Source organism: Ananas comosus, linkage group 19 (assembly GCF_001540865.1).
Source record: "Ananas comosus cultivar F153 linkage group 19, ASM154086v1, whole genome shotgun sequence".
Classification (NCBI taxonomy): domain Eukaryota; kingdom Viridiplantae; phylum Streptophyta; class Magnoliopsida; order Poales; family Bromeliaceae; genus Ananas; species Ananas comosus.
Window position 1 is genome coordinate 8,178,299 of NC_033639.1, and position 52,484 is coordinate 8,230,782.

The following is a 52,484-nucleotide window of genomic DNA, read 5'->3' on the forward strand; positions in this document are numbered from 1 at the left end:
AAGGCTAAATTACAAAAAAAAAAAAAAAAAATCACATGCACTTTAGCCCATTCTCAATTATATCCCTATATTAAAATTGTATCATTTACCTTAATTTAAAATGATATAAAAAGTTTGGAATAAACTGTTTAACTTAACTATAAAGCTTTATAAAAAATGAGTGAGAAATAAAAATTACTCGTAAATTAATGCAATAGAATTATATAAATAAATTAAATTATTCAATAAGCTCTCAATTTCATGGTATTAACAAAATAGAAGATCCTTTTATCTAACTTTTTATCTACGTTTTGAGTTACAATTAGAGATAAATGTTGAAATTGAAAAAAAATATGATGTTAAGTAACTTTTTACAATCTAATTTTTATGCGCAAATTTTGAACCAAAGTATCATTTGTAGCCTTTTCGAGTTTCTTGCTCACAAATGGAAAGCATAAACCTTGCGCAGCAGAAAGCATAAAGGGGGAGAAATTATTGCTTGCATCTTTTATTCAAAATTAAGTATATCTTAAATTATTATGTAAAAGGGTTAGTTCTTTGTTTGGATATTAGAGATTGAATTTGTGGTACTCTGAAAGGTTATTTGCGTTAGTGTTTATTAGCACTAAAGTGCGGAAGACATGTAAATGTTGATAAAAACTTTCACTGAATTATATGAAATTGGCCTTTGACTTTCATAAATAGGAGGCAAAGTCGAGTTTGTGAAACTCACAAATTTCTTGCTTCATGACATTTCTGTTTCAAATAATCCCTTAATCCAATTAGAAATTTTATTGGGATTACAGAAATAATAATGCCACTATATTTTATTTAGAGTGAATATTATTGAATTGAGATATTGTTGCAAGGCCAAATTACACTATGTACATTGAGAAAATAGAATTTACTTGTTTGTTTAGTAGGAGTAGCACCAAGTGCGTGTGTTGTAATAAGTTAGTTAATATATGTTTTTACGATTTTATCTGCAACGGAGAAGCATATTTCAAACTTATTTTATGAAAAATGTGCCTGCAAGTATGAAAGTAATTATGAAATTTTATGGAGATATTAGTCATTTATGAATTGTATTTTAAATTTTATAAAATAGTATCTTTTAATTATTAATATATTAGTAATTATATAATATTTTTCACAATCATGTGTAAACTTATTAAATTTTCCATGACTATATATGACTGCTAAAAATTATATAGGGGTTTGGAATATTTTAAAGTGGTTCCTCACAATATTTTAAGGTTGTGATCTTACAACTTGGCCCATCTAAGGCAATTGTAAGAAAAGTCCATTATTTTTTTTTGAACTAAAAACTCAAAAAGAGTTGGATAAGACCCTTTTGGTCCATTAGATGGGGTGTTTAAAAATTAAAAAACTCCAAGATGTAGGTTTTGTTTTTCTTATTTTAGTGTTAGAAGATAGTAATAAATATCTAATTAATTTATAAAAAAAATATGACATATATATAATTTACCAAGATAAATGCTAAATCTGAAAATCAAGAGTGTACACCAATGTCTAGAATTATCCTATATTTAATTTTTGGTGATAAAAAAAAACTTTGATAAGACTTCGTAGAAATAGCATGATTCTGAAATGATCAAATAGATTTAATTCTAATACTACTCTTATACTAAGACAGAACAATAATGTCTTATTTCAAAAAACAAAACTATCAAAAAGATTTGAGTGGGTTTATTTCGCTGAAGTTGAGAGAAGCACATTTGTGAGTTTCAAACTGTACGCCTGATCTTTCAATTTTAACTATGGTATAGGAGAAAGGTCGCGTTTTACATCATACAGAAGTCAGGACCGATGCTTACAGGTGTACACTTTCAATGCTTTCCATGTCTATTCTTCGAATTTATCGATCCTCCTCACAATATTCGCACTTGCAGTTCGGCAAGATAAGAAATTTCGGCGTCGGAGATCGTGTAAACTAAACACTTTCTAAGATACATTTCCAAAAAAAAGGGCTAGCTAATAAAACCGCTTACTTCATAGGACATATGTTCATTGTTCTAAAATAGAAGACAAAAAGTTAAAGGCGATTTCAAAAAGAAAAATATGAGAGGGGTTCCGATACTATTTTTTACGTAAGAGATTCTCAAAATCGACCTCAACCCGTACGGTCGCTCTCGTGCGCTCCTCCTTTTTCTTCGTCGAGTCTCCTCCACTTCGAGGCGAAGTCTCCCAAGTCCACCTCTCTCTCTCTCTCTCTCTCTCTCTCTCTCTCCTCTCCTCTCCCTCCTCCTCCTCCTCCTCTCCGCCATGGGCGAGAGCTTCGAGCTCGAGCTCAGGAGCTCCGACCCCGTCAAGGATCCGCGGACGATCGCTAGGAAAGTAAGTGTTCCCTCCCACTCCACGATTTTCTCCCTTTTTTTTGGTTTTGGTGATTTTTGGATTTTTTTGATCGTGATCGGATCGGATTTGATCGGGGATGGTGGGGTGGGGGGTATGAAGGTACCAGTTGGAGCTGTTAAGAGGGCGGTGGAGAAGAACACGATCGTGTACCTGGGCACGGGGTGTGGAAGACGCACATCGCGGTGGCTGCTCATGTACGCAGCTCCGCACTCATTCGCAAGCGAGCAAGCAGGTCTGCGTCTTCCTCGCTCCCACGTCCCTCGTTCGACAGGTGCGTCACGCGATTTCCCCCACCATTTTTTGTGCTAGGAGGTCGCTCGATAATGGCGATGTTTTGTGCAGGGTTAGTTATGGGGCTTGTTTTAAAAGCTACCATGTAGTGAGGGTTATGGAACCTCACTTTGATTATTATAGAGCATATGTATTGTAGGGAGTTTACATCGCTTTCACATGGTTTCAGTATTACTTTGTGCGAAAATGGGATTGGCAGTAGACGACTTGATGCGGCAAGAAAATCGCTATTTGCTAGTTTTGCATGTATGATGAAGGAAAATTTGCAAGCAATTCTGCGAGCGTAATGAGTGTTAGAAAGTGAAAAAGGAAGCTTGGTGTGAAAGATGGTCTAGATGGCGTGATTGAAAGTGGGCAATCCTTCATTATTCTAGCATTTTCTAAATATGTATTTTCTGTTTAGTGGTTCTAATACTTGATAATATCTTTAAATTTCATCTTAGTCATGCATATTATTCAATACAGAGCTTTATCGTAGTTAACTGGATCTCATTATTGAGAAGAAGTAACCTCTATATTTCTGCAGCAAGCCATGGTATTGAAAATCACTGATTTCAAAGTTCGGTGCTACCATGGGCACAGTAAGAATTTAAAGGACATGATGATTGGGAACATGGAGATTGAACTATCTGAGGTACGCATGCTTTAGATATGAGCAAGTGCAATATTGTTTAATACTGTATCTTGTGATATTAAGTACGTTCAAATTATTAGTTGTGGATAGCTATTTATTTGTTGGCATGCAAAATCAAGTTACTTCTATTATGGCATTAGTAGCCGGAACATATTTATAAATGGAAAAATTTCACTGAATGCTTTTTTAAACTGCCGTTTTCTTTTCTCATTAAATCAAGCAAGCACCATAATTATGCTTAGCTATTAATAGGTTTTCAACACCCATGATCTTTAGTTATAATCTCTATGTTTTATTGTGTTTACTTATTGGTAGTAACAATTAGCTATATCTGACTTTGTTTGAAATGTATGTTTATTATGAATTTAGTACAAGCAGCATAATAAATGATAAAGGGATTCTAAAGAGGGCTAATCAGCATAAATGTATGATAAAGGAATTCTAAAGGCGAAAATTGAAGAAACATTAGATGCACATGAAAGAAAACTTATAACCAATTTGATTAGAGCAATTTGCGAGTAGTATAAATAAAGGAAGTTATAGCTTATCATGACTAATTATGTCATAGAGAGGAAATATTGAAAAGTACTCAGGTTAGGCAGTTGAATGTAAAATGAGCATGCTTGCGAAACCTCTAGATGGCCGTTTGTTGAGAAATGAGCATGTTATTGTAGTCTTTAGTTGGTTGTATCGCAGAATGGACAAGGAAGATATGACATCGTTTTCTCTCGTCTAAAATGCTATATGATAAAGCAAAATGAATTTTTTTAAAATCCTGCTTTCACTTGATCCTGACGTAATCCCCAATCAGATAGCTAAAAATATAAATTGATCCGCTTTAAGTCTTTAATGCTCTCGAGCTCTAATTGAAAAGTTTATAATATGCTCTCCAAAGTCTGGGAAATTCTAGAGCAGTAAAATGCGGATTTTAAAAATTGTTTTGTTTTTCCGTTCCACAATAGTTGAAATGTTGAACCAAATATTATGGGTGCTTGTTTCATTGTAGTTGAACAGAACTTGAATGGCATGGATTTTAATGATAATGAAATTGAAGCTTTGATATCAAGGAGTTAAAGTGCCTATTGCACGGACTATTATCCACCGTGCAAAAAATATCAGTTATGCTATATGTTCTCGTGTCGATGCACAACTCAAAAACTTTTTTAAATTAGTAAGTAATTTTCTCAATAAAGTTCAAAGATTTGATAAAATACATAATAAGTAATTAGAATATTTTTGTTGCTCAAGAAAAATAATATTTCATATTTTCATGCCATAATGTGTTGGCACATATGTATTTTTTGTGATTTGCACGCCTCGGTACGGCCCAGCATGACCAGATCGTTCGTGCGGCGTCGTTTCTGCACGACGCCTGTGCTAGACACTTAAATCCTTGCTTGATATATGGCATTTAGTTTGCTTTGCATATTAAACCAGAATGATTGGCTAGCTTTGGTCCTATTCGTTTGGATTGTTCGAGGTGGATCTGGTGGGATGAACTGCTTTCGATCTCATCTAATTTGACTTGATTAGACCGTATTATCATTGATTGAACCATTCAAATCTACTTTAGTTGTGACTAGCTTTGGGTGTTGTTGCCAGCTTTGATGAGACCAGAACACCAGAGATTTCCACTTGTTCACTGGAGTGCAAGTGAATATTCCCCTTTTTCTGAAATATGTTTTATTGGAGATTGCATATATTACTCGCACAATTACGCCAAACAAAAGATGGCACTCCTCACATAAGCTCCAGTTTTAAGCCTGAATTTCAATCAATAATAAGTCCTTGTGTCAGAGCTGAATGATGCCTATAGACATTCTTTCAGCTACTGCCAGTTTGTCATCATTTTATTCTATGTGTTATTCATATCATGCTTAGAAAAACGTCCACTGTATTTGTGCTTATGGGTGCATAAATTTTGCTCCAGAAAGTTCATACTGAATAATTTGTATATCTTTTCCTGAAATGGTGTTCTTGAAAGGAACAAAGTGTGATAGAACAAGAATGGTATGCTGGAGACATTAGATTATTCGTGACACTAGATTTTCAATCTCCGTTAGTAGAATTGAAGTTTCTCACTTGCTTGAAAGAATTATCTCGTCATCGTGATGATAGACCTGAATGACTAAATGACTACACTTTGGAACTTGAATGTCGATACCTATGTAATCATGGATTCATGAACATTGATGGTGAAGGAGGTCTGTTCAATTATGTGTGGCAGATGGTTATAGGCTTACGTTTCCAATTGTCTCTTACTATTTTGTGTAGTAACAGCCTATTGCCTTTTCTGTTGGTATGTTGGCAGATTGACATTTCTTTACCCCACAGGTGCTTGTTATGACCCCACAAATATTGCTAATAATTTGAGGCATTTGTTTTATCAGGATGGATTTGATTGTGCTTCTTATTTTTGACGAGGTTCATCATGCACAGGCGCAGACGAGGCATCCATATGCACAAATAATTGAAAGTATTTTGTACAAAATCCAAATAAAGAACAGACATTGACAAAATACCCTACGGTGCTTAATATCTTTCTTGTAAAAATTTAGATGAAGGACAGATTCATATTGAGAAATGCAATATTTTTTGTCATAGAATTCTCTTTAATAACTTTTCAGGAATTTTATAAACCAATGGCATGAAAGTTCCTGTATATTTGGATGACTGCATCACCTATCATTGGAAAAGTAACGAAAGGCTGTGGCAGTGTCTAACCTCTTGTTGAGAGTCTGTTGTTTTTCTTGTCTATAAACTGTCATGCTCTATGTTTTGAATTTTATAAGGTATTGACCTATTTTAATTTATCATTAATCAATTTGAGTTTTTAATACCATTCATTAACCATTTCTCTTATATGTCAGTATATAATATGACAGAATTTATATAAATCATGGCTTTAAAGCTTAATGATTGGTTTAGCCAGTTAATGTGGTTCACCTTTCTTTTTCAAGCTTAAATTCTACGCTTATGCCTTATGCCCTTTCCTACAAGGAGAACAAAGAGGGGACAGAGGTATGTCAACCTTGTTGATCTAGGTCATGAAGTTTGCAAATTCAATTTAGTTCTTACATAGGATGAGAAGAAAATGTTGCTTTATTCTGTTGCATTGTCTAGCTGCTATTTGTTTGGTTGTTCTTTTTAATGCTTTACTGCTGTTAACTTGTATATTTCACTATTCATTTATCACTCGAGGTTGATTTTCCCTTTTCTCTAATTGGATGAATCTAAATTTGAAGGCATAGCATTTACACCATTTTCTAATAGCTTTGGCATTATCTGTTGAAACATAAATTGCAAGTATCTTTGCTATATATTTGTTTTGTCCAGACTCTGATTGCTTTGCTAGCTTTTGTTGCATTTCTTTCTTTTTTTTTGTCTTCAAATTTGGGTTTTTTTTACTCCATTATTCATTTTGTGGTATTATGCTTCCCAGGTGGTCCAACCAATTGACTTACACAAATGCATCAATAGTCTTGAGAGTTTGCTTCATGGTGAGGTTTGAATTAAATGCCAAATAAGTGAAAACATTGGTTAGGGATGAAGATTTTGAGGTTATATATGTTTTGTATTTTAAAGTTCCATGAAATTCTCTTATCATTGTGTAGGTCTGCACAGTTGATAATCTTGAACTTGAAAGTATAATTGCTTCTCCAGATCTTGAGGTACTCTTATGGCCCATTGTTCATATCTTCTCGAGTCTTATTGTTACTTGCAGTGAGAAACTTGAGAACTGAAAGTCCAGGTTGTTTCCTTGTTTATATGTCTAAGGATGAGCTGTATTTCTCTTCCCAGCCAGGAATAGCATATTTATGTGTTTATTTATGATCCAAGCAGTGCATGTCCCTGCTAAGGGAGAATTTATGTGATTTCAAGGATCCAACAAGAAAATGAAGTTTCTTTGTTGGGTTGCACGACAATCTGTTGTTCTGTTTGCAAAGTGTTGGTCTTTGCGGGGCTCTTCAAGTGAGTGATATTTGATATTGCAATTGTTTTCATATTTGGAAGCTCTTATACATAGCAATGCTTACTTTTACGGAGCAAGGGTAGCATTTTATTCCATTGAAGAAAACCTAAGGCGCTTAAAGTTGCGGGTTAATTATTGTTGTTTTTTCTAGATTTTCTCATTTGTTATTTTTGAGTTTCATTTGTTGCGGAATTATTATATATTTGCTTCCTGAGAGTTCATATTAGATTGCTTGCTGTGGTGGAGTATATTGCAGATTTTCTGAAATAATTTACTATTCTATTTATCTGTGACCTATACTTAACCACTGACTTTTTTCTTGTTAAACAAACATCAATTATGAATCATGCTTCAGTAATGAAATCAGTCACTCACTACAATTTGGCTTCACTTTCATTTGTGTTGAGAACATTATCTTATATATTCTATATGATTGTGCTGTCCATAATTGTTGTCTGCTGGTATCTGCTTGTAACAATTATGCATGTTTTAGGTTTTGTACATATGTGCTATTCAATGTTTTTTTGGTCATGTATAGTTCTCTCCATGGGAAAGCTGGCCCCTTTTTGGTCCCTTGTTTTGATTAAAAGTTTAAAGCCATCTTTATCCTCCTGCTACTATGCTTTCATTGGTTTTGTGTAAATTCTTAACAAAAGATGCTCATGGAGTAAGAAGCTAAGGCTCCCACTGAAGATCGCTGTGAGTGTTGTAAATCTAGTTATATCCTTTTTTATGTAAATAAAACTTGGAGGAGGTGAGGTCATGCGGTTGCAGAATGGAGAAGGGAGGAAGATAGGGTTCAATATAACAAAAGGTGAACAAAATTTATAGAGAGGAGGATTGCCTTTGCCGCCCCATTTTGCCTGTGTCGTACCATGCAAGGCCATTCGGCATGTGGCATGGGTCATGCCAATACTGTATTGACAAAATAGCTTTTGTTGCATTTTTGGGAACTTTTTGAGTTTTTTTGATGTAAAAGTTTTACAAAAGTTTTTTTTTATACTTAAATATATAGATGTAAATCAACTAACGTTTGGAGCAATTAGTAAGTTTTCTTGCATAATAAGACTAACTTTTAGTGTGAAAAAATAAGAAGATTTCCTCCAATTTTTTTACATTTTATATCTAGTGAATCTACGCATGGTAGTGTTTTCCTATAATTTTTATCTAATTATGACTTTGGTTTTGGTTTTATGCATGTATTTTCATAATATATATAAATGATTCTTTTAGTTTTTAAGATGTTTATGATTATATTCTTAGAAATTATGTAAGATAAATGCATAAATATTTTTATATCCATAAGACATATTAAAATACTCTAAACAACTAATTTTTCTTAAAATTAATAAAAAAGCGGTGACCGAAGTGAACAATATTTTTTATAGAGTGAACAAAATTTATAGAGAGGGTAGGATTGCTTTTGTCGCCCCATTCTGCCTGTGTCGTACCATGCAAGGCCATTCCGGCATGTGGCATGTGTCATGCAATACTATATGACAAAATAGCTTTTGTTGCATTTTTTGGGAATCTTTTGAGTTTTTTTGATGTAGAAGTTCTACAAAGTTTTTTTCATACTTAAAATATATAGATGTAAATCAACTAACATTTGGAGCAATTAGTAAGTTTTCTTGCATAATAAGACTAACTTTTAGTGAAAAAAAAAAGAGTAGATTTCTCCAATTTCTTTACATTTTATATCTAGTGAATCTACACATGGTAGTGTTTTCCTATAAATTTTTTTCTAATTATGACTTTGGTTTTGGTTTTATGCATGTATTTTCTAATATATATAAAATGATTTGTTTTAGTTTTAAGATGTTTATGATTATATTCTTAGAAATTATGTAAGATAAATGCATAAAATATTTGTATATCCATAAGACATATTAAAATACTCTAAACAACTAATTTTCTTAAAAATAATAAAAAAAGCGCGACGAAGTGAACAATATGTCAATAACATGCCTTAGTTTTTTTTTTTTTTTTTTTTTTTTTTTTTTTTTTTTTTATGGGGGAGGGGGGGGGGGCATTGTCGTGCCAACTTGGGCACGCCATGTGTGCTGTGGTAAGTGGCACGGGGCTTACCAATGGCACTGCAATCCCTGATAGAAAGCATGGCAAGCTATTGAGCACAAATACTTCAAATTTCATGCCGTATCCGTAATCGAATACGATACACGCCTGATACGTGCCGACTTGGGCACACCATGTGTCGCTGGCAAGTGGCATGCGGCTGTACCAATGGCACTGCAATCCCTGATAGAAAGCATGGCAAGCTATGAAGCACGGATACTTCAAATTTCATGCCGTATCCGTATCAAATACGATACACGCCTGATACGTGTCCGATACGGAAATGAAGTATCTGGCATTTTTAAAAAATAAAAAAATATCGGATACGGCTCGGATACGTGAGGGATGCGGGGGGATACGGGGGGGACACGACCAGGTTCTTTTCTGGTCTAAAATGATCGAAACTTAAAATTTTTTTAAAAGCTCACGTCCAAACCTATTGGAAAGAAGGAAAAGAGTGAGAAAAATGCCAATATCTGTTCAATTTGTCATTTCATTTATCTTTTTGCTCTTGAATGGTAGAAGACTCTCCCTCTCGTTCTATCTTCACACAGTATTTACTCTCTTTCATCTAATTTGTCAACCTAGCATTAAACAATAAAGGCTATAGAAAATATGATTTTTTTTCCTTCTCTATTAAATTATTAGCAAGTTGAATGATAGTTGGTTTGATACTTTTTGAATTATTATTTTATATGATTGATTATCTTTTTTTATGAACCTATGTAAAACAATTATACAATTTAATGCATATTAGAATATATTCCTTAATATAGTCCAGATATCCTGATTGTTCTCAATATATCATTACATATAATCAACATATATTTAAATATATTTAAAATAATATTTTATTCAAGTATATCCCGCATATCGTATCCTAAAAGTTTTAGAAATTGCCGTATCACCGTATCCGTATCGTGTCGTATCCGTATCCCCATATCCGTATCTGTACAACATAGATGGCAAGTTAGATAGGCCTTGAAGCTGGGTTGCATAATCCACCTAGAAGCCTTATTCCAATATCATGGCAATTGAGGATAGGCTATGAATTGCAATCTTTTGCATGTTAGATCTGATGTATGGCTATAATGTCCTTTTTTTGTGTTTCTTACTATCATACTAGAGAGAATTCTCTTAGTACATTTTCATTCCTGTATACATATGTCAGCCGGACAGTGTATTACATACTCTATTTGCATTGTCTATCTGGTTTTTTTCTTTGTTGCCCTATATAAGATGATCAACATGTGAGTATAAATTATCTGTTCAGATTTAACAATAGACTGTAACTTGGATAACTTTTATTTTTTCGACGAGCATAAAAATTATAACTTTCTTTTTTTTCCTTCTTTTATTTGTGTTAAAAGGCTGCACGAGTGCTCTTAGCTTCTGATGGTGCTGACCTGAGTGAAATGGAGACAGAGGCCAATTACAGTAACAAGTGCCTTACAGATCAGTACTTGAAGGAGGCAATCTCAATTCTAGGCTGTAATTTCGATGGTATGGTCGGGTATATTTAAGGAAAGTCATATTGTTTCTGTGTTTTCTGTTTTGTTCTCTTTCTTATTCAAGTTAAGGATTTTTGCATTTCCAAGCAATTCAGAAACTAAATGATATTTTGTCATTTAATAAATTTCATTTACTCAGTGTACTTCTTTATATGTAAGAAAGATTGGAATGATGCTGCTTACTAGAATGATGCTTAACTACCCTGTACCCATCAGTACTAGAGCAATCCAATTGAAAAGCTTTCTCTTTATTCTGCGCTTTCGTCCCTCTTATCTCTTCTTACCTCATACCTTCCTTCTCATCTTCCACCCTCTTTTCTGCATGGAAATATCTGTGGGCTAATAAAGAATGTTGAGTTTAGGAATTTTAGACTCTTAGCAACTTGGTTACCGTGTTTTAGAACGATTTTATTTTTTTCTTTTTTGCACAACAGGCCAAATCCTACCTACACTTTGCCCCATTTGCAGATAGCCACGTTAAGTCAAGCACAAGCACTTGAACTTTCAATCTGTTGCAAAGACTCCCTTTTACTGTCTTACGAAGGATATTTGCAGTTAGATTTGTGTTGTTAACTTGGGCACCTCTTTGTAAAGAGAATTTAGAGATAGGAGGGCAATACACTTGAGTTTGAACTGAATTGTTTGGATTTACTGGTATTGTAGATGAAACTACTGCTGATTTCAGTACTCTAGAGACTGTGAAAGAGCCTTTCTTCTCAAAGAAATTGTCAGTTCTTATTGAGGTTCTCACAAGATACAGGTTTGTTCACATGCTGCTCTCATTTTTTTAGATTATCTTTTAAAATTATATGTTATTTTTCATAGTATCCTTGCACACTATATTGATGTCTCCTGCTCTGTATTCCATGCTGTTATTTATATTTGACTACAATTTTTTCTTAAGTTTTTGTACATGAATCCTCTTATGCAAATTGTATCATGGGCAATCGAGATTCATGGCATGTGCCAAAAAGAGAACTTATGGGGACTTCATGTTAGTGACATGTTCATGAAATAAAAAATTGGTCGGTGTAGTAATTTAATTAGGCTATATTTTAAAGTATGCTGTTTTCTTTCATCTATTTCACTACTGCGATAATCATACCTTATATACTCATCTTTCTAGGCACATTCATCATGCTCGTCCATGTGCTTGTATATGCATGCTTGTCTTATCAGGACATTCAGAACCACAAAATTTCTGCTTAATAATGATTCAGCAACAGTTATGATGTTAACAACTTTGTACTCACCTAACTAAATCCAAATGGAAGCTGTTTATCTTACTTTTGCACTCACCTAACTAAATCCAAACGGAAGCTGTTTACCTTACTTTGTATTCACCTAACTAAATCCAAATGGAAGCTGTTTATCTGCAAAGATGTTAGATAGGATCTCACAGTATGATACAGTGCTAATGCCATGCACATTACTCAGTTGGCAAAAACTCAATCTGAAAGTCAAGCTTCAATTGTTACCTTCACCGTCAATGAATGCCATGGCTTTATTTTCTTGACAGACTACAGGAAGGCATGAAATGTATTATATTCGTGAAAAGAACCATCATTGCAAGAACGTTAGCATACATACTTGGAAATATGAAGTCTCTCAGTTTTTGGAAATGTGAATTTCTTGTGGGATATCACTCTGGATTGAAGAATATGTCGCGAAAAAAGATGAATGCCGTTGTTGAAAAATTTTGTTCTGGAGAGGTATGACTAGGCATTCTCTTTATTCAAATATTTGAGTGAGCAAACCTTCTATACTTATTTCTTTTGGAGAGGTGTGACTAGGCAATCTCCTTAAATATTATTGAGTGAGCAAACCTTCTATACTTCTTTGAGTATTTTTCTTTTTTTTTTTTCCGTTTCATAAATGTGTATGTATGTGTGTGGGTGTACGTGTGTGTGTGCGAGCGCGCGCGTCTGTGTGTTTAGAATAGAAGCAAGCAGTTTGAATTCAAATCTTGAAGCTTTATAGCTGAACTTCTAGTTTGTGTGTGAGTAGGCTTTCAACCGTAGAGTTAAGATGTGTCATGTGTGTATGTGCGTGTTTGTGTAGGAGTTTCGGTTGGAAGCAAGCAGCTTGAATTCAAATCCTGGAGAGTATTCGACCATCAAGTTAAAATGTGTGTGCATGTGCGTGCACATATGAGTTTCGGTTAGAGGCAAGCAGTTTGAATTCAAATGCTTGAGCTTTATGGCTGGAACTTTAGTTTGTGTGTAAATGCTGGAGATTTATTTCTAATTATAATCTGATTGATGGTTTGAATTTTGTTGAGTTTGCAGGTTAATCTGCTGGTTGCTACTAATGTCGCTGAAGAAGGGCTTGATATTCAAACCTGTTGCCTTGTTGTGCGGTTTGATCTTCCACAAACTGTTGCTAGCTTTATACAGTCTCGAGGCCGTGCTCGAATGATGAAATCTAAATACATATTTCTAGTGGAGAGGTGTTTTCTTTTGTGAATGCCATCTGCATGCTTAAGCATTCTGTGTTTATTCTTATTAGTATCTTTACGTTCTTTGTTTGTTATCTCAATCTCACAGGGGGAATCAGCAAGACGAGAAATTACTTGATGATTTTATAATTGGCGAAACTATCATGAGTAAGGAGGTACTTGATCGGTCATCAGATGATACATTCAATAATTTGGAGGAGATTATTTACAAGGTAACTAGTACGGGTGCTTCCATTAGCACTGGCTGTAGTGTGTCACTTCTCCATTATTACTGCAGCAAACTTCCTCGAGATATGTAAGTAATGACTGCCATTTTTACATTTTGGTGGCATTATTTGCTCTGTGAAATATTATTCAGTTTTAAACTTCCGAATATGACTAATAATATCATGTTTCTTTGCAGGTATTTCGCACCTTCCCTAAAGTTTTTTTACATAGATGACAGTAATGGCATCATTTGCAGAATGATTCTTCCACCAAACGCTCCATTTCGTCAAGTTGAGAGTCTACCATGTGCATCAAAAGATGAAGCTAAGAGAAATGCGTGTCTACAAGCATGTAAGGAACTTCATGAAAAGGGTGCTTTAACTGATTATCTTTTGCCTGGTCTAAGTTCCGGGAAAAAGAATGGATCAACTGCACATCATTCTGGATGCAACAGCAATGAAGGTTGGCTTTTATGTGGACTTGAGCCATTCAAACTTTTGTGTTGAATTATTTGTCAGGTTACAAATAATCAATTCATTGTTTTTATGCTTCAGATGAAAATCTAAGAGAACTTTACGAGATGTTAGTTCCTTCTGTTCTCAAAGCATCACGGTCCAATTTTGATAGTCAGATAAATATGTATTTCTACTATATTAGACTTGTACCAATACCAGAGGATAGACAATATCGGATGTTTGGTCTCTTTGTCATGTCTCCTCTTCCTAAAGAGGCCGAAAAGTTGGAAGTTGATTTACATCTTGCTCATGGTAGAATCGTGGAAGCAGGAATTGAACCAAAGGGAATGTTGACATTTTGCAAAGAAGAGGTTAAAAAAAAAAGCCTTTTACTGTATTTTATATTTTATATGCATATGGGATAGTTCATTTATGATACTTATCTTCTAGTCTAACATTATCTTCTAACTGTGCACAGATTGTGCTTGGGCAATATTTTCAAGAAATGTGCCTGAAGATTATCCTTGACAGAGCAGAGTTTTATTGTGATCATGTTTCCTTGGGCAAATTCCATGCATCTGAACATTGTTTCTCAACTTTCTATTTACTACTTCCAGTCAAGCAGCAAAATTGTGGGGACAAGATAATTGTTGATTGGGAAACTATAAGATGCTGTTTATCATCACCTGTTTTTGGACGTATTACAGATTTAGATTGGAAAGATCCTTATCCGATAAGTGATTCTTTGAAACTTCTTAATGGAACAGTCAGTAAACACAATGTCCTTAACAGCTTAGTTTTCACTCCGCACAACAAACTTTTTTTCTTGATTGATGACGTTATACATGGAACAAATGCCAACAGCCAGTATAAGAGTGTGAGCTATGCACAACACTACCAGGACAGGTAAATGTTGTCGATCTACTGTATCTATGCATTTGTCATAATCTACTTTTTAGATACAAATATTAGGTCCATGCAGTTTATGTGTAGCATAAATTTCTTCCTGGATAAGAATATCTACAGAATGCTTCTATCATCTTGTTTCTATAACTCAACAAGAAGGGAAGTTGATGGCTACATCATGTGCAGAAATAGTGACACTTAAAATGGAGAAGTGACTCCACTACTCTAGTGTGTTGTGTTATTGTCTTTGATTTCCCTTGAGACATCAACAAATAGAATTGATTAGTAATCATAAAATGATCTCTATATGGAAATGAAAGATCAGAGGAATAAAATGAAGGGATTCAGAAGGCAACTTCCAAAATAGATAAAAGGACTTATATGATGATACATTGTATAACAGACATTCATTTTTTTTACGAGCACAAATTTGTATGTTTAATTTCTAAGCTACTCTTTTTCTTGACTTTACCAAATGATTTATTCCAAATTGACCATCAAGTGTACGAAGTCCTACTTGTACTTGTACCGACTTTTGGACATTTAAACAAAGCGGGGATAACTTTGATGAACTAAGTATTTTGATTGACTGCTAGTTTCAAAAAACTGTTGTGCTGCCCCTACTTGAATGTTTCTTGGCCTATGAATTGTCTTTGTAATTTTGAGGGAATTTTCACTTATCATATTTGGGTTGTTTATTTGATTCTTGACCATAAGAATGAAATGCTACTTTGTTTTTGTAACTTGGTTTATAGTGGCTTAATATTTTACAAATTGGCACTCTGAAAATCAGGTTTAATATTCAGTTATCCCATCCAGAGCAACCTCTTCTAAAGGCCAAGCCGCTATTTAATTTACATAATTTGCTCCATAACCGTTTACAAGGGAATACAGGTGATCTTCCCTGCTATTTTACTAATGCAGTTTTTTGTTTTGTTTTGTTTTTGTTTTTTGTTTTCCCCCTGAAAAATGTCATACAACTTGTTACTGTTTATTCACTATCTTAAAACTTATCTTTGGATTACTTCAATTTACTTTTACAATCACAACACGAAATCATAAAGAGATGCTCAGATGTGACAGTTCCTGATTTGATATGCTAGCAACGAAAAAAGTAGTAACATTGAAGTTTGCTTATCATATGAATGATGAATTTTGCAATGGTGTAATTGATATATTGTAATTGAAAACTGGAAGATTAACCTAAGTTGCATCTGGGATTCAGTTGTACCTATGTCAGATGTATACTTTGTTTTTGGTTGAAATTTTACTTCTTATAATATTTGTTATTATCTTAATTGTTATGTTAACTATATGCCTGAAAAATCAGAGTCGCACGAGTTGTTGGAGCACTTTGTGGAGCTACCCCCAGAATTGTGTTGCTTGAAAATAGTTGGTTTTTCAAAAGATATTGGCAGTTCTCTTTCTCTGTTGCCCTCTTTGATGCATCGGCTGGAGAATTTACTTGTAGCTATCGAGTTGAAGGAAGTCTTGGCATCCTCATTCCCAGAAGCTTCTGAAATTAGGGCTGACTGTGTAAGTCATTAGTTTCCATATAAGCATCATAAGTTCATACAGACAGATCAGTTGTTGTCACAGACGTGTAGTTGTTTACACTCTTCAATCCTCATTCTTTAAGCAAGAAAAATACATTTCAGATTCTAGAAGCACTCACGACAGAGAAATGTTTGGAAAGGCTTTCTCTGGAAAGGTTTGAAGTGCTTGGTGATGCTTTCTTGAAGTATGCAGTTGGCCGTCATTGTTTTGTTTCATTTCAAGGACTAGACGAGGGTCAATTGACCAGGATGCGTTCTGCCATAGTAAATAATTCAAATCTCTGCGAACTAGCAATTAAAAAAAATTTGCAGGTACGTTACTTCAGATGATTATCTTCTCCTTTTTTATGATTGTATTTTTCCTTTTTTTTTTTTTATTTTGTGGACTATGAGACTATCTCTAGTCACTATACCTTGTGAGGTAAATTTCTTCGATGGCTTTCAGATAGTTGTCAGTGGTTTCAATTTTACTTGTGCTGCTAATATTGTACAATTTCTCCTTTGGGAGTTCCCACAGGAAAATCAAATATCAGAATGTCAAATTCACAATGATTATAGAAACTAGAAAGTATGATGGCAAAATATAATATAGCAAAATTTTGTTTTTTTTTGTGTTGTGTAGCAAATTGGATGAGCAGCGAGGATTTTCACCTGTTATGAGGATCTCAATTTGTTCTTATCAAAATATTGCCTTTTGACTATTTAAGCATCATCTTTGATGCATTTCTGGTTTATCCTAAACTGTTGTATGTGGGTTGGGGCAGTCACGTTTTAACCTTAATTTCCACTGGCCTGACCTTTTTGGCTTGACCATTTTGGCCAGCTTTCTGCTTTTGGAAGTGTCGTTTCAGATATGCATATTGCTCTTTGAGAATGTTGTCTTCCTGCTTGTGAGAGTATTCTAGCATGTTGAATCAAAGATTCTAGCATGTTGAATCAAAGAAGCTATCTTCTAAAAATTTTCCCATGTCAATGTTCTGTAATACATCAAGGGATAGATCAAAGTGCTATATCTATCTGAAGTACTTCTCTCTCTTCAATTTACAGGTGTACATACGTGATCAGCCATTTGACCCTACCCTCTTCTTTGCATTAGGCCGTCCTTGTAATGTTGTTTGTAATGCGGATACAGAATCGAGCATACATCAAATGGGAACTGATTCTGGGTCAGATAGACCAGAATCTGGTAGTGTGAGATGCACCAAATCCCATAATTGGCTACACAGGAAAACCATTGCAGACGTTGTGGAAGCTCTTGTTGGAGCATTTCTTGTCGAGAGTGGGTTTAAAGCTGCATTTGCTTTCCTTCGGTGGCTCGGTATACCTGTTCATTTTGATCTTCCAGATGTTTATAGAGTATACAAATCAAGCAACAACAACTTGTCACTCTGTGATGTTATCAGTGTTGCTAAGCTTGAGGAATTGATAGGCTATACATTTAAGTACAAAGGACTTATTCTGCAAGCACTTGTTCACGCTTCCTATAGTAATCATCCTGGAGGATGCTACCAGGTTAGTATTGCAGAAAAATGTCGAGAGTAAGTCAAATCATTTCTCTGTTTTCCTCAAAAGTTGGCAAATGGCAAAATAATTTGAACTGATACAGCTTGTACTGCTACTTGCCTTTTGAACAGAAGCTGGAGTTTCTTGGCGATGCAGTCTTGGAATACTTGATTACATCATACCTCTACTCAGCTTATCCAGATTTAAAGCCTGGTCAAATAACGGATTTAAGGTCAATATCTGTAAACAATTATTCCTTTGCACATATAGCAGTCTGGAATTCGCTGCACAAGTTTCTTGTAAAGGATTCTAACAGTCTTACTGAGGCAGTAAACCAGTTTGAGAAATATGTCCAGCTATCTGAGCCAGAAAAGGACATGCTGGAAGAACCTGCATGTCCAAAGGTATGTACTATGTAAACTCCGTAGACCTATGCTGCATTTATTGGTAGGTGCGTTAGTTCATTGAGAAACTGGATGATTCTAACCAGTGTCTGTTATGTGGAAAGTACCTTTCTTTTTCATGAATATTCATGTCAAAAATCTTTTCCTCACTTAACTTTGTTGACTTGACAATCTTTTGTATTAATTTTATAACCAGCAGCCTTTCTGATTCTCTGATGAGCATTCACTGGCTAAGATTGTCATACCTTGCCACAGCAAGTAAATCCATGGTTATAGTTTTTAATCTAAGATAGCTATTTCTAATGAAACTAGCAACTTCAATTAGATATTCTTTGGGCAGTAATTACGTGTCAGCAGGAACTTGCCGACTAAGACTGAGCTTGTGACCGAGGTTATTTTGCTATGAACACATAGAATGTGCTTAATAGGCTTGAGGAAAGATCCCAAGCAATCTATACTCGCTACAAGGAAGGTATAGTAGGATAGATTGTGGGACTTGATTGCAATAATTTTGAAAGTACGAACCAGAAATTACAACTTAAAGTTTGAGGACTAAAGTGTCACGTGCCTCATATTTTGAGGACCAAACGTGCAATTTACCCTTCTTAATATTTATAGTAGCTAAATTGCATATGCACCAGTATGTGCACCCGCAGTATGCAGTATGTGGACCGCCCACATACCACATAGCACTTTCTAAAACATTGTAAGTAACTATTTGCTATAATTGATCAATTTGCTTAGAGAAGTTAGACATTTCTTTCAAATTTCATGACAGCAAAATGTGCATTAATAGTGGAATTGAATTTTTTGTACCGCTTCTATTTTAAGCTCTAAGCATGTTGAGTTTGTGATATTTACTAGTGAACTATGGTCTCAGATGACTTCTAAAGCTTGCAATCTGTATTCTATACCAATTTTCTTGAATGATTGCATGCTATCAGTTATTCGCTTCCCTATTTTGTTGTTTCTAGTTTGTTGCCTTCAAAGTCTTTTGAACTGTATTACACACACAGGTACTTGGGGACATTGTGGAATCTTGTGTTGGTGCTGTACTTCTGGACACTGGATTCGATCTAAATCAAGTTTGGAAGTTAATGCTTATGCTTTTGGGACCAGTCTTGAACTTCACTAGCTTGCAGCTTCATGCTGTTAGAGAATTGCGAGAGTTTTGTGAGAGTTCTGGGTTACCACTGGGTCTTCCTGATCCAGTAAAAGAGAAGGGGCTTTACTTTGTCAAGGTCGAAGTTGGTTTAAAAGATCACACTTTGACTTGCATGGCAACTAACAAAAACTCAAAAGCTGCTAGAAAAATGGCTGCACAAGAAGCACTTTCTAAATTGAAGGTAAGGCAAGTGTAGTCTTTCTGTTATGAAAGTATTGATTTGATTTTTTAGCGAAATACGGTTACGGCATTACTAACACTCTTTCAAGTTGGCTGGATGTAATTATTGTATGCTTCATCTACTTATTGGTTAAATAGTTTTTCACTTGGTCATCTTTGACTCCTATTGTGCACATATTTCTTAAAGTCTGAAAAAAGAATCAATTGATTTGGAAGTGTTCATGTAATTCATGTCTAGCAAATCCACATTGTGCTATGCATTTCAGTTGCATTTAGAAACAAATATATTTTATGTACATACATTGATGGACTTTATTTTAGATAACCTTAAAAATTATATTTGACCAAATAACTTTGTCAAAATTTATTTGACCAATTAACCCTATTTTGTCCAACTCAACACTAGGGTGAAGCAATAATTGGAAGACGGTGAATCATTCAGAGTCTTTAATAAAAGTTAAAAAGACGGTGAACCGTTTATTGCCTTTCCCTTTAAAAAGAAAATAGTGAATGATTCTTCGTTTCTTTCTTAGTTAAGTATTTTCAACATGCATTTCTAACAATTCGACAAAATCCCAACAGCTCACTTACAATCCTAACAACCCCATAGTAGCTCGCATGCAGTCCTAACAACCCCATAAAATTTCCTAACAACCCACACAAAAAACCTACAAACAACTGTAACAACCAGAAAACCGACATATGGTAAATGATTCACCGTTTTCTAAAGATGGTGAATGGTTCACCACTTTCAATGAACACGGTGAATGATTTATTGTCTTTCACTCTTTCTCCATCATTGTGCTGAGTTGGACAAAATAGGGTTAGTTTGCTAGAAAATTTTTTGTTAGGGTCATTTGACTAAATATAATTTTTTTTTAAGGTTATTGTGAAGAAATGTCCTACATTGATACTTGGCACATAAATGTAGCCAAAATACAACAGTACATAGATCTACTTGTGTAAGACCATTGTTTTACAGTAATCTGCGTTCTGTATGAAATGGGTTAGTTCGTAAAACAAAAGATGAAAGTGGATGCTCTTCCTTTTCTTTTGACAAACTGGAATAAACAATTACCAGCAGATTAAGCTGATTCGATTTTCTTTTTGAATACACTGCTTTTGCTATTCCTTTTGAATCTTTTAATGCGCATATGCAGGCTCATGGTTACAAGCCTAAAAGAAAGTCACTGGAGGAGGTTCTACGTACTACTAGGAAAAATGAAGCAAAGCTAATAGGCTTTGATGAAGACCCCATTCTAGTAGAGAATGATAATGATATCTGCATTAAATTGGAGAAGCTATCGACCCATGAACCAGAAGAGAGTAGCTTGTTTCTCCAGGATGCAAAATCAGCTGGTACTTCTTTCGGCTATAAATCATTCATTCCTTCCGGCACGGAGGAAAATTGTATGGCTGGCGTGAACGAGAACTACAATGGTACCAAATGCAAGCATGAGCCTGTTATACAGCATTATGTGGTGTCCAGTGGATTGGCCGAGAAGAGCAATCCATGGCAGAATTCTGATATGGAAACTCTCACTTCGTTAGGTTTATTCACTGGAAACTGATTTAAAAAAAGAGAGCAATATATGAATTTCCCCTTTTACTTATTTACTGTGGACTTAGATTCCTTCTTACAGAAGTCCACTGCCCATTCACCTCTCCAACCAAAATTTAGAAAAAAGGAAAAAAAAAAAAGAAAGCTCCCTAACATAAGAAAAGGGAATATTTTCAATAAACTACACTTGTAAGGCCTAAATATGAAAATTTAGATTTTGCCGAGTTATATATAACATATGTAAGTTGGTGATCTTGCAAGGATATAGAAATTCTCGACGGTATAGTTGATAATGTTTCCTTCACTGTGTAGGTGATCTGGATCGGAAACCTGCAAAATCACGCCTTCTTGAGATCTGTACCGCCAACTATTGGGACCCTCCTTTATTTGAGTGTTGCAAAGATGAAGGACCTAGCCACCTAAGAGAGTAATCTTCATATCCTGTGCCTATTTCGTGGACGTGTATTTGTTATAGTTAGTGAAGTACATGTTTCCAATCAGAAAAAGTACGGTCTGATTGTGAAGCTTAGATAAGCTGCTGTTGTTATTTAACAATCTAACTTGCCGATAGAAATCCAAAGCTTAAGACTTGCTGCCGAACAAAATATTTGTGATTTGGTTTCTTCTATTAGATAGCTAATAATTCCCCTGTTAAATTTGATTTAGTCTTCTTTGTTATCGAGTCATTACCAAATGAAAAAACAGGAAATAAAGATGTCTTCTCTGCTAAAAATTGTATATGCCCATAACAACTTAAAGCTCCAAGGGGAACAAGTTAGTTGTGCTTTCCAATGTCAAATGTATCCTATGTTATATTTTTGTCTTTTGTACATTTGATGTATTGTAAGCTCATCATGTAACATGTCCAATACATATGCAGGTTCACATACAAGGTTACTGTTCGAGTCGAAGGAGCTACTGCAGCATTATTGGAGTGCTTCAGTGACCCGAAGGCGCAAAAGAAAGCCGCACAAGAGCATGCCGCAGAAGGGGCCTTATGGTATCTCAAGCAACAAGGTTACCTACCTTAACCCTAAATCTCTTTCCGAAGCACTCTGTTGTATATAATTTTCCGTATTTAAAGCAGGTCCTGTAGATTTCCTAATATATGGTCTGAACAAACAAAAATTCTGGTTGTATAGTATGCCAACCCGATTTAGACTAAAATGGGATCTTTCCCATGATCCCTTTTTAAACCCGTACCCAATTATTAGGACTATCACCCAATCTGAACGGTATTAGCATATAATCCTAACCCTCGTTAAATAGGGTGAGGGCACGAGGCACTATCTTATTCTGTGTCACTCATTTTCAAACTCGCTTAATTATGTGTATGTCAAGAGAGAGTATGGCTTTAAGCTCTACATTCTGGTTTTCCCTCTTCTTTTGCTCTTCTTTTTGTCTAAGGCTGAAAGTATTCGGTCTATCGGAGTAGCTTTGGAGCCATGTTTATTGCCCCTCTTAAGATCTAAACGTTAGCATGTTGCTCTTGCGAGTGCAATTTCATACTCGAGTCTTGGATAACTTCCCTGGGGTATATGTGTAAATAGATCTGAAGTTGGATCTGAAGTTGTTATGAAGTAAAATGGCAATGGATGTTTATTTGGAAAAACCTATTTCAAGAGGGAGGTATGGTAGGCAATGTTCATGTGCGCAGTCCTTTTTCTTTTGTTCTTTCTTAACAGCAGAAGCAGCGTTGAAAGTGCTTTTTCTGTACCTGGCAGCTGAAATAGCTTGCAAATTCCGCTATATCTTTCATTTAACCGTGTTGTGGAAGATCCCCAGGACTCCGTTTGGGCTTAGAATTGTGGACATTACACAAATGATAAGAGTTGCCATATCATGTTGCGAAGCTATCTTTGTATGTTACCCTGGAACTCTTTTTTGCTTAAGATCAGTTTTTTTTCATTCTCGAAGAAGTGCATATCTTACCGGGATCCTCATTAATAATGGTCCGGAACAATAGTATCATTGGAGTAGATACACGACTCGCTTTAAATATAAATACAAGAAGCCGAGTACGCGGATTAGTCCGAGTGGAGAGAAAAAAAAAATATATTGAACTTAAAATCTTTTCTGGAGATATTCATTTTCCTGGAGAGACAGATAAGATATCCAGGCACAGCGGCATTTTTATACCACCAGAAACGGAAAAAAAAAATTCTAAAGAATCAAAAAAATGGAAAAATTGGATCTATGTTCAACGGATCACACCTACCAAGAAAAAGTATTTTGTTTCGGTTCGACCCGTAGTCACATATGAAATATCCGATGGGATAAATTTAGCAACACTTTTCCCTCGGGATATCTTGCAGGAAAAGGATAATGTCCAACTTAGAGTTGTCAATTATATCCTTTATGGAAATGGCAAGTCAATTCGAGGAATTTATCACACAAGTATTCAATTAGTTCGGACTTGCTTAGTATTGAATTGGGACCAAGAACAAAATGGTTTTATAGAAGAGGTTCATGCTTCCTTTGTTGAGGTAAGGGCAAATGATCTAATTCGCGATTTCATAAGAATTGAGTTAGTCAAGTCCACTATTTCGTATACCGGAAAAAGGTATGATAGGGCAAGTTCCGGATTGATTCCCGATAATGGATTAGATCGCACCAATATCAATCCCTTTTATTCCAAGGCGAAGATTCAATCACTTAGCCAACATCAAGGAACTATTGGTACGTTGTTGAATCGAAATAAGGAATGCCAATCTTTGATAATTTTGTCATCATCCAATTGTTCTCGAATTGGTCCATTCAATAGTTCGAAATATAACAATTTGACAAAAGAATCGGATCCCCTAATTCCAATTAGGGATTCTTTAGGTCTCTTAGGCGCTATTGTACCTAAAATAGCGAATTTTTATTCATCTNGAGATCCCACATTGTACGGATGTGCGGCGAACCGGCACGGGATCGACGTCACGTGCTCACTCTCTAAAGTGGTCGTGGTTCTGTCGGCCACGGAGATTACGTCGACGGCCCTCCTCATGTTGCCCAGATACAGGTAGGAATCATCCCAGCCCCAGATTGCTCTGCAAATTGAGATCAGTATCGTTTTTTGCATTTGTTAAAGGCAAGAATGTAAGTAATAATGTAGAGGCGGTGTCAATGCTGGGTTTGGAGGCGGCTTGAAGTGAATAGCTTGGAGATATCAAATATATATATATATATATATATATATAGAGAGAGAGAGAGAGAGAGAGAGAGAGAGAGAGAGAGAGTAATGTTACTATACTTTTGCGAGTACAGAGATCTCCATACTCATAAGTTGTTTTCGACGATAGAACTTCCGAATTGACATACAATTCAAAACAGATCATAATAAAATGCTGTGGAATTGGTTGAAGGCCTTTCCATCCGATTAGATAAAAAAGGATTTACAAAGGCTTACCTGAATGTAGATAGCCATCTTCCAGTCTGATTATTGTGTTTTATCATAAACAGATCCTCAAAGTTGGCTCCACTGATGATCCGTACTTTATCATCTCTACTGCATCAAAGCTCAAAACAGAATAAAGAAAAAGAAAAATGAATTGAGCATGATATGCAAACTCCTTGTAAAAGTAATTTTCTTTTGTTTTTCTAACACAAATGCCATAATATATTTGCTTCAGTTTAGAGCTAGCTGCTTCCTTGCCCTAAAGAAAGTAACTTCTACTTTTAATTTTTTAGTGAAGAAACAAAAAGGTTAATAAGCAGAATATATCCACTAAACCAACTATCACATATCAATGAGTTTTAAGTATGTTGAGTAACTTACGAGACCATCACATCAATAAGTGTTTTCTTGACTACAAGGGCACAAGAATTCAAGTCATACATCAACACATTCTACAATGGACTAAACAGAGTTAGTTTCACTTTTTCCATCTACATATATCTAGCAGATGCAGGAGATCGCATACCTCGTTGTAGCAAGACAGCTTCCGCTGGGTGAAAAATGTGCAGAATGAACTGCTCTGTTATGCTGAACAGTCTTCAAGCATTCCAGCTTATTCTCTTTTGATCTTCTCAAGTCCCATATGCAAGCCGTCCCATCCGTCGAACTTGTAGCAAACAAATTAACATTTTCTGGATGAAAGTCTATCGTATTTATCCTCTGTTCATGCAAGTCCCAGGAACCAGAGACTTTACCCACCCTCAAATCGAAAAGTTTGAGCTCGCCTCGCTCTCCAAAATATAAGGAGTTATTATCATGAGGTGCTTGGCATAAAGAATAAATAGAATAACCGCAGGAATATATCATGTTGAACGTCTCTGAATCGGCATCCATCAAACATATAAACCCATCGTAGCAACTAGTGAAAATCTACATTAGACAGAACCAAGCACATAGGATGAATGACCATATAAGAAGCATGAAGGAGTCCCCAACAAAAACAAAACCACATTATCATCAAGTGTTACAGCTGAGAAAAACAGTTACACTCTCAATTGTGGACGGATCAATCTGTGACATATTCTAGTTCATTAAACTTAATCTTAGTAACATAAATATATACCGAACAAACATTTGTAACATTCCTGTAAGGGGCAATAGAGAATATGTTTAGAACAATCAATTAACCAGATTAATGTGTGGTGCAGCAAAGTACAGGTGACTCTGAATCTCAACACTCATTCAGCTATTCAACCACAACTACATTTTGCACCAAAATTCTTCAGCTACCAACAATTCTAAACCATTCTCCATCACAATTGTACTCAAAGTTCAACCTGTTGCATGTCTAATACAAAGCATATTCGTGTACCGGAACAAGTCGAAGGCATAATTGCTCAACAATTTTTTACACAACTATGGCCTACAATAATGTTTGAAGCGAATCGAACATTTAGGCTAACTATTGAGAAAGAATTAGCGCTGAGTTATTGCGCGCTTTTAATTTAAAAGTAAAACTGTGAAAGAAGATATTACCTTTGTCGGCGAATCCAGATGGACCGAAATCCCCGAAATTGGAGCTCTGTGAGGAAAATATACAAACACCCCATCTCCATCCCCATCCCCTCCACTATAATCCACATCCCAAAACCCTAGATGCCCCAGCTTATTCCCCGCAGCGATCACCGTCCGATCCCCAAAAGGCAGGAATCGCACGGCCAGGATCCTCTCCCGGAGAACCTTCCTCACCTTCTCCTCCCTCAGAGCCATCGAACGCCTCGGATCGAACCCGGAACCCCTTCCCTTCACATGATCCGATTCCGACGCCTTTGAAGCTCCCAAAATCGCGTCGATCAGGCCTCGATCGGCCGATCCGGAGCCCCCGACGAGGGTATCGGCGGTGGGGAAGGGGCCGATCCTCTCCCGGGCGGCGGAGGCGGGATTGGGAGGGGGAGAAGGGGGATCGGAGGAGGGGGATGGGGATCGATTAGGGGGGAGGCCGCGGGTGCGGAGGGAGCGGCGGAGGACGACGGGGGATCGGGGCGTGGGGGAGGGGCAGGGCCTCTTCTTCGTCGTCGCCATGGATTGCTGAGCGGAGGAGGAGGAGAGATCGGAGGCGATGCGGCGGAGCTTGAGCGAGGCCATCACCTCGCCGTTGCGGCGGATGTTCTCCATGCGGCGGCGCTCGTACTCGGTTAGGGTTTCGGGCGCCATTAGAGAGGGGTGAGGGGAGAGAGAGAGGGAGAGAGAGAGAGAGAGAGAGAGAGAGGGTAATGAGAAGGGGAACGGAGAGGTGGCGCGAAGTGATGGGGAGAATGGCGGGAAAATTAATTTTGCTTGCATTCGCCACGTGGCGTGAAGAGATTGGCGAGGTGTATAGACATGGTTCTCCGAATATTGGACTTGATTATGGTTAATTGCAGTGCTAATTAGTCCTCCATTTTTTATGTTTAATTACAGTCGCCACGTGGCGTGATGAAATTGCTTCGGTCTATAGACCTGGTTCTCCAAAAAAGTGACTTTTATTTCTGGTTAATTGCAGTGTTAGTCCTTACACTTTCAGCCAAATTTCATTTTGATCCTCAAATTTTTAAGTTTTACGTGAGATCCAAACCTTATAAAACTTTCAGAAATCTTTTACTTTAGTGCTTATTTTGAAGAAAAAAAATTATTTAGCTCGTTTATATACCTATGCACGACGACTCCTTTAATCTCATATTTTTAACTTAACAATTTATTAAAAAAATTGATAAAATTAATGGATAATAGGATACAAATATTAAATAAATATGTGTAACATGATAAGTAGGTGGTACCCAAATGCGTGGGTAGTAACTTTTTCTAAAAAATAAATGAGTACAAGAATTAAAATAAAATAATTTTAAAAGTACAAAAGTATTTATGCCTCTGACATTTTAACCATCGTATTGCTTTAAGAGCCGTGCAGCACTATTAACAATACGTAATTTTAAAATCACAAATATGTTGAGTTTCTGTATTTTTAAAAGAATATAAAATTACGAATAATATATATTTATAGAGTTGAGCTATTATATTATTATGGATAAACTTTAAATATCACCCCTGTGGTTTTGCACTTTCTGACTTTAGGATCCTATGGTTAAAGTGTATCAAGTTAGTATTCTTTGGTTTCATTTTTATCTTTTCATCATTTTTTTGTTAATATTTTGTTAAATTATATATAAAAAAAACTTCAAATATTCCATCCAGATTTATTGAATATTCAATTTATTACTCTTTAATTTTAATTTTGTCACTGATTTAAAGAAAAAAATTAGTAAAATCGATAATAAAAAGATAAAAATAAAACGACATGACACTAAATTGATATACTTTAAATCATATGATATTAAAGTAAAAAAATGTGAAACCACAGGCGTAGCATTTGAAGTTTTTTTTCTATCACAGCCTAAACATTCAACAGTCAAAAAAATTAATAGTAAATATTATTTCTCGATAGTATTTTAGCTCCATTTTCTCTCTTTCTATATATATATAATATTTTTAAATGAAGTAATAAGGCATTAGAATATAAAAATACCAGAGTTAAAAAAAATAATAATAAATAAAAATTGAAAGTTCTCAAACGGGCCACGAGCGAACCAAATCGGTCGAATTAGTTCGGTTCGATTTAATTTAGCTTTTATTTCTAGTTCGTTTCGGTTCGGTTCGGTTTTTTCTTAAAAAATGGAACCGAACGGAACCGAACCGAGCAAAACCCCTCCCCCGATACATTTTTCCCCTTTCTTACGACACAAGCTTATAATTGTAGATACATTCATTTCTCTCCCAACTCCGAGAACCTCGTCCCCGATCTCAGTCGCCCATGTCGGTGAGTATCCTCCTCCCTCCTCCCCCAAAACCCTAACCCTAATCGAATTCCTTCCCCTCTCTCTGTCTCTCTCTCTCCCTCTCTCTCTCCCTCTGTCTCTAATCACTCTCTTTCTCCTATGGTTTGTAGATCTTCGAGTACAACGGGAGCGCCCTCGTGGCGATGGTGGGGAAGAACTGCTTCGCCATCGCCAGCGATCGCCGCCTCGGCGTCCAGCTTCAGACCATCGCAACCGATTTCCAGAGGGTCTACAAGATCCACGACAAGCTCTACGTCGGCCTCTCCGGCCTCGCCACCGACGCGCAAACCCTGTAAGTGAGAGAAAGAGATCCGGGATTGCCCGGGTTGTGGCTTTTTTTTTGGGGGGGGGTTTGATTTGATAGTATCGGTGTTCTTTAGGGCAGTGTTTGGTTGCGTGTAAAAAGAGGTCCAAAAATAACTCTCAGGTCGAAAAGATTTTGTTTTGCTTAAAATACTTATTAATTTTGAAGCAATTTTCCGTATTTTAGGGTGATTTTCGATTTTTTCCAGCAAAAAAAAATGCAAACTGAAAAGTTAAAATTGAAACAATAAATAGATAGTTTCTTTTTCATCGAAAATACGTTTTTCTAATTATTTTTTATGAAAATTGTTTACAATGGTTGCTTTACACGGAACCTATCATTTAGTATATTTTTGTTTGGTTTGTGTTGTTCAGGCACCAGAGGCTTGTGTTCCGGCATAAGCTGTATCAGCTTCGAGAAGAGAGGGACATGAAACCGGAGACTTTCGCTAGCCTTGTCTCCGCTTTGCTATATGAGAAGAGGTTTAAATTTAATTCCGGTTATTAAAGTTTATGGAAAATGGAAGTTTCATGCCTCCTTGTTTGTTTGTTTGAATGATCGGAATGGTTATTTTTGGTTTAATTCCAAAATCAGTGAAGAAGTTAATGGTTTTGATTTCAGGTCATCTGCTTGATCATTGCAATAAAAGAGCATGTAGGATGAGATTGTTGAGTGGATAGATGATAAAACAAGGAGAGATGAGATATAGGTTTCTTTGCGTATATCAGTGGAATGTTTGGTTCCCATCCAATGCTTTTTCTTAAGTGTTGTGTACGTAGAGCTGTTCGAAGAAGTCCTAGGAGCTTTTTTATTGAAAATCTACTAGTAATTTATGTTGTATCTAGATGCAGAAGCTCTATAGAGGAGCTTCTAGTTTTGAAGCCCAGAAGTTAATTTTATCTTCGTGCTATAGCCTATGGTCATCGGCTCGTAACTTTTCATTTACCATATGCTGGAATTTTGTTCAGGAGTAGAGAAGTTGTTCTAGAAGCAGGCTAAAAAGTATTTGGAGGAACTGTAGGAGTATGAAGACATATTGGATGGCATCAGAATGTGCGAGGAGGAGGTGCTCTGAAAGGGGTTAAGGAGAATGATTATAGAAAGAGGCAAAGAAAGAACTAGAGATAAGAGTGGGCATGCATTCCTTGACATTAATTCTTAGTTTTGAACAGAAGTACGTATGCCTTAATAGATTCAAATGTATGTAACAGAAGTTCTTTTTGTAATTTGTGAACTTAAATCCATTAGCAGGCTGAAATTTCTCATTTAATATCTGTTAGTTGTTGCCTTTTTGTATTGTTTTTTGCGAGATGGTTTTCTACCCATTTCTATCTTTTTTTCCTTTCCCTATAATAGTGGCTTTGGCTGAAAGGTTCTTTGAATTCTGCAGATTCGGCCCGTACTTCTGCCAACCGGTAATTGCTGGGTTAGGAGATGATGATGTACCCTTCATTTGTACTATGGATTGCCTCGGTGCCAAGTAACTATCCATTTCCAATGCTTATCCTGCAAGAAACTTCTTTATCATCTAACCAAATTTACCTACACCTGCAAAGCACTTCTTTTGTTGCTTGCTATTTGCTGTCTCTATTTGCATCAGGAGATTTTTCTAGTACCTTGGCATTCTTCAGATTAACGTACAATTTCTACTTGTTTCTTCTAGGGCTTAAAAAAGAAGGACAAATTTATTCAAATAGAGCTTTTCTGGGTTGCCTGCATTTATTTGGTAAAAGATGCTCTATAATAGATGCTGAAAGAGAGAGCACTATATAAACTAAAGGCTTCATTTGGTCCTTTACTTGATACTACAGAGTTCACTAGAGCAAAACTCAGAAGTAGGAATGCTCTCAAACAATCAACAAATAATTTCCCTCTGGTTTTGAACCTGATGTAAGCCCTTAAAAATAGGTGTTCAAATACCGGGTACAGCAAAACTGAGACAAGTTGAGCACTTGCCATGGGTGCTATTAGGCCAATTTATGGATAAACTCTACCTTCTAACTTGCATTCAGTCTAATTATTCCAGTGCCGGTCCTAGGGAAGTTCCTCTGAATTTCATGCCTGCTAATTGGGAAATGTGCAATCGATGATATGAATGTTTGTCCGATGATGAAAGGAAAAGGAAGTTGTCTTGCCTGCTAGTTTATGGGTAAACTTCCATGTACCAATGGTGCTTACCGGCTAGCTAAAACATGGAAGTTTACTTTAGATAGGAGTTGTTTCTCTACTTTATTGCCATATATTTCCCCCTTGTGGTATATCTGAATTCTTTAAATTTGTATCTCTTTATTTGGAAGAGTATGAAGTGGGTAATTTTCTGTTGCAGGGAGCTTGCCAAAGACTTTGTTGTTTCTGGTACAGCCTCGGAATCCCTGTATGGTGCTTGCGAATCCATGTACAAGCCTAACATGGTTAGTTGCTGTGTTGTTATACGTGCCTATATAGTTAGTATCTTAGCTGGCTCATATTATTTTGGCTCTACTTCTTGGTGACGGTCATATTTTCTGGTCATTAGACGGTTTAGTGATAAAGGTATGACGTACAGATATTTTCCTTTGTACCAGTGACTAATTTCATTGTTTGGGTTACGTTTGTTGTGATATCTCTCAAGTTCATGGGATCGAAGTTATGTCATTTCGTATCTATGAATGCTGAACAGTTTTTGGGTCTTGCCGTAAGCTATTTGCATTTTACCTCCATAAGTGCAAAGCTCTTTTACATAGTCATGTTTGTGCATAGTTGCAAATTCAGAGCGAGTTTTAGGACTGAGATTAATAAACAGTATCATACATGCAGCATAAATAACACACAGAGAATATGAAACCAAAGCTCTTAATTAACACACGCAAGCCAGGATATAGTTAGCAGCTGGCGCATGAATAATAGTACTTCTTTCTACCTTATGTTTGTCTTTCTCCATTTTAAATGTTGAATTTATGTTTCCCTGATGACTGCAATCTGATAGGGAGAGTTCCAGGATTCTCTTGTATTGATTTCATAATGAGGCATGACATTGACCTTTTTCCCTCGCATGACAGGAACCTGACGAGTTGTTTGAGACTATATCGCAAGCACTGTTAGCATCTGTGGATCGTGATTGCTTGAGTGGCTGGGGAGGCTATGTTCTTCTCGTGTAAGTTCTTCATTCAGCCTCTTTGACGGTTCTTTGATATTTGCACCACTCGTGCATTTTCTTGTTGCTAAATAAATACCTAGCCTTGCAAATCGTTTTGCCTAACCGGTGATTGAAATAGGGTACGTGAAAAATCATGTTTCGCCAAGTTGGTGCTCTCTACTCTTCATTTCTGAGACTACTACTATAGTACAGATTAAATACCTCTAAAAATGTCATGTTCTTAGGAAAAAAAGAAACACTGGTTATGCTTTTGGGTTGTCCAGCGTTTAGCAACAATTTGGGATTGTTTACCTTTTGAAAATAACTTGATGTTTAGCATGTAGTGAGAGTGTTAAACCCATACTTTGCTCTAGCTAAAACCTCAATTTTGTTTTCCACATTTAACCTGCATCCCCCCCCCTTGGCTTTATTGCAGAACACCGACTGAAGTGCAGGAGAAAATACTGAAGGGAAGGATGGACTGAATCCTCCTGTTTAGGATACGAAGAGTAGTGAAAATTGATCACCCTTCAAACTATGCTGTTTTCCTACAGTTTTTCGACGTTAATTGCTGTTTTTTCTGTGACGGAACAAACTACAAAGTACATTTAGTGATTGCTTTATGTATGGGTTGTTCGCTTGATTACAACTGATTTCAGAAAGAATATTTATAGATTTCGAATGGATTCTCTAATTCGAGTCGGTGAATGGCAAAGACAAAAAAAATTGGGGTTTTGATACGGGGGAAAGCTTTGATGAGCTTTTGAGCTTGCGAAGCAGAAGCTCTGATTTGAATCTTCTGCATATATTAGGTTGTTTTTTTTATTATCAAGCTGCTTAACTCAGAAAAACTCCAGGGAGGACAGGCACTTTCTTAATTTGAGATGCTACTACTTATTCAATCCATCTTTCAATTGAGTCTTCCTACATGCTAAATTAGATTATTATTCCAAGAAAGAAAAAAAAAATAAAAGAAAATTGGAAAACAGTGTCTCTTGTTATTTTTGGATCAACCTGCCTGCCTTATTTGTGGTGCCTACAAGAGATTAAATTTTTTATGAATCCAATTTAGATTTTATCCTTGGCAAGAAACATGCTCTAAGATTCAGAGTATGATTCCAATTTCAAATTTGAATTTAGATTCAAATCTCGATACGGAATAACAAATTTGCTGAAATTCACAATATGAATTCAAAATTCGACTCAAATTTGAATACTAAATTTTAATTCATATTTCTAATTTAGTTTAAGATCTAATAATCAAATTCATGTTTGGCCCAGGATAAAACTGAATAGGTTTGTTTAAAAGATAAGGATCACAATTGATTAAACACACCACCGGGCCTCTTCCCGTCAGTGTCAATTACAAACAACCAAAGCTGAGAGTTACAAACTAAACTCTTTTAAAATTTGAGTACAAAATATTTGAGGCCTTTTTAGAATTGTTTCAGCATAGAGTATAAAACCACATTTAATACATGAAGTCCCAAAATTGATTTTCGTACTGATAATTCACTTTGTATTTGAAAACTACCGTCGAGAAGCATCAGAATTATCATCTATAACTCTAAATGAAAGCACAATCTTTCTTGCCACGTGGCAAGAAATCCTTCATCCTTTCATCCTCCTTTCACAATATTTTCATCCCTTTATCCTCATTAAAATCGTCATAAATCCTCACAATATGTCTTAGATATAGGGTTTAAGAACCACTTTAAAGCATTTCTCAACCGTTCACATATTCATCATTAATTTATATGGAGATCCCTTAGTTTTTAGATTTTTTTAANTATATATATATATATATATATATATTGTCTTTAGTTTAGAGTCTTTATTATAATTGACTTTCTTTGTTTTTGTAATTTTGTATTTATGATTTTGCTTTAGTTAGAATTTATTACTTTTAAATATTTTTCTTTGCCTTTATTATTTAATAGAATATATGTTTAAAGTAAAACACGTGTTAAAAGTAAAACAAAAGCCCTGCGTGTATTCTTCGACAGCAAATGATATCAACTGTTAATATCGACATCAACTTTCGCTGTTTACTTTGCAAAATCTCCGCACAATTTTCGTTACCTCCTCCAAGATATGGAATTACTATGGTCGCAGATGAACAGCTCTGTTCTTTTGTTGATGTGCAGGTTCCTAGGGGTAGCCGATTTATGGAAATAATTACATATTGTCATATTAATTATTTGTTTGAAATTTATAATTATTTTAATTTTGCCATATTATAGTGCTGTTGTTGTTAATGATTTATCTACATCTACAACCTTCCTTTTATCTTTTATGCTATTTCTATCCACAAATCAACTTAAATTATTTAGCCTTATTCAAATTCAACTTATAACAAAATATAACTTAATAGACAAATTAAAGCTTAACTAATGATCTAATTTTAACAAATTGCACTCTAAATTAAACTGTGCATGATCATTTCTGAATATAAATTGAGTTTTTTGTTGAATTCTTAACCTTTTCTATCTAATTTTATTAGGTCATTTTCATCTAAAACTCTATTATATATATCAAACAACATATATCATGCCACCTTCCCAAAATCTTAACCTGGTAAACAAGATTTAAGAAATAAAATACAAATATGTTGTTCATAAGAAGTTTTAAAATATTGCCTTAAAACATTCAATGCATAGTTTATATTTTATTTGATATAAATAGAAAATAACTTGAATGTGTACTCTTATTTGCAGTTTAATTCAGTTTTCTGATTTCAATGAAGAAGAGAAGTAAATATTTTCTAGCAAAACTATCATAAGATCTAATTTCTATAATATTTTAAGGATATGTGTAATAGACTTATTTTATTTTGAACTTTATAGTATGGACTATATACTATGAATTTTAGAATTTGATAAAATTCTAAAATTTCTAACCATATTTATTGAAGAATAGTGCTGTTTTGGAGCCATATAACTTTCATTCAAAATTTTATAATTTAGAAAAATTAGTATTTAGAATTCTAACTATAATCTTATTTTTTAAAATTTTGAACTTTGAATTTCATTATCTACCCGCTGCATCGCGCGGGTTTCTGCACTAGTGATTTCAGAAGAGCTAAAATTTAGATCCTGAAGCTGCAACGATGAAAGCGAACCTCTGTATCGAACAATTTACTACTGAATAACTTGCTCCGACATCCACACAAACCCAAACACAAAATTAGTTTACTACTGAATAACTTGCTCCGACATCCACACAAACCCAAACACAAAATTAGTTTACTACTGAATAACTTGCTCTGACATCCACTGCAACGATCTCATATAAACTGATCGGAATCAGTATTCCATCCGATGTGGGACTATTGGGGGCATTACAAGCTCCTCCTGTTTAGACTCTAACGTCCTCGTTGAGTCCAAACCATATCACAGAGGCGATGTTTACGGATTCAAGAGGTGGCTCCCACCAAATCCGTTGGTGTAGCATTTTACCCCGTATAGTACTTAGCTCTCACACTTCCGGCTGGTATTCGGCTCTGATACAAATTGCAACGACCCGACCCGTTAGCAACAATAACTCGTTGTGCCAAACCACCGGTCCAAAATGCTTAAGCCTAGTTATTATTACTGGTAGGCGAGGCCTCATATAAGCTGATCGGAATCAGTATCCCATCCGATATGGGACTATTGGGGGCATTACATCCACACAAGCCCAAACACAAAATTTATGAACAGCGGCAGAGTCCATAAATTGTCATATCGAGGAATCTATGCCAATTGTATACATTTGTAGTACTGCAGGTTTAAATTATCACAGATGGAAGATGAAGACAGTAGCTGTTAAAAAGCATCTGCTGCTGTAATAAACCCCCTGGTTATTCACCATTAATGAACAAAAAAATAGTTGCCAAAAACAGCCTTTACATTGCAACTTGTAAACAGATGCTGAAAAGGAGGAAGAAACATACAAAAGAATAAAAAAAAAAAATTGAAAAAGAGACAAATTATTGATGCATATCATCTAACCAACTCTGATTACAGATGATACTGCGCGACAAAATTCCGTTCCTTCCATTATTCTTCTTCCAGAACCTGCACAAAATTCCTCCCTAACATTGAAAGAAAAACTAATCAAAAACCAATATTTCCTTTCCAAAACTTTTTTTTGTCTTCGGCGTCGATCCGAAAGTTCTCTAAACTGTGTAGTGTTGTTGGATTGTCTCGATGTCGAGCCCCTTGAGCTTCACCACTGACTCCACATGCCCCTTCAGTGTGTGCAGCTCCCTAAGCCTGTAAATGAAAGCATTTTCAAGGTTCATATATTTTGCTCAAATTGCTCTCATAGTTGAATAAAGATGCATGTAATGTTACAAACTCATTGTGGTATTTTTTTCCTGCATAATGGTTGGTTAGTTGTTTATTATGAAGTGCAAAAGAAACTAAGACTATTTATGAAAGATCTGCAAGTGAAACATTAATAACTCATGAATGAAAGATGTCTTTTCTAAGAAGAATCTTACTTAGGGTACCTGTTAAGGTGTATTAAATAAAAAAAAAAAAAATCTATGAGATTTTAAGTGTGTGAGTGTTTCTCAACATGGAACCTGAAAAACAAGGTCACAACATATCAGTATTGAGTTGCGATTTGTCGATTACCTTGCGACCTCCGCGCGCCTTTTCGCCTGCTCCGCGATCTCAGACAACTCTCTGTAGTTGGTCTTGTCGTTGAAGAGGCCGGAAGACTCCGGTGGGTGCAGGCCGTGGATTGTCCGCTGGGCTATAGCCCACTGGGCCTCCCTCTCGCCCTTCCCGTAGTCCAACGTATTGGCAAATGCCGTCTGCATTGTTGTTACGTCGAGAAATCAGAAACACAAATCGTCTACTTAACCTTTGTCGGCTGATATTGGTAGATACAATTTTGATAGGGACAGAGCAGAGCAGAATTGCAGTAGCGAGAGAGGTTTTTGTGAGGTTAAGATTACCTTGTTCTGGAAAACGTTGTCCCAGGCCTTGCCACTGAGGGCGTAGCGAATAATAAACTTGAGGATGTCGAGAGGGAAGAAGGTTATGATGCTGAAGAGCCATATGACTCCTGCCCATCCCCATCCGATGCCGCGGATCCTCGCAAAGCCCCAGTTCGCGTACACCGCGATGATGGTAGCCACCTACGAAAGGCCATGATTATATGAAAAGAGATTACCGACGATCAATATGTTTGTAACCGGTGACTCTCGACCCAATAACATTTCAGGTCGTTGTTCGACTCGATTTTTAAAGCATTGTAAAATTAAATCTGCGACGTGAAAGGACTAAGAAAATTCTGTCTCTAATATAGTGTTGCCCCCCAAAAAAAACATTGTATGACATCAGAGGAGTTTCTGAGCTAGTCTTTTCATATGTCTAGTCTTATGTTTTCTCCCCAAAAGATCGTATTTGAATATTATTATATGATAACTTAAACTTTTAAAGAAAAAAAAAAAACAGTTGTTTCACAAGAAAAGTTTTACTTCAATCTTTCGGGACCGCGTCGACATAAGCTTATATTTGAGAGTGTTCTCACCAGCTGTGCCGCGATGAAGGCGGCGACGAGGAGGAGGCCGGGGCGCTCGACGAAGCACCAACTCCGCGACCGGGTGACGAAGATCAGCGCCTGGCTGACGATGCTCACCTGCAGGTACACGGCCGCCATCAGCTCGTCCGCGCTGTCCCTGATCGGTCTCACCTTGAATGCGTCCTGCATGCATGCAATTTTACCCAAATTTGATCACAATGCGCCGATTTTTCCATATATATATATATATATATATATATATATGTATATTCAAATAGCACTACACTTTACAATAGGATCAAATAGACAGGCTCTGATACTGATACTCACTGAGAAGAAGTCGGTTCGGAAGGTGGCCCAGAAGAAGAGGACGGTCACGAGCGCGAGGTAGGTGCCGAGCACGACCCCGGTGGCGAAGATCTCCTGCAGCTTCCATGAGTCGGGGACCGGCGAGGGCTTGACGCGGTCCTTGGAGATGGTCATGATGGTGCCGTCGTTGAGTATGGCGATGATGAGCACCATGAAGGGCGAGAAGTCGAAGCGCCAGATGAGGGCGAGGAGGAGGAAGCCGAGCACGATGCGGATCGTGATCGATACGGCGTAGATGGTGTAGTTCTTCATGCGCTGGAAGATGGCGCGGCTCGTCAGCACCGCGCTCACGATCACGCTCAGCCCGGGCTCCGTCAGCACGATGTCCGACGCCCCCCGCGCCGCGTCCGTCGCGTCCGCCACGGCGATCCCGATGTCCGCCTTCTTCAGCGCCGGCGCGTCGTTCACCCCGTCCCCCGTCATCCCGCAGATGTGCCGCCGCTCCTGCAGCCGCCTCACGATCTCGTACTTGTGCTCTGCATGCATGCAGTTTCGAAAATGTTGTTATGCTCGCGACCATTTTACATGCATGTGAAATGTTCCGAAAATGTTGTCATGCTCAAAATTGAGAGAGGTTACAAATATTTGAATTTTGGCGGGAAACTATTGGGTAATGTAAGCATACCCGGGAAGACTCCGGCGAAGCCGTCGGCCTTCTCGATTAGCTCGTCGACCGGCAGCCCGCCGGCGAGGTCGTCCTTCTTGTCGGCGAGGAGGGTCGACGACGGGTACATGTTGGTCCCCATGCCGAGGCGCCGCCCGGTCTCCTTGGCGATGGCGAGCTGGTCGCCGGTGATCATCTTGACGTTGACGCCGAGGTTGAGCGCGCGGCGGATGGTCTCCGCGCTGTCGTGGCGCGGCGGGTCGAAGAGCGGCAGCACCGCGACGAACTGCCACGGCCCACCCGTGCTCTCCTTGGCGGCCTCGGGGACCTCCTGCCGCGCCACGGCCAGCGCGCGGAGGCCGCGGTCGGCGAACTTGTCGATGATCCCGTGGACCCGCTTCCGCGCATCTTCTCTCAAGTTGCAGAGGTCAATGATCTGTACCGAAAAAGATTCAACATTCGTGAAGCAAAAGATGAATGATCTTGCATTATTATGGTCTCGTTCGAGATTCGAAATTAAATTGGATAAAATAAGATAAGATGAAATAGTAATACTGAAAGAGAGTGAAAGTTCATAGACTCGGAGGCGTCGACGGTCACGACCGCTGAATTCAACAGTTTCATTTCTGATGCCTCCGAGCTACTAAATTCTCTTCTTTCCCGGCATTTCTATCCAATTCAATTCCGAATGCGACGGAAATTATATCAACCTGTTCGGGGGCGCCTTTGCTGATGCGGTGCCACTTGCCGGCGGAGTCGATGTAGGTGATGGCGGTGCGCTTCTCGACCGGGTTGAAGGGCAGGAAGTGGACCTCCTGAATCCCGGCGCGCGCCTGCGTTTGGACATGAGATTTGTGGTCATAAGAACGAAATTGAAACTATAAAAACAAATTATTCAATGAAAATAGAAAGAAATTGAGATGAAGCTGCTACAGAGAATCAATTTTTAGGAGGAAATTCTCTACAATGCTGAATCATATTGATATGATACGTAAAAATACTGACAAATCAATAGTATTTCTGCAAATGTTTCAATAGTAGTACATCAAATTTGCTTAACTTGGTCGAATTTGGTTAGCGAATAATGATCGGATTAAGTAAATTTATCGGACAATATCAAAATCAGTTCTGTTAGTAGTTTACCTCCTTGGGATCTGCGAGCATGCCGACAATGGAAGCATCGATAGCGTCCTGATTCTCCACTCTTGAAGCTCTCGCCGCGTAGAGCACCACCGTATCTCTGTCAATGTCCTTCACGAACGCCTGCGACAGTTCTAATGTATCAGTCACATATATAATATAAATACATATATAAGTGGATCTACTTAGAAAGCGTTTAGGGACCAAATCGGAATTCTTATAAGATGAGGGGTACTAAACTGAAAATTACATTCACTACTTTCAAATTGTTTCACTTGGTCACCTCTAATGGGGTTCGAATTGGTTACAACCCCGTGCGTAGGATTCGCTACCCACATGATTGATTCCGTTGCTGGATTAACCTGCACCGTCTATATCGGACGGCACGGAGCCTCATACAGAGAAAATTCTACGCATGAAATTGTAGGAAATTTGCTTCCTGTTTCCTGTTTGTTGCGTGCATACCTCGATCATGGTCTTGTCGACGGTGAGCTTGTTGAGGGTGAGCGTTCCGGTCTTGTCGCTGCAGAGCACGTCCATCCCGGCCATCTCCTCGATGGCGGTCATCCGCTTCGTGATCGCCCCTTGCTCCGAGAGCCGGTGCGACCCGATCGCCATCGTCACCGACAGGACCGTCGGCATCGCGATCGGGATCCCGCCGATCAGCAGCACCAGCAGGTTGTCGATCCCCTCCCTGTACCGCCGGTGCTGGATCGGGTACATTACCACGATCTCGATCAGCATACCCACCGCGATAGAGCATATGCAGAAGTTCCCTATGGCCGTCAACACCTAAAGCAGTTTCGCAAAATCTATTACTCATACATCGAATAGTTTTAAAAATATATACGTAGTGTACGTGCTGTAGGTCATGTTCAACGGTCAAAATTGACTGACCTTCTGAAAGTGGCCAACATTGTTGGTGCTGTCGACGAGGTGGGCGGCCTTGCCGAAGAAGGTGTGGACGCCGGTGGCGATGACGACGGCCTCGATCTCGCCCTGCTTGCACGTCGACCCGGAGAAGATCTCGTCCCCGGGGCTCTTCGTCACGGGGAGCGACTCGCCGGTGAGGGCCGATTGGTCAATCTTGAGGGGGTCGCCCTCGAGCAACCTGGCATCGGCCGGGATGATGTCGCCGAGCTTGATGCTGATGATGTCGCCGGGGACGAGGATCGCCGCCTCCTGCTCCGACCACCTCCCGTCCCTCAACACCTTAGTCCCATAACCAAACCCGAAACTTGGTGAGTGCATACGTAACAATCAGAAAGCATATATCTTGCTGAGCTGTTTCCTATCATATTGATCTTTCGCTTCATGAAAAGAAGCGTGTGCAGATAATTACTTTAGTTTTAGGCGCGAGCCCGGCCATGAGAGCGGCGGCGGCATTGCCCGCGTTGTTCTCCTCGATGAAGGAGATGGTGGAGTTGATGACGAGGAGGACGACGATGCCGACAAAGTCTTGCCAATCCGGAGGTCTTCCCTATGAGCAAATACATAATTGCAATCGAAAAATAGTGAATATCAAATATTTAAACACCGTTCTCGAGTAAAACAAAAAAAGTTGAAATTTTGAAATAAATATGTTACATACTCCGCCGTTGGCGAGGGCGATGGCCATGATCGCGGCGATCTCCATGACCCACGACAGCGGATTCCACATGAAGCCCAGGAACTTGAGGAACTTGTTCTCCTGTTTACGTACATATACGTCGAATTCGGTAACCAAACATACATGAATATATAGTGTTGAACATAAATATTAACACCGCTGATCTCTATATAAGTTTAAGTTTTTGAAACATAACGATTGTTTCACATAATTCTGACGAAAGTTGGGATTTGCGATTCGACCTTCTTCTCCTCGAGCTTGTTGGGCCCGAACAGCTGGAGCCGCTGCTCGCCCTCGGCCGAGCTGAGCCCCTCCCGCGAGCATTTCAGCTGCTCGAACACCTCCTCGATCGGAATCCGCTCCTGCATGAAAACAGATCAAAAAAAACTCAAATCCGACGATCAAACATGAACCATGCATAAACACGCGAAGGCGCGAAAACAAAGTAGGAGAGGAGAAGAGAGAACCGACGAGGTCCACGCTCTCATTGCGGATCTCTTCCAAGAAGCTCGCCGACGCTGCCGCCGCCGCCGCCATTTTTTTATTTACGAAGGACGGACGACTAGCGATCAACAGAAAACAAAAAGGACGACGGGGAGGAAGAGCGCGTTAGATTTATTGCACCACCATGTAAGATGCGTGGTTTGTGCAACTAATAATGGGATTAGTTAAGGAAAAAATTGTACGTGAAAGGGTGGTTTAATTGTGTAATGGAAACTAATAAGAGAGTGGTGATAAAGAGAGGAGTATAAAGTTGGGGAAGTGCAGAGGAAGAAACCCGGTCAAGTAGGCGAGTTGGGCGGAGGGACGTTGGAGGGGAGCCAATATTTGAGGAGAATAATAATAGAATATTTAGTTTTTCCTTTTTTAAATTAAATAAAAAAATTATTTTGAGAAAAGAAAAAAAATTGTGGTGATGATGTGAATTTGGGTTTGAAACGAATCAGAGAACGTAGCTGCAGTCGATCGGAAGATCGAACTTTCGTTTATATATTTCTAAGATGAGATTCTAAGCTATATTTTTTGGGAGTTATTTTGGTTTATTGATATGAAAATATTATTTTGAAGGGAGTGGATTTCGTTTCTAATGAACATCCTCTTTGGTTTCGCATGAAATTGTCAAAAATGATTTTTTTTTAAAGAAAAACATATATTTAATAAAAGAAATATGTAGAAATTAGTAATTTATTGGCTTTTGGTTCGATAAAAATCAAAAAAAGAAAAGATAATGAATAGAGTTAAGACGTATTTAATTTGTGTTTTCCATAAAAAAAAAAAAAACCAAAAAACAGAAGCAGGTGTTCTTACCCAAATACATAAAACTGTTTTTTTTTCCATTTTAAGCAAAGTACAATTTAGAAAACTTGCCAATTTCGCCCCCCAACCGTTCTAAGTCGCAAGGTCGATCTCCATACAATTGTGAACACCATCTTGAATCACGAATTTAACATCTGAGATCCACAAAAACAAACAGATCCATACACATGCAGCTTCTTTCAATGAACCAGGAATCAGCACAATCAAAATTGTCAATATCAAGATAGTCGGGGTGCTTTGAGGGCACTAGAGCAGCGAAGCTATCGACAAAATTGATCTTTAATATTAACAAATAAATAAGTTTATCCAATCTGATCATCATTCACCAAGTAAATTTTACTCAGATATAACGAATGCGACATATTTCTCACCAACAACAACAACACACAATACATCGAACTCTGCTGCGAACGCATCAGTCTCTGACTCACAACACAACACTTCTACATCTAATCCATCAACAGCTTAAACTCCAGCAGCTTTAGCAGATGAGAGAGACTAATAAGAGTATATTGTGTAATGTTTCAAAGATCCTAAGCAAATTTCAAATGGAGAGAATGAAACAGTGCATGAAACACTCCGAAGTCGACTGACTATTCAAAAACTAACCGCAATTTTTCAATAACTTCAGCAACAAATGGCACGGTTTACTGCCGAAGATTTCCAAAGGGTTTAAGAATACAAGCAAGGATCAGACATCATTATTTTTTGAATTAGACTAACGGACTGTCATAATTTCAGGACTCAAAACTGATGCACACCAATTTGACAGCAGCAACATTAGTCGACAAAATTGCACGGTGAGAAACACTAACACAGAGGCAAATTTTAACGCTTCAGATCCCATAAATAGCAAATCTTTCTCATTCAGATGTCTTCAAAACCCCAAAACAAGCTAACAGAGGAGTAAGTTCTACAAGAGATTAAAGAAACCGTTCCCGAGCGAGTCCTCAAAAGCCTAGCTTTGTGCGGCGCCAGTGCCTGCGCTTGGCGTTGTACCTGAAAGATTTGAAAAATAAAAGAGTATTAGAGCACAAAAATGATACACAACAACAAATTGTATCAAAAGCAACCAAAAAAAGAAAAAAGCCAAAATGTGTAGAACTTCTGTGAACTATGTGACTCATTTTGATTCAGCTACCCTCCGACCTCTAGTAATTTTGATTTTACTACCCAGTCTTTCAATTTATTTGATTTGACCAATTCGATAGTTCTTTCCCCATTCAATTTATTGGGCTTATTGACAATATTTTACAGGGCTTTTTTTACATTTAGCTCCCTAAAAAAAATATACAAATGACCCTAGCAAACTTGTATTTGCAATTTTAAGTTGAATACGGCGTGTTCATGTTCACACTTTAGTCCCTTTTTTAAGGACAATAAAAAATACAAAAAGGATCACGATGATCCAATCACCTGTGTTCAAATTAAAAACAAAAAACACCACCTAGATGCCTGTATGGCAAGAAGAGAGCTATTTATGCAAATATAAGTTTGATAGGGCCATTTGTTAAAAAAAAACTTAAGGCTAAATACCAAAAAAAAAAAGCCCTGTTTTACGTGATTCACATTACTACATTTTAATTAAAGCGAGTGATGCACCCAAGATCAAATCAACGTAGTTGAAAAGTTTGATAGTAAAATCAATTTTTGTAAAATATTAGATGGTCAAATCAAAATATCCCATACATCAGAATCAAACAACAAATATAACTTTTTCGACGGATTATTTTGCAAATACTCTACACGTTATCAAATGAAAACCATTAGAACCAAACAAAATTAGCCAAATTTTCAAAAATTTTCAGAAATCAAACGGATTACAAGGATTAGATAGTAAAATCTAAAATTGCACATCTTAGGGGGGAAAAACAGAAACAAAATATTAAGAGGGCGAGATGAAACCTGATGGTGTTATCGGTTCTCATGCGGATCCAGTGGGGGATTGGGCGATTTTGGCGCATCTTCTTCGCGAGCTTCATCTTGATCCTAAACGTCTTGTGCGACGGCTACAAGGACAGTAACCAAAATAAAAATATATACATAAATTAATCAAAATCAGGAGCTACGAAACCCTAGCTCGATGAGTGCGAAACCCTAAGAGAGAGAGAGAGAGAGAGAGAGAGGTGTACCATGGTTGGACGCGGCGGCGAGAAACCCTAGAGCACGAGCGAAGGAGCGGGGAGAAGAGAGAAAGAGAGAGTTTAGTATTTATACAGAGAGGGAATGGTAGGTCAGTTTGTTATATGCGTGGACTCCGTGCACCACATCATCCGTGGACGGTTCATTAATTTGTTTTTTAATTTTCCGAAGATAACATGAGGCACGTTAATTACACGTGGGGTGACATTTCAATCGTTGGAAAGGTGTAAAAATTTATTTTTCTATAAAAAAAAAATTAATATAAAATATTATATTTTTATTCAGTTTTTCTTTTTATATAAAAATTTTGAAAAATAAAAGCACTATCTTTTCATATAAAGTAAAAATAAAAAATTCCTTAGCCTTAGCCTATGAACAGAAATAAAAAATCCCTTCAAATTATGAGGCGTTTGCTTTACTTTATAGTAATTTCTGACTCGAATTTTTTAAATTATTACAATCAAATACCGTAATCTAATTTACTTGACGTGTCGCTAATATAGAAATAATGTGACAGTATTATACTGGGCGAGACAATAATAATAATATATTACATTACTTTCATATCATCAATACGTTAACATTACATTACTTGTCTATTAACATGCCTTTATCAGCAACTATTGCTTATCCAACAAAACCAACAGAAGATAACATGTAGCCAAAAACACACCTTACAAATAGAGAAAGCATAATTTATAGAAACAATTTCACCCAATTTTGGATACAAATTTCAGAACAAACTAAAAATTTACTTATTGTGCCAAGTGAAAGATTGTAACTGCTCCATGCTTTGGTCTTCACCATAGTAGTAGTCAACTCACAAAAGGAATCAGGAAATATTCGGCGTAAAATAGCTGCAAAGTAAAAATACCCCGCAAAACAATCAGTATATATGTTAGTTAAGAGTTTAATTTCAGTACTAATAAGATTCACATAGTGAAGTGTTTGATATGCTTCGCGAACTGCATTAGTTTTCATTCGCCTCGTGCTTTCGATCTAATATAACTAAGAACTTAGCAGAATAATATATCTGCGCGATTTTGCGATGTTTTTGTCAGTATGTACAGTTTCAGACAAAGAAATTCTAATTTTGTATAGATTTTGATTGAGAAAGTAGACAATTTGATGGAATTAGGTTAATTCACTTGCCTTCCAAATAAACATGTAGAATGCTGTAATGGATGTCTTGTTCTGAACATCAAGGCGTCGTGCGCGCAGCAGAAGAACAGAAGCAAGTGAACCATGGCCGAAAACCTACATTTCGTAACGGCGAAAATAATACCGTATTGTTCATATTGAGAAACAAAAATGTATATCGAAAAGGTGCGTTTCGAGAAAAAGATCACTCAACGGTTACAAGCCTTCGAAGTTTGTCGCAGGATGAAGCGCCCACCAACATGGCAATAGCGTACGCCGTCAACAGTAACTTGACGCAAAGCCAAAATACCTGCATTAAGAAGCACTTAAACATTAATTTGAGTACATCTAAAAGATCACAACAAGGATAATTTACTCGGCAATTGGTCGTTAATTCTAATAAATAACCTTCTTTTGACCTAAGCGAACGCTGAAGGATTGGATTCCGTAGTCTCTATCTCCGTCGACATCCGGTATGTCCTACTAATGGTAAAATGTGGCAGTAAAATGTTGATTAAATATTTGAAGTGCAGCAATAAAAGAGAATCTAGAAAGGAATATCATCAGCTTTAATGAATAAGAAGAAGCATTGTTTGGATTTCAGTATTGTTGTCGAGGCGAAAAGCGAAAAAATAAAAGCACAAATTTATCCTGAATAACCGATTTATACATGATATTTACCTTGAACAAAGCTATAACAGCAGAGAAGAAACACATGAAAGCCGTGGCGAAGATCACCGACTTCTTCAAAACTATAGGCCTTCCTAATACATATCTCTGACGAAAAGCAATAAGGTATCAATTAACAAAGTTTCGCGCGCCCAAACTAGTATCTGTATATGTGCTAAAAATTTTCTCAATACCTGTATATGCATGAAGAAGGCTAATTGAACCAAGATAGCCCTCACACATAGGATGCACGACGCAGCAAGAAAGGCGTGTCTTTTCCATCTAAGTAGCGGAAGCTGAACAACAACAACAAAAACAACAAAAATTGAAAGCCAAACTACATGAATCTGCTAAATCAATCTTTGGGCAAGTTTCATAAGATCATGGTTCAAGTGTTCAACTCTCCATTGTGCGTATTTTGGGGGTTAAGTGCCTGTTCCCTACCAGATCGATCTTTTGAATAACACAAAGTAATTAATAAGATACGACTCGCAACACTGAATAAGCCAGAAGAAGCAATAAACATTTGTTTACTCTTGCTACAATTTGACTAGTTGTAATTTAAAGTTAAGCTTAGTAACAAGTGTAGATTTACATCGACAGAGTAAGCGCTTCCGAGGAGAAAACTGATGAGTAATGCAAATAGAACTGGCGGAGATCCGGACTTCACTCCCATAGCAAAGCTCTGAAAGGAGAAATCAGAGCATGCTTTGTCAAATTAGTCTCAATAAGAAAAAGTATTTGTCGAGATTGATGCATCCAAAGAAAAACGAAAATTAAATAGAATCACTAAGTTACATTAGCGAAAATACCATGATACAAGAAGCTGCTACTAAGACTATTCCGGTCGACATGGAGAACTCTCCTGAAGCAAGTGGAAGAGTAGGTTTATTCACCTGCAGTCGCAAAATAGAATCATCATCTTTTCGCAGGGTAGGAAAGCAAAGAAGAACACAAACTTAAATTTGGGGTCGAAACAAACCTTATCGATTTCGACATCGAACAGCTGATTCAGTCCTACAACATAAATATTCATGAATATAGCTGGGACCAGAGCCTGAATAAAGAAACAGTATACAATGTTACATTAGAAAAAATTCAAAATTTCAAAAAATGTAAACATTATCATGTCTCATTGAACAGTACCTTGAAGAGTCCCAGAAAGAATGTAGGAGAAATATCAGAAATGGTTTCAACAGGAAGAACAGACACCGTTGTAATGCCTATAATCTGACGATCGACAGAAAGATTCTAACATTAGATTCTAAATGTTATCTTTGTTGATAAGAAATGAATGAGTATGAATAGAACTTACGGTTCCGATTACTGTATGCGGTCGAGAAAACCGATAGAAAGCATCCAACTGTTTACGAGCAACATTTTGTAACTCGTCGAGCCAATCGGTTTTTTGATCATGCACATTTGCATGGTTTGAAGGAACATGATAGTTACATTTAATTTGGTGATAATTAGATGGCTTTTTTATGCATCTTAGATCACTGGTAACAGCAGAGAGTGTGAGGGAGTGGCAGGTGGAGTTCCTTTCACATAACAGCATAAAACATTGGATATCTCAGTTCATGACAAATAGGAATAGAATAGACCATAGCATATAGAAGATAAAAAGTTACAAAAAGGCAAAAATTTAACTTGCCTTTCATTATGGGCTTCTAAATTTTTTATTCTCTTTGCTCCACCTGCAAATCAGGGAATAAGAAATCAGATTTGAATTTCAAAAAAAAAAAATAGAGAACAAGAATCACTAGCCTCTCCATTGGCACACTCTTATGGGCTCTCTTCCTTCTCTCCCATCTGCAAAATAAAACACTAAAATGAATAACAATGCACAATGTAATCAAATTTTTTTATAGTGAAAGAGAGAACAATAATTTGTTATGGGATTGTGTAATGTCTAGTAGGGCTATTAGAAGAAGCATTGTATTGCGTCTTTCTAATAATGTATATTTATGGACCCGTTGTCTATTAAATCGATCATTTGGGTAAATATTATATCAGAGTCAATTCTAAGTCAATTCTAAACCCTTTGATCTAATGAGGTAGTGAGTTCAATTTTCATCTTCAATATTTAAAAGGTATGCACTTGAGTGGGGGCATTAGTTATTAGTTATATGCTTGAAAGCCAATCTAGTAATACTAATATAAGGGTATTTATGTATAATTATTTATAATTAATAATAGAAAGGCTGATATTATATTCATATTTATTAACTGGCAATACAATATTGATGTTAATAGTCCATAAGATCCTTTTTTGTGAAGACATAGAAATATACTATTTTGTACAAGATTCTTTAAATGCCCCTAACCAAAAGGATATTATATGAATGATAATATACCGGATAGGTCAGTATATGTTATATTTCTATTTTAGGTGACGAATCTCGAATCTCTAGTGTAGGGACAATAGAGCAAGCGTACATGTACTTGTTAGAGAATAAGTATATTGAGCATGATCATTTAGTTGAATACTCGTATGGTTCCATACTCGTCAATATATAACTAGTTCATTGCTATAGTAGTGTGAAATACTCTTCAAATTTGAGGCATCATGGTTGCTTCACGTATAGATTACTACTGTTTGACAATATTAATACTTAGATTCTAGTCATGAGTCTATATTCGGCATCGATTTACTATAGTGGTTTATACAGGAAGGCATGTGAATACTCAATAAAGAATCCAACATTCTCAATAATAAGAGAGAACGCCTTACATAGTTTATTGAAACTGGACTAAAAAAATCCGTAGCCAGAGTACATAGTATGCGAAGAAAGTCAATAATGAGGGAGAACATCCTACCTTTATTGAACTTGACTTGAAAAATCCATAGCCAAGTTACATAGCATGCGAAAAAAGTTTTCAACCGTGTTATCCTATTGAGTCAATTTTGAATATTTTAGTCATACGATTAAATGATAATATTTAATGAGTTACTATAACCTTTGGTTTGATTAGGACGTTATATGTTGAGAGATTTTTTTTTTTTTTTGAGAGAGATAGGTAGCACGCTACCCGTTTCGTTTATTTCATTTAGAAATAAACTTAGCTGAAAATGTGAATCAACTAGGATTCGAACTTGGGACTNAGAACAAGAATCACTAGCCTCTCCATTGGCACACTCTTATGGGCTCTCTTCCTTCTCTCCCATCTGCAAAATAAAACACTAAAATGAATAACAATGCACAATGTAATCAAATTTTTTTATAGTGAAAGAGAGAACAATAATTTGTTATGCGATTGTGTGATGTCTAGTAGGGCTATTAGAAGAAGCATTGTATTGCGTCTTTCTAATAATGTATATTTATGGACCCGTTGTCTATTAAATCGATCATTTGGGTAAATATTATATAAGAGCCAATTCTAAGTCAATTCTAAACCCTTTGATCTTATGAGGTAGTGAGTTCAATTTTCATCTTTAATATTTAAAAGGCATGCGCTTGAGCGGGAATGTTAGTTATTAGTTATATGCCTAAAAGCCAATCTGATAATACTAATATAAGGGTATTTATGTATAATTATTTATAATTCATAATATAAAGGCTGATATTATATTCATATCTATTAACTGGCAATATAATATTGATGTTAATCGTCCATACGGTCCTTGTTTGCGAAGACGTAGAAATATATTTTTTTGTACAAGATTCTTTAAATGCCCTTAGCCAAAAGGATATTATATGAATGATAATATACCGGATAGGTCAGTATATGCTATATTTCTATTTTAAGTGACGAATCTCGAATCGCTAGTGTAGGGACACTAGAGCAAGCATACATGTGCTTGTTAGAGAACAAGTATACTAAGCATGATCATTTAGTTGAGTACTCGTAAGGTTCTATACTCGCCAATGACTAGCTCATTGCTATAGTAGTGTGAAATACTCCTCAAATCTTAGGTATCATGGTTGCTTCACGTTTAGATTACTACTGTTTGACAATATTAATACTTAGATTCTAGTCATGAGTCTATGTTCGATATTGATTTGCTGTAGTGGTTTATACAAGAAGGCGTGTGAATACTCAATAAGGAATCCAACATTCTCAATAATGAGGGAAAACGTCCTACATAGTTTATTGAACTCGACTCGAAAAATCCGTAGCCAGGGTACATAGTATGCAAAAAAAGTCAATAATGAGGAAGAACGTCCTACACAGTTTATTCATAGCCAAGGTACATAACATGCGAAAAAAGTTTTCAAACCTTTTATCCTATTGAGTCAATTTTGAATATTTTAGTCATATGGTTAAATGATAATATTTAATGAGTTACTATAACCTTGGTTCGATCAGGACATTATATGTTGAGAGAAATTAATCACACGATCACTATAAGCAAAAGAGTTTATTCTTTATCACTTTTCTAGATTGTTCATTGTTGTGATATATTACTAGGTATCACTCATGGACAGTAAGAAAATATAATTTTAAATTGTTCTTATTTATTAATTAGAAGAGTTCTAATTCAATATTAAAAATGTTGATATTAAGTTTCACTGCCGAATGGTAATAAAGATATGCGGTCACATATAATAGAAATTTTGTACGGTTGTTCACTTAAGGCTGCGTTTGGTTAAGAGAACTAAATTTTGAAGAACAACTTTTATTGTTCTCGAGAACATGGGATATTCCGGTACAAGATAGAACAATTGTAAATTTGTGTTTGGATGCATTCGAGGATATTCTAGAGGATATCCTTAATAGCGTTTGGATAAAAAGTCTAGAACAACGTCTAAATATATTTTTAAAANTTTATATTATATAATAAAATTTAAGTATAATATATTATCATAAAAATAATATTTATACTAATATATTTATTTATTAAATTTGAGCATTCATTTAAACAATTAAAAGGCCAGAAAAAAAAAAAGGGGCCAAAATCTCTTGTTCCAGCTTGTTCTCCCTTTTAGGGAGAACAAGCTTAACGGGTTGTTTCCGGCTTAACGGGTTGTTCCGGAAACAACCTGATTGTTCCAAAAAGCATTGTGTTTGGAGGGATATCCCGCCTTGTTCTGGGATATCCCTCCAACCAAACGCAGCCTAAAAAAATTTAGTGTGAGTGATAAAAATGAAAGGGAGCTGGTCAATTAAATTAAATATAATTATTCAGCTCAGCTGTGACTAACATTTTTAATTAGATTATGACTTCAGAATTAGTTTGAGAATTATACACGAGATTAAATTCTTTAATCTAGATGACATTAAATCATACTACAACAAAAGCGGTGTATAGCGACACTTTTAAATATCGGTATAGGTAAATGCTGCTGGCTAAATTATCGACATTTTTTAAAAGTGTTGCTATATGTTGGGTTGCTATATGTAGGGCCGCCTTGATATTTAGCATCCACTCCTCCAGTGACCTGTGGTGGAAAGACACGTGGCGATCGTAGCCCTTTACGGTCACTGTGAGATTCTCGCGGCCTAACTCCAGCCGCCGAAACCCTACCTCGTCGGTTGCGGCGGCGAAGAGGAGAAGGGGAGATAGTGATCAAATTTTTTTTTTCTTTATATTTGTAATTGAGCAGAGTAGGCTGGGTGGGGTTGGTTGAGTAGAAAAACTTTTTATTTTTGATTGGATTTGGCTTTACATTTAGGCTTTATTAGATTTTTTAAAGAAATTTTGGCATAAATATTAAGACACTTACACAAAAGTATCCCAAAAATATGTTTCTATAATCTAATTCTGTTGTAGTGATATATAAGATATTTAAATGAGATTTAAATATTAATGAAATAATTTTATTGGATAAGATTAAAATTAGATAAAATCTAACTACAAATAATTAAAGAGATTAATGTTTATCACTAATTGAGCTAGCTAATAATTAAATATTTACACCGACCGTCCCTAGAATAAGTGACAAAGGGCTTGGTGGTTAGTACCCGAGTTCCCAAGTTTGAATCCTAGTTGATTTACATTTCCAGCTAAGTTTATTTCGAAATGAAATAAATGAGGCAAATAGCATGCTACGTACCTATCTCTCAAATATATATATATATATATATATATATATATATATATATATATATATATATATATAG

The 52,484-nt window shown here is 36.7% G+C and overlaps 6 protein-coding genes across 8 annotated transcripts; 2 read left to right on the forward strand and 4 right to left on the reverse strand.

Moving 5' to 3' along the window:
* On the forward strand, positions 7,191–22,613 carry LOC109725023 (endoribonuclease Dicer homolog 4). 3 transcript variants are annotated; one of them, XM_020254064.1, is made up of 18 exons: positions 7,191–7,255; positions 10,703–10,835; positions 11,507–11,603; positions 12,363–12,555; positions 13,132–13,292; positions 13,390–13,596; positions 13,705–13,970; positions 14,063–14,334; positions 14,442–14,869; positions 15,663–15,763; positions 16,200–16,405; positions 16,528–16,737; positions 17,473–17,937; positions 18,060–18,332; positions 19,349–19,678; positions 20,838–21,228; positions 21,551–21,665; positions 22,119–22,613. In XM_020254064.1, the coding sequence occupies exons 2-18, from the start codon at positions 10,748–10,750 to the stop codon at positions 22,267–22,269; spliced, it is 3,954 nt and encodes a 1,317-aa protein (XP_020109653.1). In that variant the 5' UTR covers positions 7,191–7,255; positions 10,703–10,747; the 3' UTR covers positions 22,270–22,613. The 3 variants fall into 3 exon arrangements, with proteins under 3 accessions (XP_020109653.1, XP_020109655.1, XP_020109656.1); XM_020254066.1 differs by having other exon boundaries at positions 20,838–21,117; XM_020254067.1 differs by having other exon boundaries at positions 20,838–21,036.
* LOC109724788 (WD repeat-containing protein 76) lies at positions 24,102–26,913 on the reverse strand. Its single transcript, XM_020253717.1, has 4 exons — positions 26,157–26,913; positions 25,147–25,550; positions 24,633–24,731; positions 24,102–24,273 (listed from the first exon to the last, which is right to left on the reverse strand). Exons 1-4 carry the CDS (start codon positions 26,832–26,834, stop codon positions 24,102–24,104), a joined length of 1,353 nt encoding a protein of 450 aa, XP_020109306.1. The 5' UTR covers positions 26,835–26,913.
* Positions 28,368–32,533, forward strand: LOC109725025 (proteasome subunit beta type-3-like). The gene is made up of 7 exons (XM_020254069.1): positions 28,368–28,473; positions 28,603–28,784; positions 29,171–29,278; positions 30,187–30,276; positions 31,123–31,207; positions 31,835–31,929; positions 32,348–32,533. The coding sequence occupies exons 1-7, from the start codon at positions 28,468–28,470 to the stop codon at positions 32,394–32,396; spliced, it is 615 nt and encodes a 204-aa protein (XP_020109658.1). The 5' UTR covers positions 28,368–28,467; the 3' UTR covers positions 32,397–32,533.
* Positions 35,738–41,857, reverse strand: LOC109725024 (plasma membrane ATPase-like). The gene is made up of 14 exons (XM_020254068.1): positions 41,622–41,857; positions 41,393–41,512; positions 41,133–41,231; positions 40,884–41,021; positions 40,439–40,753; positions 40,007–40,333; positions 39,545–39,664; positions 39,112–39,234; positions 38,423–38,837; positions 37,759–38,273; positions 37,438–37,611; positions 36,860–37,042; positions 36,534–36,715; positions 35,738–36,167 (listed from the first exon to the last, which is right to left on the reverse strand). Exons 1-14 carry the CDS (start codon positions 41,685–41,687, stop codon positions 36,071–36,073), a joined length of 2,874 nt encoding a protein of 957 aa, XP_020109657.1. The 5' UTR covers positions 41,688–41,857; the 3' UTR covers positions 35,738–36,070.
* LOC109724612 (60S ribosomal protein L39-like) lies at positions 42,731–44,711 on the reverse strand. Its single transcript, XM_020253491.1, has 3 exons — positions 44,600–44,711; positions 44,373–44,476; positions 42,731–43,466 (listed from the first exon to the last, which is right to left on the reverse strand). The coding sequence occupies exons 1-3, from the start codon at positions 44,600–44,602 to the stop codon at positions 43,418–43,420; spliced, it is 156 nt and encodes a 51-aa protein (XP_020109080.1). The 5' UTR covers positions 44,603–44,711; the 3' UTR covers positions 42,731–43,417.
* LOC109724789 (homogentisate geranylgeranyltransferase-like) lies at positions 45,425–47,976 on the reverse strand. Its single transcript, XM_020253719.1, has 11 exons — positions 47,734–47,976; positions 47,565–47,648; positions 47,401–47,475; positions 47,231–47,314; positions 47,014–47,103; positions 46,613–46,714; positions 46,431–46,526; positions 46,158–46,229; positions 45,964–46,059; positions 45,762–45,866; positions 45,425–45,466 (listed from the first exon to the last, which is right to left on the reverse strand). The coding sequence occupies exons 1-11, from the start codon at positions 47,974–47,976 to the stop codon at positions 45,425–45,427; spliced, it is 1,089 nt and encodes a 362-aa protein (XP_020109308.1).

Bases quoted from the DNA above. Each gene is read 5' to 3' on its own strand.
- LOC109725023 (XM_020254064.1), top strand. From the start codon at position 10,748: ATGGAGACAGAGGCCAATTACAGTAACAAGTGCCTTACAGATCAGTAC. The intron at 15,764-16,199 runs GTGATCTTCCCT...CTGAAAAATCAG, and splicing joins CCGTTTACAAGGGAATACAG to AGTCGCACGAGTTGTTGGAG. The intron at 21,666-22,118 runs GTAATCTTCATA...ATACATATGCAG, and splicing joins GGACCTAGCCACCTAAGAGA to GTTCACATACAAGGTTACTG.
- LOC109725025 (XM_020254069.1), top strand. The intron at 28,785-29,170 runs GTAAGTGAGAGA...TGTGTTGTTCAG, and splicing joins GCCACCGACGCGCAAACCCT to GCACCAGAGGCTTGTGTTCC. The intron at 29,279-30,186 runs GTTTAAATTTAA...TGAATTCTGCAG, and splicing joins GCTTTGCTATATGAGAAGAG to ATTCGGCCCGTACTTCTGCC.
- LOC109725024 (XM_020254068.1), bottom strand. From the start codon at position 41,687: ATGGCGGCGGCGGCGGCAGCGTCGGCGAGCTTCTTGGAAGAGATCCGC. The intron at 41,513-41,621 runs GTCGGTTCTCTC...GTTTTCATGCAG, and splicing joins GCAATGAGAGCGTGGACCTC to GAGCGGATTCCGATCGAGGA. The intron at 36,716-36,859 runs GTAATCTTAACC...ACAACAATGCAG, and splicing joins ACAACGTTTTCCAGAACAAG to ACGGCATTTGCCAATACGTT.
- LOC109724612 (XM_020253491.1), bottom strand. The intron at 43,467-44,372 runs GTTTCATCTCGC...CAAATCTTTCAG, and splicing joins AGAACCGATAACACCATCAG to GTACAACGCCAAGCGCAGGC.
- LOC109724789 (XM_020253719.1), bottom strand. From the start codon at position 47,976: ATGCTGTTATGTGAAAGGAACTCCACCTGCCACTCCCTCACACTCTCT. The intron at 46,527-46,612 runs GTATTGAGAAAA...GCTTTTCGTCAG, and splicing joins CCTTCTTCATGCATATACAG to AGATATGTATTAGGAAGGCC. The intron at 45,467-45,761 runs GCAAGTGAATTA...TTTACTTTGCAG, and splicing joins TCTACATGTTTATTTGGAAG to CTATTTTACGCCGAATATTT.